The 72,089-nt window shown below is 44.8% G+C and overlaps 1 protein-coding gene across 1 annotated transcript; it reads left to right on the plus strand.

Annotated features, from left to right (window-relative positions):
• Positions 1–4,430: 4,430 nt before the first annotated feature.
• On the plus strand, positions 4,431–40,896 carry ENDOD1 (endonuclease domain containing 1). The gene is made up of 2 exons (XM_068266834.1): positions 4,431–4,846; positions 37,736–40,896. Exons 1-2 carry the CDS (start codon positions 4,559–4,561, stop codon positions 38,777–38,779), a joined length of 1,332 nt encoding a protein of 443 aa, XP_068122935.1. The 5' UTR covers positions 4,431–4,558; the 3' UTR covers positions 38,780–40,896.
• Positions 40,897–72,089: the final 31,193 nt, after the last annotated feature.

Genomic DNA, 72,089 nt, shown 5'->3' on the forward strand with positions numbered 1-72,089 from the left:
GAAAAAAAACTACTTACCTGGGACTTCCGCCAACGATTTTTCCAAGTGGTAGCATGTATAGGGTGAACAGCAAAGGGGATAGAATGATGCCTTTGGGTACACCATATTTTAGTGGTACAGCGTTTTAGAGAAAGGGCCCCAAAGCTACCCTTTGAATAAGGGCAAATGCAATCACAACATAATAAGTAATCCCACGAAAATCGTGTTGAAAGGGAAGAAAAAAATGCTGTGGTTTAAACAGAAAAATTGTGATTTTATTTAATTTCATTAGCAATCACAAATTGCAGTGAAAAACGAGTCCTAAACCCTTTCAATCCATTTCCTCGATCAGCCACGTCACACCTCCCCCCGAACCTACTTTTATACAGTGCGCAGCAGTGAGAGAATGCTGCAGTGGGGGAATCGTGTCGGGTCTCTACCTCCTCACAATATAGCAAGGAGGGGGCCCAGCATCAGTAGGGCGAGGGTGGGGGGCTTCAGCCCCGACCCCCACTGCATGCGCACCAGTGTAATGACAATATTACGCTGCATGGTGCCGAAGGGGATCAAAGTCCATCACTCTAGTCCACAGTCTGACACCATGCCGGACTAACTCCAGCAATGGTACCCTGAGCGGCGATCCCAAATGCACCCACGGTGGCTAACAGGCTTCTTTTACTTCACTGGATGCTAGAAACAGAAGAAAAAAAACGCAGCATGCAGGGCTTTTTTTAAATCGCATAAAAAAATCGGATTACATGTAAAATCACATCAAAATCAGAAATCGGAATCACATGTAGTGTAAAAGAGCCCTCAAAGTGGGCTGATGCTGTGAGGATGCGCCCCACCCTTCTGCTGTGCAAGTCAAATGAAACACTGCTGCTCTCCTGCCTCCCCCTCCTCACTCACTGTCAGACTCCTCACACAGCACAACAAGCTACTTTTCCCCAATGATGACCTCTTGACCTCACTCTCCTCTCGCTTCGCCTCCTACTCTGACTGCATGCTGTAAGTGTAAACACACAGTACAAGCATGCTGCCCCTATAACCTCTGTGCCTGATGCAAGTGTTTCACCTTGCTTCATGAGAGAACCGGCCCTGTGTACCGGCAACATCGCCCCAAAGGCAGCCATGTTTTCCTATGTCAGACTATTTCCGACATTGGACCTATACTGGAAAGTGGCAATGTTGGACATAGACCGACACAGAATTGTAGAAAGGGTTAAATAAGGAGAGGATGAAGACAAGATGTATGGATAGATATATTCATTTCCAGGCAACAGATTTCTTAGAAAACACCCGCTTGGGTTGTCAGAACTAGTGGCATTTTGCCCAGATTTTACTGTAGTATGACAATGTTAGTTTCCCCCTGGCAGTGAGCTGTTGTCTAGTTTTAAAGTACACCTGAACTGAGAGGGATATGGCAGCAAAGATGCAACAAGCTACCATAGAAGATCACTTTCTGCATTGTTTTTAGTCCATTTGCCAAGCTCATGCATCCTTTAGGGCCTATGGCTGAAAGTATTAGAGGCAGAGGATCAGCCAGAAAGTATTAGAGGCAGAGGACAGCCAGGCAACTGGTATTGCTTAAAAGGAAATAAATATTTCAGCCTCCTTATCCCTTTCATATAATGCAATGTAATTCTTGCCATGGTCTCTGATCTAATACAGAAGATTAAAGATTCATACAAGAGAAATTTAAAGGGACTTTGAGTTAAACTCCTATGAAGCCTTTCGGAGTTGCAAGAACATGACCCTGGCAAAGAAGGGACAGGAGAGGACATGCTACAGTACCATGTAGGGAAGGCAGGTCCTGATACTGGAGAGGACTCTGGCATAGAGGGGTCTGGTAAGGAATTGTGCAGGTATAGTGTAATACAGTACCCATTATAGATTGAAGGTAGAGGACATAACCCTGACACCGTACCATGCAGGGAAGGCTGGTACTGATACTGGAGAGGACTGTACTCTGACACAGAGGGGTCTAGTAAGGCATTGTGCAGGTAATATAGGATAATACAGGACATATTACAGATTGGGGATGTAGGGTAAGATGTAGGGTAGGCAGGTCCTGATGCTGGAGAGGACATGACCCTGGCACAGAGAGGTCTGGTAAGGCAGGTCCTGATTTTGGAGAGGACATGACCCTGGCACAGAGAGGTCTGGTAAGGCAGGTCCTGATACTGGAGAGGACATGACCCTGGCACAGAGAGGTCTGGTAAGGCAAGTCCTGATACTAGCAAGGGCATGACCCTGGCAAAGAGGGGTCTGGTAAGGCAGGTCCTGATACTGGAGAGGGCATGACCCTGGCACAGAGGGGTCTAGTAAGGCAGGTCCTGATACTAGCGAGGGCATTACCCTGGCACAGAGCGGTCTGGTAAGGCAGGTCCTGATACTGGAGAGGACATGACTCTGGCACAGAGGGATCTGGTAAGGCAGGTCCTAATATTGGAGAGGGCATGACCCTGGCACAGAGGGATCTGGTAAGGCAGGTCCTGATACTGGAGAGGACATGACCCTGGCACAGAGAGATCTGGTAAGGCAGGTCCTGATACTGGAGAGGACTCTGGCATAGAGGGGTCTGGTAAGGCATTGTGCAGGTATAGTGTAATACAGTACCCATTATAGATTGAATGGTAGAGGACATAACTCTGACACCGTACCATGCAGGGAAGGCTGGTACTGATACTGGAGAGGACTGTACTCTGACACAGAGGGGTCTAGTAAGGCATTGTGCAGGTAATATAGGATAATACAGGACATATTACAGATTGGGGATGTAGGGTAAGATGTAGGGTAGGCAGGTTCTGATGCTGGAGAGGGCATGGCCCTGGCACAGAGGGGTCTGGTAAGGCAGGTCCTGATACTGGAGAGGACATGGCCCTGGCACAGAGGGGTCTGGTAAGGCAGGTCCTGATACTGGAGAGGACATGGCCCTGGCACAGAGGGGTCTGGTAAGGCAGGTCCTGATATTGGAGAGGGCATGGCCCTGGCACAGAGGGGTCTGGTAAGGAAGGTCCTGATATTGGAGACGAGAGGGCATGACCCTGGCACAGAGGGTCTGGTAAAGCAGGTCCTTATACTGGAGAGGGCATGACCCTGGCACAGAGGGGTCTGGTAAGGCAGGTCCTGATGCTGGAGAGGGCATGACCCTGGCACAGAGGGGTCTGGTAAGGCAGGTCCTGATGCTGGAGAGGGCATGACCCTGCCACCAAAGGGTCTGGTAAGGCAGGTCCTGATATTGAGAGGACATGGCCCTGGCACAGAGGGGTCTAGTAAGGCAGGTCCTGATGCTGGAGAGGGCATGACCCTGGCACCAAGGGGTCTGGTAAGGCAGGTCCTGATATTAGAGAGGCATGACCCTGGCACAGAGGGGTCTGGTAAGGCAGGTCCTGATATGAAAAGACATGGCCCTGGCACATAGGGGTCTAGTAAGGCAGGTCCTGATAGTAGAGAGGGCATGGCCCTGGCACAGAGGGGTCTGGTAAGGCAGGTCCTGATACTGGAGAGGACATGACCCTGGCACAGAGGGGTCTGGTAAGGAACAGATGACCCCTGGCACCAGCAGGAGGCTTGCCTGTAAAAAAGTAACGGATTGGGGAGAGGTCCCTGGTGCACCAGCATGGAAGGTCAGATGCCCCCCTGGCACCAGCAGGAGGTGTGCCTGGTAAAGAAGTGACAGAAATTGGGGAGAGGTCCCTGGTGCACCAGCATAGGACAGATACTCCCCTGGTACCAGCAGGAGGCTTGCCTGGTAAAGGAGTGACAGGGATTGGGAGAGGTCCCTGGTGCACCAGCATAGGACAGATGCCCCCTGGTACCAGCAGGAGGTGTGCCTGGTAAAGAAGTGACAGAAATTGGGGAGAGGTCCCTGGTGCACCAGCATAGGACAGATACTCCCCTGGTACCAGCAGGAGGCTTGCCTGGTAAAGGAGTGACAGGGATTGGGAGAGGTCCCTGGTGCACCAGCATAGGACAGATGCCCCCTGGTACCAGCAGGAGGCTTGCCTGGTAAAGGAGTGACAGGGATTGGGAGAGGTCCCTGGTGCACCAGCATAGGACAGATGCCCCCTGGTACCAGCAGGAGGCTTGCCTGGTAAAGGAGTGACAGAGATTGGGAGAGGTCCCTGGTGCACCAGCATAGGACAGATACTCCCCTGGTACCAGCAGGAGGCTTGCCTGGTAAAGGAGTGACAGAGATTGGGAGAGGTCCCTGGTGCACCAGCATAGGACAGATACTCCCCTGGTACCAGCAGGAGGCTTGCCTGGTAAAGGAGTGACAGAGATTGGGAGAGGTCCCTGGTGCACCAGCATAGGACAGATACTCCCTGGTACCAGCAGGAGGCTTGCCTGGTAAAGGAGTGACAGGCTGCATCCCATTAGTAGTGAGCAGTAGGGAGGGATCTCCCAGCACGCCTTGCGCCCCTGCAGGCAGTCAGGCTGACACTGCAGCAGGCTGCTTCCATTCCGTATGCTGGGGAGGGGAGCGGCTTCTCCCTCCTCCTCCTCCCAGATTCCTGTGTCCTCCTCGGCTGTAGGCTCTCTGGCCACCAGGTAGCAGTCATACGGGAGGAGGAAGATGAGGGCGCTGCTAATGCTGTTCCTGGCGGCTCTGCCGTGCCTGCTCCATGCTCGGCTGCTGCAGGAGGCTGAGGAGGGCTTCGCGGAGTGCAATGACTTCTTCCACCAGGGCAGCCCCCCGCAGGGCTTCAGCGACCCCTCGCATGCCAGGATCTGCCAGAGGTACCAGGGGGACAAGCACTTCGCCACCCTGTACAGCCCCCAGCACAAGATCCCCGTCTACTCTGCCTTCCTGTACCGGGAGGGGGCGGACAGCGCACAGGGGGACTGGCTGCTGGAGCCGCAGGTAAGCGGAGACAAAGGATGCTGCGCCCAAATCAGCTATGTCACTGCAGACATTTACCAATACTCATGCCTGACCAACCACCTAGCAACTAGCACTGAGCATTTCTTGCGATAATCTGGCTATATGGGGGTTAATATTGAGGCAATAATGAGCACTTGTATCTGTTGGAGATGCCTGACCAGCCATTCAGCAACTGGCACTGAGTATTTATTTCAATAATCAGGCCATATAGGGGTTAATACTTGGGCAATAATGAACACTTGTGCCAGTTGGAGATGCCTGACCAGCCACCCATGCACTGACATTGAGCAATTATTGTAATAATCAGGCTATATAGAGGTTAATACTTAGGCAATAATAGCGATTGTGCCAGTTGGAGATGCCTGATCAGCCATCCACCTACTGGTATCGAGCATTTCTTGTAATAATCAGGCTATACTTAGGCATTAATAAGCAATTGTGCCAGTTAGAGATGGTTGACCAGGCATTCAACCACTGGCACTGAGCATTTCTTTCAATAGTCAGGCTATATAGGAGTTAATACTCATTCAATAATGAGCAATTGTGCCAGTTGGAGATGCCCAACCAGGCATCCACCTGCTAGTATTGAGCGTTTTCTTTCAATAATCAGGCTATATAGGGGTTAATATTTAGGCAATAATGAGCATTTGTATCTGTTGGAGATGCCTAACCAGCCATTCAGCAACTGGCACTGAGCATTTCTTCTAATAATCGGGCTATAGATGAGCTAATACACAGGCAGTTATGAGCACTTGTGCCTGTTGGAGATGCAGCTTATTGTGCTCCTCTGCCAAGGGGGCCTTTGTCTTCATAGGAAAGGGAAAGACCTATATTTCCCATTGCTGCTGCATTTGCGTCACATCAGATGCCTGTCCACCATAGATGATTGGCGAATTCTGAAGATGACTGAGAAAGAGAAGGATGGACAGACGTCTAGGCTTGCATAAGCTGCCTACAGACAACTGGGAGAATATGCAGGAAAAGTATGTGTCCCATACCATTCCTGGTGGTCTGATCTGTCAATAGGGGTATGGGGTTTCAGCCTGTAACAGAATTGCGGAAAAGGGGGGGCATAAAAAAGCCAATAAAATACAGCTGGCCATACATGGTTTAACTTTGCCATTCGGTCAAGCTCATTCAATCCTGCCATCAAAGTGAATCTAAAGGGGGGTACACACATCCAATCTTGATTAGGCAATTTGAACACATCATGCTGTATGAGAGCTTACCTGTGCCATCCGTTCAAAGCAGTCAAAAAACAGTTGATCCTCATACCAAATGGGAGTGGTAAAATTAGCCAATCAAGATTGAGCGTATGTAGGCCCCTTAACTGTGTGTGTTCAGTCAACTAAAAACGATTGTCATTGAGTGTAAAACTGAAGATACATTTTCTCCTTTAAGCTGAAAAATTTCTGAGGGGCCCTTGAATCCTCTTGACCTTTTCCTGTTTTGACGGGATTTGGACGCACGTGCTCTGATCTTTACTGCACTGTTAGTCATCACTTCCGAATCAGCTACGAATCGATTACAGTGTGCGGGACTGCAATGATTCATTCTGATCAACAGACAATACAACTATTGATTGATCGATCGAATAGAAATCGAAACTAAATCAATGTGCATATGGCTGGCTTAAAGAGAATCTGTACTCTAAAATTCTTACAATAAAAAGCATACCGTTCTATTCATTATGTTCTCCGGGGCCCCTCTGTGCTGTTTCTGCCACTCCCTGCTGCAATCCTGGATTGTAATTGCCAGTTTTAGGCAGTGTTTACAAACAAAAGACATGGCTGCTAACAGCATGTAATAGGCTGAGAGTAGCTCAGTGTGTGAGTCATACAGAGCCTGGATGGGGCATGGAGAGGGTGTGTATAGCTTCTATCCTATCACAAGCAGACCAGCACATTCCAGTCTGAGTGCCTGAGCCCGACAGAAGAGACAAGATTAGATTATGTACAGAGATAACACAGCCACTATGCAACTAGGAAAGGCTGCAGTAAGCCAGAGCACATTAGAACAGGTATAGGAATTTATAGGATAGAAGAAATAAGGCTGAAAATTTTGTTACAGAGTCTCTTTAAAGGCTCTTTCACACCAAGAAATGCAATCGCAAAAGCACAAAGTGTGATTTTCACTATGTTAGCCTCAATTGAAACGCAGGAAAAATGCAGCAGAACTACGATTGTCTTTTTAGAAAACCGCAAATGCGTTCAGTATGAATGCATTCCCACGATTTCAATTGTAACTTTACTGTATTTGTGTTTAGAAAATCGCATACCGAAATGGAAACGCAGCCGGGGTGAAAGGGCCCTCACTCTGACGCAATGGAAAGGGTGTGCCATACTTGAAAAACGGTTGTTTTAAGGGCCAGTTCACACAAAAAAATCGCTAAGCGTAATCGCAAATGCTTAGCACTTGTAGCAATTTGCAGCAGCAATTCCCGGTAATGCCCAACGATTTCCTATTTATGCCTAGCGATTTTGGAGCATTGCGTTCAGTGATTTTGTAGTTCTTTTGGCCAAACAGGAAGTACACTTTCACCTGGAAGTGAACAACTCTTGGCAAAATATGCTTTGAAAATCACTCTGTTCAGCAGTTGTACAGTTTTTGCTATATTTTACATTGAGGTGTCACCACCCCTAAATGCTGCAGGACCCATGTTTGGGGGGAAAAAAAAATCCCATCGCTATGGTGTGAACTAGCCCATACAAACACATTAGCCAGTTCTGGTTCATCCACAAGACAAGCCTAGGCAGTTGCCTAGGGCCCTGAGAGAGATTAGGGGCCTGGTAGATGCTAGCACCCACCAAATTTTACTAAAAAAAAAAACAGCCAGATGACCATTAGCGGTGGGCAAAAACTGCTATCTTGGCTAGGGCCGCAATTCATCTTGATCCATTTCTGACATTAGCTAAGCACTTTTAAATTAAAACCATTCCAAGGCTCTGCCTTAAATCTGAACCTAGTATGGCAGGGTACAAGTCAAGTCATGTAAAGGGAGAGGTAAGGAGGTGCCAGATAGTATAAAAAGATTAACAGCAGCATTAATGTGCAATTAACCTTCTAATGAACCAATATGCAGAGCTTTTATTAGGTGCTAAAAACAATGTTTTTCACGTGTTATATCCGTCTTCCATGTAATAAGGCTGTGCAAGCTCCGTCAGCAGGGAGTGTATGCAATGCCTCCAGATGTCATCTGAGCTTAAATCAGGAATACTGTACTTGGAAGCAGGGACAAAACTATAGAGGAGCAGCCCCTGCGATTGCAGGGGGGCTCAGAGGTGTGGGGGGCCCCCAACTACTAACCTTACCTTCATCCACTACATACATGCAAAAATGGCGGCGGGAGATCTGGACCCAGGGTGAAGCCGAAAAACGTCTCACCCTCCTCATGCAAACGTCCCGGCGGCAGTAATTACTATTTCCTCTCCAGGTCACATTGGACTCAGGGGAAAGACTTAAGGTGGCCACTAACGGTCCAATTTGTAGCGTAAAATCGTTCGATCAGAAATTCTGATCGGACGAAAAATCGTTCATTACACCATCAACTAACCAATCATTGTTCCTATCTATCACGACCAACAAGAAAATCCAAATTTTGGTTCGACGAAAATTCAATCGGACGACATTTTTTTTTCATAATCGTTATTATTGATTGTGCCCATCAACTGAGATTATTTATAACCAATCTGATCAGAATTTCTGATCGCTTGAACGATTTTTTTGCTAGAAATTGGACCGTTAGTGGCCAGTTTTAATTTGGAGGCCAGCTATTGCTGGAGGCCAAATTATGCTCTTTTTAGGGCCCATTCACACTTAAAATCGCCAAACGCTAGCGTTCAGCTCTAGTGATTTTACCGCGATTAGTGCTTCATAAGCACTGTACCGCGGTCGCTGCAGGTAACACGTTTGCAATTGGCGCTAATCACAAAATGCCCGGGAACGGCGCCAATTGCGGCAGTGAGAACACTGCCATAGGGTAGCAAAGCACTAGCGCCCGCTAATCACTTAGGTGTGAATGGACCCTTAAAGTATTTTGGGCTCCGTCTTTGGACAGGGCCCAAATTAGGCCCGGTTCACATTAGCGGTTGTTTGCCAAACGGACCGGATGACCTGACCGGATCCGGACCGGATCCGGATCGGAACCGTACGGTTCTGATCCGGATCCGATCCGGATCCGGTCAGGTTGCATCAGGTGTCCATCAGGATGCGATCCGGATCCGTTTGGCAAAAGTTCGTTAAAAACAAAAAAAATGTTGGGGTCTGGGAGGTCAGCAGAAGGGGGACCTGTGGAATCAGGCCCTCTGCTGTTTAGCACTCACCTCCACCTCCGACATGCTGCCAACATCTCCGGATCCGGATCCAGCTGTGCTGCTCCACTCCAAAATGCTTGCCCATGTGTCCCCATCCAATATCGCCGCAACAATCCCCATAGGAAGTGGGGTAGAACATCCGGATTTCTCAGCCAGTGTGTTGTGCGCTCTCCGGTTCCCATTGGTTTGTATTGGCCGGATGGTGCAGTCCGGCTCCGCCCCGGATACGGCTGCCGGAGGAGCCGGATGAAAAAATAGCGCATGTTGGAACGGAGGCCGGAGTCCGGATCCGGCCCGGATCCGGTCCGGCTCCGGTTCGGCAGAACGGACGCATGTGAACGGACGCATAGGCTTTCATTGCTATGCCGTGCGTCCGTTCCGTCCATTCTGCAAGCGGTGCGGCTCCGGCACGGCGATTCCGGAGGGCCACCGCAAGTGTGAACCGGGCCTAACTGTCTGAGCACCGCTTTAGCCACATGGTGCGCCCAAATTATCTGTGCCGCTTTGGGCAGATGAAGGGCACCAAGGGAGGCAAGGGAAGGGGTGTGAAAATTTGGGGGGGCCCATCAGTTTTGCTGGGGGTCCCCATGAATTGTAGTTACACCCCTGCTTGGGGGGACACCATGACTCATCAGGTTTTTTTTTTTGGGGGGGGGGGGGGGGATGGGGTGTTAGACAATTGTTTTTCTTTCATCTCACTCTTCCAATAACACTCAGGCTGGAGTGTGTGGCGAGCCTCCAGTCCTAAAGGTCACAGATCTCTTTGAGATGAGCTCATGCTGTTATTCGTAGGCCTGTGGATATGGGGTGATGGTGGTTGTGTGGTGTGGGGATCAGTCCTGTGATGGAGATTGCTGGTACCGTACAACACAGCTGACTGACAGTGGCTCTGCTGAGGACTCCACTGGATAGAGAGACTGCGCCAGAATGACATTTTCAGCTAGCGCCTTGCTGTAAGGACAATGCCAGGAGATATAGCGTATCATCATTCTGTAATCTGCGTCTTTGCACAGAGCTTGTGTGGAAGCTGTGCAGCGTGTGTAGATTTGGCAGGGGTTGCTCTGGGCGGTGGGCTTTGCGTTCTTGTACAGAGGAGGCGTGTGCTTCATTCTGCTAGATTATCTGGTATTTTACAATAGCAGCCATGATGCCCCCGCTGTGCTGCCAGTTGTAGTGATGGGTCTCCTGGCCGACCTTCCAGATGTGGGGTCCGCTGGCCGACCTTTCATATGTGGGGCTGAGCTGTACTGCGTAGCCCAGCCCTTGTGTCCAGGTCAGTGGCTGCTACGTGCCAAGCTGTCAATGCATTGTCCTGTAGGCAGCCATCAGACATGCATTCGCCATGGATACTGTGTAACTGCTCCTTATCAATAGAACAACCATAACAATAGCAGTTAATGCAAAGCAAATTGGATAGGCCTACATATTGCTGTGACAGAATTAACTGTATTGTTCTAGGTTTTGTTTTTAATTGCTCCCAGTCACTTTTATATAACTTCATATTATTTAAAGTTAAAGCAAATAGGCAAAAATCATAGAATGGGGTTCTGCATTACTGACTGGAAATGGAATGAAAAGGGAATACTACAAGTACCAGCATGCATTGCCTGTGTCTCACCGATCCTACATGCTAAAGCTTGTATGTCTACACACGATGGGAGAATACTAACTGCCCCATCTGCAGTGTGGGCAGGCAGGACTCTGAAGTGAGAGGGATATGGAGGCTGACAATTTTTAAGGAAAACAGAGAAATCCACCCTGTGCGTTTAGTCATGTTTCCCCTCATCTGTGACTAATCACAACTGTAATTTGATCTCTCAGCTGCGTCAGCTGGCTGCATCTGCAGAGCACCTATGTCTGCTTCCATGAAAGCAGGAAGTAGACACACCAAAGATTTATTGCAGGATTTCTATCAGCTGTAACAAAGAAATGTTTTTATTTAAAGGTTATTGTGCTGCTGCTTATCTTTTAGAGCAGAGAGGAAGTTCTGAGTTCAGGTCCGCTTTCAACAATACCAGTTGCCTGGCTGTCCTGCTGATTCTGTGTCTGTAAAGGTAGCCATACTATAATTGATTTTTCCATCAAGCGATTAAAGGGAAGATCTACTTACCCGGCGCTTCCCAGGCCCTTGGAAGCCTACCAATCCTTCGCCGCAGCTCCGCTCCTCACCAGGTCGGCATCTTCTGCACCTGCACAAGCTCTGCGTTCCCGTTGCCGGGTGCGTTCTGCACAGTACTGTGCTTGGGCAGAACCAACTCTCCTGGCTATGTGAGCATGGTTGCTGGCGTAGGCACAGAAGATACTGGTCTGAATCGGAGGGGACCTCGAACTACTGGCGGGGAGTGGCAAGGGACACATGAGCTGCCAGGGGCTGGAGGAAGCACCAGGTAAGTAGATTAGTAGTTTTTTGTTTTTTTTCAAGCTCGGATTTTTCCTTTAAAGGGACTCCGAGCACCTCTCATGGGCATGCTTTTAAGACACCGACCAGTACTGCAAAGTACTTAAAGATGCATACCTTTCTGTAGCTTGTGCTCTCCTCTTTCATTTGATGCCTGAACCAAATAGTTTTCGTTCAATTTAATAATCGCGGCTGCCATCTTGGCTATGTTATAACTTCCGGGTCACCCCTGTCTTCTCTGTTAGAGAAGTGCATCACTGAATGAAGCAGGAAGAGGAAGTGACACGCATGGCCATTGCAAGAGGCTCCTCCAGAGGGGGTCATAGCACGACTTTGTTGGAAGTCGTCTGGCTTAAAGGCAAGCCCATGAGAGGTGTTCGGAGTCCCTTTAAGGGATTGGCTTTATTGGGTAATCAGTGTGGTTGATTTGAAAGTTGTCCACACACTACAAGCAAAATCCTATGCGATTCTCCTTCACAGTGGAACAGAACGGACGGCGAGGGAGCCCACACGCCTCAGGGGGCTGGAGGAAGCCCAGGTAAGTATGTACATAGGCTTTAGGGCCCGTTCACACTTATAATCGCAGAATGCCGGCGATTACCGCCGGCGTTTTGCGTGAGTGATTTTCCCGCGATTAGCACGGAAAAGTCACTGGACATTGCGGCAGTTTTGGAGCGATCGCGATTAGCGTGCTTTGCACGCCAATCACGATCGCTAATCGCGGAACGCTCGTCGCCGGCAAACCGCCGCATGCAGCGCGGTTGCGGTTATCGCTAACTGCAACAGTGGCAGTGAGAACACTGCCACTCGCTACGTTGTGTAGCGTTTTTTGCTAAACCGCTAGCGGTTTGCCGTGAGCGGGAATTGCGCGATTCCCGTTCAGGTGAGAACGGGCCCTAAGGCTCTCTTTAATACTTATAGCTGTAAACCCTAAACAGGCATGCAGATCAGATGTTTCTGACCCAAGTCTCATCTGATAAGCTGCATGCTTGTTTCCAGGGGCATAACAACTGCGATAAAGAGGCAAGGGAAAGGGCACAATATTGGGGGAGGGGTGGGCATGATTTGTAGTTACGCCCCCCCCCCCCCCCTGATTGTTTCAGGTGCACTTCTGCAGTCAAAGAGATCAGCAGGGCTGCCAGGCAACTGGTATTGTATAAAGGGAAATCAAATATGGCAGCCTCCACATCCCCCTCACTTTAGGTTTTCTTTAACCTCCCTGCCGTTATAAAAAATTGCTGCGCACGGCAGGGAGGGTGTTTTTTGGCATTTTTTTTTTCTTAGTATGTAGCTAGCCTAGCGCTAGCTACATGCTTCCCCCCCCCCCCCCCTCCCTGCGGTGTCCCCCCGAATGCGCCGATCGCCGCCGGCGCATATACCCATCCGGAAATCCTGTTCTGAACGGGATTTCCAGGAGGGCTTCCCCCGTCGCCATGGCGACGGGCGCGATGACGTCAGAGGGAGTCCCGAACCACCCCTCGACGCTGCCTGGCACTGATTGGCCAGGCAGCGCACGGGTCTCGGGGGGGGCACCCTCTGATGCGGCGAATCGGCGCGGAGCGGCGGCTATTGTAAGTTACACGCAGCTAGCAAAGTGCTAGCTGCGTGGAACAAAAAAAAATTATGCAAATCGGCCCAGCAGGGCCTGAGGAATCCTCCGCGGCAGGTTACCCCGAGCTGAGCTCGGGATAACCAGCAGGGAGGTTAAAGGAGAACTGAAGAGAGAGGTATATGGAGGCTGCCATATATATTTCCATTTAAGCTATACCAGTTGTCTGGCTATCCTGCTGATCCTCTGCCTCTAATATTTTCAGCCATAACCCCTGAACAAGCATGCAGCAGATCAGGTTTTTCTGACAATTTTTTTGACAGATATGACAAGATTAGCTGCATGCTTGTTTCTGGTGTGATGCAGCCACTACTTCAACCAAATAGATCAGCAGGGCCGCCAGGCAACTGGTATTGCTTAAAAGGAAATAAATATGACAGCCTCCATATACCTCTCACTACAGTTCTCCTTTAAGACTTGTGTGCAGAAATATCATCCTGATCCACTCATGTCATAAATTCACCCCCCCCCCCCCACGGTACAATCACGTTCTTGTGATGCGTCAGTAGTTTGAACATTCAACGATATGCAAATCTAAAACGAGCCTTTTATTACCCCCCAGTGTAACAACACAATGCCGTGAATGGCGATACATTGGATCCCTGTGTTTTGTATTTGAATAAAGCGTGCGCAAAGGCAGCAATCACGTTCCAGGAAATGACATTTTAAATTGCAGCCGCCCGCACGGGCTTTGTACAGTGAATAGCTATAGAGACAGGACTCCTTTTGTGTCATTTAACTGCTTGTTTTGGATTCCATCTGAGGATCACAATTGCTATATAAGCTCTTCAGCTGAGCTAAAGCCAGATCTTTGTTCAGTTCTGTATTCTCCTCATAACCGCTCCTTGTGCACATCATGGCATGCAGCAAATATGATTACACTATCATGTGCTGCACAGCCTGCCTCGCCTTGGAGACCGCCAGCCTTACCCAGACATGTGGACCTGACAATGCTTTGACTGACAGCAGGGAATGAATTTAAAGAATCCATATATTTTGCATGGCTTTCCGCTATGTCTGGTGTGACAGGAGGCAGCGTGTTGTGACAGGAATGCAAATGATATCCTGACGGATCAGCTGGGGAGAATGAAGGGCTTGTGGTTGACATTGCAGATCGGCCTGACGTCATCTCTGAACAAGGGGCATTGTCACCGCGCCTGGTATTGTGACTGGAGTCCCGTGCCATTGTGGCAATTCTAGGGATGCGGCGGGTTAAACACCACACAATGGTTTCACAGGGATAACCGATTGGCTTTGTCTGAGAAAATACCGACAATCTTCCCCTTGTGAAAAGCCTGGATATTTCAGGCGTTGCCAGTGTAATTGGTAGGATCAAAGGAAAGCTATCCAGGAGGAGGGTTGTGTGCCATGCTTAATACACACGATGCAATTTCCGTCCGATTGACGGGAATTGGACAATTTCTTTCCGAAATGGATCTGGTCCCAAGCAATAACAGGAACAATTTTATTGATCCCGTTGTCGATCAGGAGCAGTTTGGACATGTACACACAATACAACTTCCCGTTAGATTACCCGGCGATCAGACGTGAAATTGCATGGTGTGTACCCAACATTATACACAGGTCAGTGATCATTATCTACTAGATATTGTTTTTCTGTGTGGGTTTCCTCTGGGCACTCAGGTTACCTCCTACATCCCCAAAACATACAGATAAGTTAATTGGCTTCCCCCTAGACTGCGATACATACACTACACCATACATACATAGACATATGACTATGGTAGGGATTAGATTGTGAGCTCCTCTGAGGTACAATTAAGTGACAAGACAATATATACTCTGTACAGCGCTGCGGAAGATGTCAGCACTATATAAATCGAAATAATACAGCAATAATAATTTTCTTGGTATACCACTTTGCACCAGTAGATATTAGACAGCAAAAAGGACACCGTAGTTAGAGGGATATGGAGGCTGCCATATTTATTTGCTTTTAATGGACCACTGTCGCGAAAAATTGTAAAACTTAAAATGTGTGTGAAAATATATGCAAATAAGAAGCATTTTTCTTCCAGAGTTAAGTGAGCCATAAATTACTTTTCTCCTATGTTGCTGTCACTTAGTAGGTAGTAGAAATCTGACAGAACCGACAGGTTTTGGACTACTCCATCTCTGCATGGGGGATTCTCAGCAAGGCTCTTATTTTTTTTTTTTTTTTTTATACAGACATTCCCTGAAAAGGATTTATACAATGATGCTGGCCAGCTTCCCTGCTCGCTGCACACTATTTGGCAGTTGTACAGAGCAACTGCCATTCACTAGGTGCTTTTGAAAATAAATGAAACCATAAGAATCTCCTATGAGGAGATGGGCTAGTCCAAAACCTGTCGTTTCTCTCAGATTTCTACTACCCACTGCAAGTGATAGCAACATGGGAGAAAAGTAATTTATGCTCATTTTATTCTGGAAGAAAAATACTTCTTAAAGGAATACTTAAGTCATTTAAAAAAAATGACTTTTACTCACCTGGGGCTCTTCTCAGCCCCCTGCAGCTGAACGGTGCCCTCGCCGTGTCCCTCCGATGCGGCTGGTCACGCCGGCGGCCACTTCCGGTTTGGCCGTCACCGGCCGACAGGCTGTGAATGCGGCTGATTATCCGCGTCCCCGGACGCAATAGCATTGTAGAACGCGCTATTGCGTCCGGGGACGCGGATAATCAGCCGCGTTCACAGCCTGTCGGCCGGTGACGGCCAAACCGGAAGTGGCCGCCGGCGAGTCCAGGCGCATCGGAGGGACAGGGCGAGGGCACCGTTCAGCTGCAGGGGGCTGAGGGGAGCCCCAGGTGAGTAAAAGTCATTTTTTTTAAGTGACTTAAGTATTCCTTTAATTGTATGTGTCTACATGTAGTTTACATTTTACGATTTTCCTGATTGTGGTCCTTTAAAGAATGACTGTTCCCTGGCAGTCCTGCTGATCTGATTGGTTGCAGGAGTGTCCGTATCACACACATGAAACAAGTGTGTGGCTAATAGCGCCAGACTTTTATCACAGCACCCGATGTTCATTCTCTTTCTGGGTCTGTGGCTGAAAATCACACTAGTACATTTCGGCAGCGTTTTGCCTCAATGCAAAAATGCATGTCATGATTTTTTTGTGGAGCCTGTTGCTATGTGGGGAGGCGGAGTGATGACAGAGCGGCACTGATATGACATCACGCAGGGGGCGACGTGCACAATGGAGTTGGTCGTCGCTCAGCCAAGTTATCCACCAGGCGGATCACATGCAGAGCGGCGGTCGGGGGCCGCTGTACACAAGCATGATTATCGGGTGAGGCGGTCGTTATTGGCCACCTCAGACGACTTTCTTCATGCGTGTGTACGAACCTTAAGGGGCCCATACACTGGTCGATTTCAGCCATTAATCGATTCTATAGAATCGATTGATCAGAAATCTATTCTTTTAAATTCCCCATTCCATCCATTTGCGGCCGATTTTTCGATCTGACAGGATGGAAAATCTAGGTCGATCTGCTGCTGGCAGCAGATCGATGGCCCATAGCGTTGCATTGGATCTAATGGTCCAATAATGCATTTAGATCGATTTCCAATACATTTAATTCTGAAATCTATTGGAAATCTGTTTCTAGTGTGTGGCACACATCAGATTCCGGTCAGATTTGACTTGACAGGCATCTGCCAGAAATCTATCTGATGGTCGAAACTGCTGCAAATCTAAGTGTATGGCCACCTTTAAGATGTTTGTGGCATATGGATGTGGAAACACAGAAATGCAAATAATGTCCATGGCAGTCTCAGGGTTAAGAAGGCAAATGGTGCTCTTGTGTTGGTATAGCTGGGGAATGCAAATTGATTGGAAAGTCAAGCCGAACTGGTCAAACCACTAACCTTGTACTGCTCAATGCAATAATAACAGTCATTGATCTTTGGCCACTCCCCTCGCTCCCATCGAAAAGTTGATTGATTGAAAGAGATATTGGCAAAAGCTTCCTGTAGAAAACGTGGCTAAAGGTGGTTTGGAAGGCGAGTGACAGAGGCAGTGATGAGGGTGGAGCATGGAAATAGCTGGCATATTTGTTTTCTTAGCTGCACAGTCCACCTCTTCCATATTCAGATCTATGAATAGTAGAAGGGCTTGTTCGTGTATCACTCACTGTGTTGGTATGTAGTCCACAGGAAGTAGGTGGTGAGGAAGTGCAAGATGTCTCTTTCTGAACAAGGACATCTTTGTAGAGATCTTACATTTGTCTGGATAGGTGCACAGCTGCAAGCAAGCCTAGCAATACAATGGATGTTTAAGCATTTAAAGGAAACCAGAGACCGCAGATACATACCTGGGGCTTCCTCCAGCCCCATAGGCACGGATCGCTCCCACGCCGCCGTCCTCCGCTGCCTGCAGCTCCGGTACCGGGTCCTGTAACTTCCTCCAGTTGCAGCCAGTCTGCGCAAGAGGAAGTGCGCTCTTTACGTATCTCTCCGGCGGCTGCTGGAGAGATATGCAAATAGCGCACTTCACTTGTGTCAGACTGGCCGCGACTGGAGGAAGTTACAGGACCCGGTACTGGAGCTGCAGGCAGCGGAGGACGGCGGCGTGGGAGCGATCCGTGCCCGTGGGGCTGGAGGAAGCCCCAGGTATGTATAAAAGGGTAAGTGGCTGCGGTCTCTGGTGCACTTTAAATGCAGAGTAAAAAAGAATACTTCTGATTTACACAAATACGCATTCAGTGTTTTTTTTTACTAGCAATTTGAAAATGCTCTTCCACTCGCATGAATGAGAATCATGGGAAAAATCGCCTACATTTTTAAGATTTGGTTTAAACTATTTTACTGTGATTCTAATTCAAGTGAATGGGAGAGCGTTTTCAAAACTCTGGAAAAAACGCTGCAATGTCCTAACCTATTCTCACACAGAACCCTCCCTCCTAACACTAACCTTACCCCCATACGCTTAACCCTTAACACCACTCCGATGCCTAACCGTTAAAGAAAACCTGAGATTGCATGATGTAAAAAAAAAAAAATTCATTCCTGGGGCTTCCTCCAGCCAGCTCCAGGCTTATTGCTCTTACGCCGCCCTCCTCCGCTTTCTCATTGGGCCACAACTGGTCCCGGAAAGCCCTCCGGTCCGGTGCCAACTGCGCATGCGCTGCACACATGCTCGCAACGCACTCGGCAGGACTGCGCCTGCGCCGACTGGCCTTGAGTGGAGGATTTTTCGGGGCCAGTTGCGGGCGAACGAAGAGGCGAGTGAGGACAAGAAGGCGCAATCAGAGGGCAGGAGGAAGCCTATAATTTTCTCCCTCATGCCTAACCCTTAAGACCCCCTCCCACACATGCACCTAATCCCTTAAGACCTCCGCCCCCCCAACACACACAAACATGCTGTAAGAAATGTATCCTTATGGGATAATTCTCATTGCGACGTTTGCCGTTTACATAAATCGCAAACATGCTGCATACAGCATTTTGGAATTGATTGCGATGTGATTCTCGTTCCATTGTAACAGGAATTGCAAATCGCGGCAAAATCGTGAAATTTCGGCCCGTGTGTGCAATTTCTGAACTGTGCTTAGTAAAATGACGGTTGGTCCTGACTGCTTGCTGGATCCTCCTGTTGGAATACCTCACACATGAGGCACGCTGTGAGCTGTGTGTGACTGGACGTTACAGGTTGGGCAGAACCTCCACATTCCTGGTTTCCTGTTGTTCCTGCTCTAGTGCAGTCACATGGTGTAACTCCGCCCACACATATGGTGAGCTGCAGCGCGCCTCGCCCTCAGGGGCTTCTCTCCTCTCTGATAACAAGGAGGGGCATGCTTTTCTTGAAGAGAAATTCTAGTTGCGTAAAGACATATTATTTTACCACTAACCTCTCCTGCAGCATTTCCAAATAAAATGATTGCTTCTGGGTACTCCATCTGTGAGTGCCGAATGATTGCACAGTCACAAGGTCATGCCAAGCTTCCCTATGTCGGATTCTGCCTTCAAGAGAACCTGAGGCGAAAATGATTAAAAAACAAAACTATATACCTACTACACTAGATACACATTCTGGATCTTTAACCACTTCAGCCTACAGTGTTGTTCACTTGCATCCGAGCAACTTTTACCTCCCATTCATTCGCCAAAACTTTATAACTACTTATCACAATTAACTGATCTATATCTTGTTTTTCCCGCCACTAATTAGGCTTTCTTTGGGTGCTACATTTTGCTAAGAATTATTTTTTCTAAATCAATTTTAACAGGAATATTAAGAAAGAAATTGAAAAAAAATCATTATTTCTCAGATGTTGGCCATTATAGTTTGAAATTAATACATGCTACCGTAATTAAAATTCATGTATTTTATTTGCCCATTTGTCCCGGTCATTACACCGTTTAAATGATGTCCCTATTACAATGTGTGGCCCCGATATTTTATTTAGAAATAAAGGTGCATTTTTTTTTTAATTTGTATCCATCACTATTTACAAGCATATAATTTAAAAATAATAATATACTCTCTTGACATGCATATTTAAAAAGTTTAGACCCTTAGGTCACTATTTATGTTGTTGTTGTGTTTTTTTATTTATTTATTTTTTTTAATTGTATTTTTTTTTAAATTAAAACATTTATTTGGGTAATTTTTGGTTTGGGAGGTAAACAGCTAATTTTAAATGTAATATAATGTAATTATATTACACTTGCCGTTCCAATTATGTCGGCAAGGGGGCGGCGCAGCACTTTTTTTTTTTTTTTTTTAAATCATGTAGCTAGCCTAGCGGCATCCCCCCCACCCCCTCCGATCACCTCCGGCGATCTGCGCAAGCAGGAAATCCCGTTCAGAACGGGATTTCCTGCTTGGTTTCCCCTATCGCCATGGCGACGATCGCAATGTCATCGACGTTAGGACGTCAGAGGGAGTCCTGATCCACCCCTCAGCGCTGCCTGGCACTGATTGGCCAGGCTGCGCAAGGGGTCTGGGAGGGGGGTGTGAGGCGCGGCGGGTAGTGGCAGCGATCGCGTACTACACGCAGCTAGCAAAGTGCTAGCTGCATGTAGAAAAAAAAATTGTGAAAATCGGCCCAGCAGGGCCTGAGAAATCCTCCTGTGCAGGTTATCCTGAGCTGAGCTCGGGCTAACCGGCAAGGAGGTTAAAAAAAAATGTATGTGGGTGTAGTCTACTATTTGACCACAAGATGGCCACAGTCAAAAAGTTCTGGAAGCGAATGATCTCGCTTCCAGGAACAAGGAAGAGGACAGGAAACTTTGTTTTTTTTTCTTTTGCAGAAAGACCACGGCCTCTGATAAGAGACCGTTGGTTTTTCTGTGGGGGACAGGGATCGAAGTATATTCACTTTGATTGATCAGGGGGCTAACGGTAGGCGGCGGGAGCGTGCGCGCCTCAGGCAGCACGAGCAGCACAGTCTATCTGGACGGATATGTCCATCCAGATAGACTTAAGTGGTTAACAGGGGTTGCAGCGTCAAAAAATAGTGAGTATTTATATGTAAACCCTTTTTTTCCTAAAATAGGTCCCTATATGTTCCCCGTGTGTGCTAAGCTTGCAAATAACTAGAAGCTTTTTATATTGGATAAGATAAGGACACTAGGACTAAAAGGTAATTAAATCCCCCTAAACCCTTTACAGAGTTTACACTAGTGAAGTAACCATGTTGTTGTCTAGGTGATATTTGCTGTGGGAGAAACAGTAAGGGCTCATTTCCACGGAGTGCAAAATCTCAATGCAAATTTTCGCATTAACACTGAAACCAATGCAGTTCAATGGGAGTAATTTCCGTTGCGGTTTTCCAAATGCGTTGTGATGCAGAGATAATATAGGCTGCATGCTGCAGATTTGCGCACTGCCCTGCGTTAAATGAAAGTCAATGATCCTGCATACGAATAAAAATTTTTGCTTTTTTTGATGCAAAGTTTTGCATTCATTTTCCCATCTAACATGCTTCTGATTTCCTGTGTAGTCGGTCATACTTTGTTGCTATGGAGATTAAAACTCGGATGCAGAAATGTGCATTAAAACACAGATCGCATTCAATTTGCATATTTGACTTTGTATGTGACACGCACAATATACTATTGGAAAAAGGCCCTGAGCTGGTTTGAACAAAAAAAAAGGCAGAAGTGATGTCACTTTTGGCATCGCAGAGAAACGGTAAAGATGGAAACCAGCAGAATTTTTTTTTTTTTTTTTTCATATCACATTTTTCCTAAATCTGACAGTGAACACTAAAAACTGAATAGGAAAGCTAAATAAGTAATTTCTCATTGGACTGACCTGAATATTGCATACAAGGGGCTTGATTCTCTTAAAGAGACTCCGTAACAAAAATTGCATCCTGTTTTTTATCATCCTACAAGTTCCAAAAGCTATTCTAATGTGTTCTGGCTTACTGCAGCACTTTGTACTATCACAGTCTCTGTAATAAATCAATGTATCTTTCCCTTGTCAGACTTGTCAGCCTGTGTCTGGAAGGCTGCCAAGTTCTTCAGTGTTGTGGTTCTGCTATGCACTCCCCCCTCAGGGGGGAAAGAAACACACAAATGATCTCTTGAGATTCAAAAGGAATGCTGTATACAGCCTGCTTGTGTATGGATGTATTTTCTATGTGTGGACATACTGTACATCAACCTACTTCCTGTTTTGGTGGCCATTTTGTTTGTTTATAAACAAACTTTTTAAAACTGTTTTTAACCACTTTTAATGCGGCGGGGAGCGGCGAAATTGTGACAGAGGGGAATAGGAGATGCCCCCTAACGCACTGGTATGTTTACTTTTGAGCGATTTTAACAATACAGATTCTCTTTAAGTGTGATAACTGCTATCACAGCTGTTATCACGCAGTGTGCGGCACGCAAAGGTTTTTACGGGAACATCGTTAGTTCATGTGATGAGCGAAGGTTTGCGCGCGATCATGTGCACGTTTTACGTGAACCGCGCATGTGATTGCGTGCAAACCTTTGCTTATCACGTGAACTAACGCGGTTCACATGAAAACCTTTGAGTGGCAGATAGCGTGATAACAGCTGTGATAGCAGTTATCAGGCTTTAGAGAATTGAGCCCAATGTGTGGCCTGTAGAAGCAGGGCTGTGGGGTTGGAGTGGTAGCAATTTTGGGTACCCGGAGTCGGAGGTTTCATAAACTGAGGAGTCTGAGTTGGATGATTTTTGTACCATCTGCACAGCCCTGGTAAGTATTAGATTGCGGAGGAGTCTGAGAAATTTTGGGTACCTGGAGTCGGTGGTTTCATAAACTGAGGAGTCTGGTTGCGTATGTATGTGCATATCGCCAGAGAGTTGGGCACAGGGCAAGCCGAATGACTGCTCATCCTGCTGCCGCAAAACTCCCCGGCGGCGTTGAATACTATTCCCTCTCTGAGTTGTTGTAACTCGGAAGTAGATATAATTCGAGGTCCGGAAACCACCAGAGCCCCGACTTTCCCTTACATGCCCCACGTAGCATAAAATTGGTGCTATGGGGCTGAGCGCCGAAACAACCTGCTTCATTCTGGCTGGTGTCGTAGTCCGATGATTTTTGTACCGACTCCACAGCCCTGTGTATAGGACAGCCAGTGACACATTTTAAGAAGCTTTTCCACTTGCGTTTAGCAATTTACATGTAAATTACGCCGCTCCTTTGTCATTAGCACAATTAGTTTGCCAAAATTGCAATCACCGGCCTGCACGATTTTCATTGCGATCGCGCTTAGTTCCTGACTGCTTCGTGGTGCATTTGCGGCTAGTGGAAATAGCAGGTTGTGCGATTGCAAACGCAGCGCAGATCACACTTCCAAATGGAAGAGGGCCCATGGTGTTATTTCCTATACCGGAGAAGGCTCATTGAGTATCTTAACAGGGCCGGTGCTTCCTTGGGGCACACTGGGCAGTTTTCTGGGGCCCTGAGCACCTTTGGGACACCTAAGTCAGGGATTACAGAGGTCATAATTATTTAGTGGTCAGTAGAGTAAAACACTTCATGTTAATTTTTACCCAGGACTTCATTTTGTCTAAAATCTTTGTCTGCCCCTCCTGCATTCAGCATCCTTGTACACAACACCACAAAATGGTTCATTTATAAGACAGGTTTATCCAGACACTCTGTTGCACTGCTGTATTTAATAAGCCTTAATATCGGCAGTGAATGAGCAAAGCCATTACGGAGCCCTCCTCACACACAATGGCCTGAGCTTTCCACATGGCCTGCACATAGGAAGGACATGGATCCATATCCATTATATAGATCTGCCTGTGGTGAATCAATTAGGCTGAGAGACTTTTTGAGGTTACAGGCTCTATTAAGCATGATGTCATCTCCTGCATTGGCTGGGAGGCGGCGGTGCATTAGGCCTTATCCCAGCTACCAGATGAGTGTGCCTGGCGTGCTGTAATGGAGGCTTGTCCTCTCAGGAAATAACTAACGATCGCACGCGTTCAGCAGAGATTGTTCTATACATCCTTCGCTTATCGTCAAGCCTGACACATCAGCTCCATTGAGCGGTGCTGCTGCTGGCATTGCGAGATCATTTCCAGATAGACGTTCGCTGCAGATCTGGGTGTCGCTGCCTCTCATGTATAGAGCTTTCATAGTAACCTGAAGCAATGTGTACCCAGTTCAGTGCATGTGCATTGTGCATTCTGCTGTTCTTTCGTAAATGCAGTTTTATTTGAAGAACCTACAGTATTCTTATACATTTTTTAAAGAGGAACTCCAGTGAAAATAATGTAATAAAAAGTGCTTCATTTTTACAATAATTATGTATAAATTATTTAGTCAGTGTTTGCCCATTGTAAAATCTTTTAAATTCCTGATTTACATTCTGACATTTATTACATGGTGACATTTTTACTGTTGGCAGGTGAAGTAGCTGCTGCATGGTTTTTTGGCAGTTGAAAACAGCTGTAAACCGCTATTTCCCACACTGTAACAGGGTTCACAGACAGGAAACTGCCAGGAGTACCACGGTCCTCAGAGTTTCTTGTGGGAGGGGTTTCACCACAAGATCAGTCATACAGCTCCCCCTTATGGTCTGTTTGTGAAAAGGAGTAGATTTCTCATGAGCAAGGGGGGTATCAGCTACTGATTGGGATAAAGTTCAATTCTTGGTTGGAGTGTCTCCTTAAGATTACAGATTGCCCAGCTAGCTCATGGTGAACTTGAACTGGTGTGTAAGGGGCTGAGATAGACCAAAAATCCTCCTTACTGAAATGCAATGCAAAACAGAAGATTCCCTTCTTAAAACAGGAGGTATTTGTGATAATTCAGGTTGGAGTGAGCAAACTTTTGTTTAGAATGTTATTTATAAAGTGACTAAAAAAGGGGCTCACCGATGTCACGCTGCATGGACCGGTTGCTCTCCCCTTCGCGCCACTCTCCCGTCGCTGAAGCCCACTCGCTCTGCCCTCGCTTTGCCAGCCGAGCTCAGTGAGCTAGTCAGGAGCCAATTTCATTGGCTCCTGACCCTGTGATCACTGTGAGCCAATGTGATTGGCTCACAGTGATCACTGAGCCAATGTGATTGGCTCACAGGGTCAATGGCCAATGAAATCTGCTCCTGACCTGCTCAAAGAGCTCTTCTGTCATACCAACAACAGGGTGAGTGGGCTGCAGCTGCACGATTGGTGGGTATGTGCAGCGCGGTAATTGAAATCTACGCCCTGGCAGGGATAACCGGTCCCAAACAAGGCGTAAAATTCAATTACCAAGGTCCGGAAGCAGTTATAAAAAAAAGGCCAACACTGACTAAGTAATTTATAAAGCAATATTTAAACAAAACAAAAAAGCAATTTTATTAATTACACTTTCTCTTTAATGCCGCTTTTCCCATCTTTACATTCTGATGCACGGGTGCCCATAGTAAGTTAGGCCATGTGAGTAGCTTGCTCTGAATAATAATCTAGGTTTAGGAGCTATTCTGTTATTATTGGCAGAAATTAGTACTTGCTAAGAGCAATGGCCAGAGCTATACCCGAGGCCTTATCCTCAGGCTGGTAAATGAACTTGTGCAATAAGAAATCTCTTTTGCTAGAACTGCCCAAACAGCCAGGGGACCACCTGTAGCCCAGGAAGAGGGTTTGGCCTTCACGGCTCTGATCTACACTAGAAGGCTGATGGGTAGTACTTTATTTATAGGCAGCTGACTTAGTTTTTCTGGTTTTATTCGGTGTCAGCAGAGCGAGGGATAGGCACATACCTTCCAACAATTCAAACAGCCACAATGGCACACTCGAGATTAATGTAAACACGCGTTCTCCTCCTCTGATTTCAGCCTGTGGACACACCTGCGCATTGTATTAATGAAACACAACTCTCACAGTGCCAAAGATAACAGACAGCCACTGACCCCGCAAATTATTTGCACTTTGCATAGTCAAACTTGTGAATGGAAGTTTGTTTTACTTTTTAAGCGGAACTTCATTCAAGCATAACATACTAATAAGCCTTTCTCCCAATCCTTGTTGACTGTACAGTGATCCTACCTGCTTGTAAGCCAAAGTAATGTTATCTGTGGGTAAATTGGACTACCCCCACCCCCTCCTTCTCCCCCATTTTTCAGCAGCTAGTCCTGCGCACAGCCATCTTGCATAAGAATGTAATATCTATTATTATTGATTTATAAAGTGCCAACATATTCCATGGTGCTGTACAAAGTATCTAGTTCATTTAGTAAATTGAACTCTGCTGTTTTCCTGAAATGTATAAGCTTTGTCAATTAAAGTGGATCCAAGAAAAACTTTCACTCATTGCATAGTTGTGTCCCTTTCATATAGTTTGTTCTCAAGCCAAATACTTTTTTGTTTTAATACTCAAATTCTCTATAAACTAAACAAGCCACGCCCACAGCTTCTCCAGTGCCTTGGCACTCTTAGTGCAATGTAGCAAGGGCTTATGGGAGCTCAGTCTGGGCAGGAGGAGGAGGTGTTACTAGCAATAGATTTCAGAGGCAGAGGGGAGGAGGAGAGGGGGTTGAGCTAAGGGCTGGAAATGCTATCAGCTTGCCTGTGTAATGTGGCAAGCAGAACATGGCTGCTGTCATTGTATCACAAGTAGGAATAATCATATACAGTTGAAGCTGTTTGCAGCTAGATTTGCTGTGCAAACTATCTACATTTTAGATAAGAGATATAGACAAGTTACTTGTTATAGTTAGTTTTGTTACCCTGGATCCACTTTAAGCTTACACATAGGAGCAGTTTGCTCTAAAATAAAACTTTATTCAGCCATGAAATAACCCTGAAAAGGCTCCTGGCAAAAAGCAACCTTATTTACAACCCTTTGTCATTAAAAAGACAAAAGCTTGTTCTGAGAACTTCTAAAAGTGTGCCTAATTTATTATTATTTAGTATTTATATAGCGCCGACATCTTCCACAGCGCTGTACAGAGTATATTGTCTTGTCACTAACTGTCCCTCAGAGGGGCTCACAATCTAATCCCTACCACCTAGCTCCCAACTGTCCCTCTTTTGGAGGGACAGTCCCTCTTAGGGAGCCCTGTCCCTCTTTTTTCCTCATTTGTCCCTCTTTCAGGACTTTGTCCCTCTTTCTATGTAAATATATATATTTATCTACTAAAAAATCTTTGACTCTAAACTTTATTCCCATCCTTTCAATTGATATATTAATAATTTTAAAATGTTAATATGGAGGAAATGAACCAGAAGAAAAGGACCAGTGTGTTTTGAATTATAAAACATATATTTTTCTGATTAAATCTTTATGGCTTGTGTGACTAGGAGTGTGCAGGGGTGTGGCAGGGGCGTGGCTTAAGTGTCCCTCTTTCTCATCTCAAAAAGTTGGGAGGTATGCCCTACCATAGTCATATGTCTGTGTATATATTGTGTAGTTTGGAGTGGAGAGGGGAATTTGTAGATCTGTTTTAAGGGACACCTGACCTGAGGCAAACCTTCCTAAGGTAAAAACTGAGTTATATTCATGGTGGTACCACACACCACTAGGCATTGTCCCTCCCACCCCCATCCCCATAATCATTTCTTTAACCACTTAATGACTACTTGACTTATTAAAACGTCCTGCTAGAGCTTCTTAATGGCTCCAGGACGTTTTTATAAGTCAAACAGTGGTGCTGCCGCTGTGCGCATGCACATGCATTCCTGTGCACGTGAAAATAGTGGAAAAAAAAACCCACCAAAGAGAAAATACACCTTTGTATCCAAATGCTATATTGTCACCATACTTTGTACTAGGGACGTAATTAAAATGTTGTAATAACCAGGACAAATAGGCAGATAAAATGTGTGGGTTTTATGTACAGTAGCAGTGGTTATATTTAAAACTATAGGGGATAAAATTGGAGAAATAGTGTTTTCATTTTTTCCTTTTTTTTCCAGTTAAAATGCATACAAAGTAAAGTAATTACTGAAAACAAATATCCCCAAAAAGCCCAATTGGTGGTGAAAAAAACAAGATATAGATCATTTCATTGAGATTAGTAGTGATTAAGCTATTGGCAAATGAAAGGGATGAGCCTTGAAAGGTGAAAATCGCTTCTGTCCATGAGGGTAAAAACGTCTTTGGGGTGAAGTGGTTAAGCTAAAGTTACATTTTCAGACAGGAAGAGGAAGGTTTGCTGCAAAGTTCCCTCCTATCCCCCTCCCATTCCCTCCACCTTCCCACTCCCTAAGGAGAGTGAAAGAGCCAGGAAAGAGGGGGGAATAGAAGGGGGTTAGAGGGAACATCCCGGAAAACTGCCTCCTCCTGTCTGAAGTTTTGACTTAAGGTGAAAGTCAAATTTTTCAAAGAGTGATTATGGCTGTGTGTGTGTGTGTGTGTGTGTGTGTGTGTGTGTGTGTGTGTGTGTGTGTGTGTGTGTGTAGGGGGGAGGGCGGCAAGGAGAGGAAAGGACAGGGCACAGAGGTATTTAGATCCAGCATGAGCATAACTCTGTGCTTAGCTTGAGTAGTTTTGCCTCAGGTCAGGTGTGCTTTACGAATTTCAGGCAAGAGGAAAACATTTTACTGCTTTGTTCCCCCGCCCCCCCCCCCCCCCCAAATAGGTGATTAGTAGATTGTACATTACAGCTGTAAGGATGTGACTGTGTGCTGGGAACCCCCTGCAGACCTGGGGAGAGCATTCAGTCTCCATGTGATGGAGCAGAGAGATCTGTACACCCAGTGTATCAAGTTAGAACTCTTTACTGAAGAAAAACACGCAGAGATAAATCATCAGCTTACTTAGAACAGAGAGGAACACACACAGGGAATACAGGAAATAATAATGCCATAGAGATCACCACATTTTATCACAGTGACCTCTTGTGGCTGTTTTACTAACTGGCATTTTAGGTAATAATCCTGTTGATACTTCCAACACCATGCAGACAGGGCCCTGGTTGAAATTTGTACCTAGGGTCTAGTGCAGCGAGGCAGAGTAATATCCGTTACACCATCATGCCATACAAATGCCTTGTTTGTCACCTTTTGCCATCTTGGGACTTAGTGCTTTTTATTAGGAGCAGTTTCAAGGCATGTCAGGATTGGCTTAGATGTCCAGGCACCTGACAGCTTGAGTCATCAGTAGAGAAGCAGTGAGGTTGCAGACTCCCCATATTGTATGGATACTACCGCTTCATGAAGAAGCACATGTGAAAATCTGATTGGTGCGAACTGCTAGCTTCATCCAATCTTTTTGCCACTGCTCCATGCGGTTGAAGTGGTGTGAGCCAAGCCTGCGGTCAGGCCCAGTGCACACCAAAAACCTCTGGCAGATCTGCAAAACGCTAGAGGTTTTTGAAGCAGATTTCAGAGGGATTCTAGGCATGTTTAGAGACGTTTTCTAAACATGCCTAGCGTTTTTGTGTAGCAGATTTCATAAATTGTTACAGTAAAAACTGCTACTGAACAACTTCCGTAACAAAAACGACTTGAAAACCGATCTGATGTAGCCTTTTTTTAGAGCGGTTTTCCACTTTCCCATACTTTACATTGAGGCAGAAACGCCTCAGAAATCTAAAAAATGCTGCAGCCCCCGAGTTTGCGTTTGTGGAAAAAACGAGCCGCTCTGGTGTGCACCAGCCCATTCACTTTCATTAGCCAAGCAGTTTTCCCCCTGCAAGCGTTGTAAAAAACGCTTCAGAACCGCTCTGGTGTACACCAGCCCTTAGGGCAAGACCACACTAGGCAGAATCGCATATGCACATAGTGGAAAACGCATATGGGATTCTGTCTAGTGTGGTCCTACCCTTGGTCTATACCAGGGGTCTCAAACTCGCGGCCCGCGGGCCATTTGCGGCCCTCGATACAATATTTTGTGGCCCTCGCCGGCAAAAGCTTCCTTATAGTTCGCTTCAGTGCTCCCAAGTAATCCGCCGCATCCCCACCGCTAAACGAGGGCTGCAGAGCCCCCAAATCGCCCGGGGGGCAATCTGCCGGCATTTCCTGGAAGGGGCAGAGCTTTCAGCTTCAGCTCTGCCCCTCCTGACGTCAATCGCCGCACAGATCGCCGCCTCTCCCCGCCCCTCTCTGTGAAGGAAGAGTGAGAGGGGCGGGCAGAGGCGGCGATGCGCCGCGATTGTGAAATTCCTTATGCGGCCCAGCCTCATCCTGACTTTGCCTCCTGCAGCCCCCCAGGTAAATTGAGTTTGAGACCCCTGGTCTATACGGGAAGATTTCATTATTAAGTTTCAGCAAGGGCTGGTATCGGCAGCGCAGTCTCGGCCTATAGCCTACAGCACAGTCTTGTATACATCTACAATGTAAACACTCCTCCTTGTCCCCGAATCAATATCTGCTCTGCACCATCAGCTGCTGAGGTATCCCTGCTGAAATGGGAGATTGTGAAAGCTTGCAATGCACAGCATCATCAAATTGTGGAGCAGACATCCATCATGGTATTCTCTCCGGGGCAGGCTCTTCCTGTCTGATGGCATAAGCTCTCTCCATTACTCTCAGCGAGGCATCAGGACCATTTTCTTTGTTTTGTAGGCATCTATTGACCGTCCTGCCACTCAGGGAAGCATCCAGCCTCTCTGTCATACTTGAAGGTCATTATCAAGCAGAAGAGCCAAGAGAACCGTCCGGTATTTCCTCTTCATCTGTTCCACATTCCGGTCTGATTCCTTCATGGGGTTGTTCAGGCATGATATGAAAAATACAGTCAGTAGGGTTTTAATGGTGGATGGTGTAGGCGAAGTGGTGACGTTTCATCAGTGCAATGTCCTAAATTCGTTTTGCACTGCTTTCCGCATCCCTGCTTTCCTTTTGTTTAAAGCAAGCCTGTAGTATTAAAAAAAAAAATGTCTCAAATAGGTACAGGGAAGCCTCTGAAACCCCTCCCACAGTGTGATGTCATGACCAAGGTCCTGACAGTTGGCTGTCTGTAAACCTCGTTGCATTGTAGGAAAAAACTACTTTTTTTCCAACTGCCAAGAAAGCAATCTTTCCCTCGGTGCATAGAACTCTCAGTAAGGCCTCTTGCACACTGCAAGCAATTCCGATTCCGCTTTTTAATCAGTTTTTACATCCGATTCCGATTTGCAGTTTGCTCCCTGCACACTGCAAATCAGAATCTGAATCGGATGTAAAAACTGATTAAAAAGCGGAAGCGGAAATGCATCCAGTGTGCAAGAGGCCTAATGAATATTCCTCAGAGATTACCTGGCAGAACTAAAGATGTCACCACCAGTGATAAATTTCAGAATATAAATAAAGGAGAGGAGAGATTTTACAATGGGCAAACACTTAGTAAATAATCTATAAATGAATATTGAAAAAAAAAATGTATTAGTCACTACTAGTATTTTCACTACAGTTAGTTTTTTTTTTCAAGTGAGGTAGAGCAGTGTTTTCCTCACGCCGCTGGGGTTGGGCATCAGTGCGCAGGCGCTAGCCCAGCTGTGCGCATCCCACAGTGCGCGACCGGAAGCCCTCTGTGCATGCTGTGATGTCACGCGCAGAGCACCCTGGTCGAAATGTTGGATGCGCACAGCTGGGCCAGCGTCTGCGCACTGATGCCCAACTCAACCTGGAAGAGGCTGCTGGGGGGCATTTAGGTTAGAAAGACAGGGACAAAGGATAACGGGGAAGAGGTGGCCATCAGGTCAGCTCCCTGGACATGCCTGATGCCCCATTTCTCCTATTTTTTTTTTTTATTTATTTATTTATGTTTATTTTTTTAGCTCTGGTAATCTCATCTCATTGACAATATTTTACAATATCAAGGCTAATGAGTTTAAGCCAGATTACTGTTAAACAGGATGATTTTTGGCATAGCATCAAACACTGTGCCAAATCATTGAGTCTGGCCGAGATGTGAAATGTTCTAAAACCAATCTGAGTTTAATACGTTGCACAAAGCAACAGTTTCACTTTTAAATTGTTCTTCATGGTAAAATGTACTTTCCCCCAAAAAACTACTTTAGTACAAATGTTGGCGGTAAATATAGCTTCTGTGTCTCTTGTGTCTCCGTTGCGGACAGACTCATACAGTTGTGCGCCCATATATTTCCAAGGCTGACTGAAGTAGCAGGGCTGTGGAGTCGAGGAGTTGGTGCAATTTTTGGGGTGCCTGGAGACTCCTAATACATTTAAACTATAGCAGAGAAAATTGTTCAGTGTTCTATTTCTCAGATAATAGTCATCATAAATAACATATGTATACAGTAATAGCAGTGCTTAGTCCACAAAAATAAAATAAACCAATAAAATAGCAAGTTATTTGTGCTGCTGCAATAAAGTAGTCACTGTAATTATTATTGGTTTATAAAGTGCCAACATATTTCTGTGGTGCAGTACAAAATTAAGAAACAAACATGGGGTACATAATAATACAGACAATGGTATACCCCAATATATAATACAGAATTGTAGCAAAATACAGAATTGGCAATTATAGTGACAAAAGTAACATAATTTCAAGACACGAAAGGGTGAGAAAGCCCTGCTCTCGTGAGCTTGCAATTTCACGGATTTGAAAGGGGGGTTAGAGTGTATGCTTGTCAGAAAAAAATGAGTTTTGAGGGAGCTTTTAAAGATAGCAAAGGTTGGAGAGTGACTGATGTGTAGTGGAAGGATATTCCTGAGGAGGGGTGAAGCACGTTCAAAATCTTGTATATGTAAATGCGAGGAGGTAATTCTAGAGGGCAAAAGAAGGTCATGCGCATATCTCAAGTTGTGATTGGGTTGGTATCTGGAAACTAGTGAGGAGATGTTCGGGGGGGAGAGATTTTGGAGAGCTTTGTAGGTTAGGGTTATGAGTTTGAACTGGATCCTCTGGTTAATTGGCAGCCAATGAAGACAGAGAAGAGCAGCAGAGGAAGAGCGAGAGGAAAGATGAATGAGATGAGCAGCTGAGTTCAGTACAGATGGGAGCGGTGCCAGTCTGTTAGTTGTTAGTCCATAAAGTAGTATGTTACAATAGTCCAGATGAGATATTATAAGAGCATGTATTAATATTTTAGTTGTGTTCTGAATGAGAAAAGGTCGGATGCGAGATATGTTTTTGAGGTGGAGATGACAGGAGCTGGTTAGGGAGTGAATGTGAGGCATAAAAGAGAGAGCGGAGTCAAATATTACCCATAAGCAATATGCTTTGGGAGCTGAAGTTATAGGGGTGTTATCAACATTTATTGTTATATCAGGCAGAGAGGTGGACAAATGATTTTGTTTTTGTTTTACTCAAATTAAGTTTTAAGAAGGGAGAGTCATGAAAGAGGATATAGCAGACAAGCAGTCAGGAACACGTGTGAGGAGGGAGCTGAGGTCTGGGACCGAGAGGTACATTTGTGCATCATCTGCATTTAGGTGGTATTGAAACCCAAAGGAGTTGAATAAGTTACCGAGACCATACATGTAGATGGAAAAGAGGAGGGAGGCAAGGACAGAGCCTTGAGGTACCCCCACAGACTAAGGATGTGGAGAAGAGGTCTTGTTTAAGTGACTGTAAAAGACCTTCCAGCAAGATGGGAAGATATCCAAGAGAGAGCAAGGCCCTTTAAGCCTACAGATGAAAGTATTTGTAGAAGTAAGGTGTGGTTGACAGTATCAAATGCTGATGACTGATGAAGAAGGATGCACATGAAATAATGACCTTTGGATTTAGCTGTAAGAAGATCATTGGCCACTTAAGGGCCTTTTTCCACTAGCCTGCGATTTGTGATTTGATTCTGATCGCACATCGCAAGGTACATTAAACTAATGGAAACTGCAGCAGCAATTTCCATTAGTGCGATCCGGTTGCGATGCGATTTTGGTCAAATCGCAATTGTCGTTCTGCCGCGTTTTGTATGCGATTGAGCTGTACTATAATGAGTATAGTAGCTCAATCGCAATCGCATGGTGGAAATTGAAACGCGATCGGAAAAGAGCCCTTAGTAAGAGCTCTGTGGAGTGGTTGGAGCGAAAGCCAGACTGGTAAAGCAGGGAGTTAGCGGACAAATAGTGGCTTAGTTCAGCATGTATAAACATATCTGATTGTGACTGTATATCTGATGAGTACGCAGGAATATTTTATATATAATAACATCTCTGCTGTAAGACTAAAGCCTGATGTGGTGTTGTGTCACTGCTAAAGATAGCTAATGAGATGCAAATAATTCTGCATTGATGCATGTTTTTGCAAATTTTGTATGCAAATTTATGCACTCCCTTTGCTCATGAAATCCATTAATTTGATATGTTGAATTTATGGTTGGTGACTACATATTAAGTTACACAGTAGTACTATACTCTACATATGCACTCCCCACAGAGCTGATGTGAATCCACTGAGAATGTTGTGCAGATTGAACGCAGAGGCGTTGTCTGTCCCTGTAAACCTGGCCAAGATGGTGCATAAACAATGTGCAGGAGAATGAGGGGATTCTTTCTCTATTGCAGAGTACCTGCACATCACTCTTATGCTGGGCATACACGGCTCGTTTTTGCCACTCGATTCTGCAGTAGATTCTCTTATCTTCCGCTCGTTTTTCTTATCTTTTTCCATTCACTGCTTTCACAAATCGAGCGGCGAAACGATCTGGCTGGAGATCGGACATGTCAGAAATGATCTATCGAGCCATCTAAATGGCTCAAAAACGAACAGTGTATTCCCAGCATTAGATGTACCCACAATTAGATTGCCTAGGGCCCAATCAATGGTATTTGTTCCTCTCTTTACCCTCTACAAGTACTCTTACCAAGAACTAATTTAGAAATTTTGGCTTTGGCAATAATGAATTGCCTTTTATGTTACATATTTTAAATCAACAAGATTATATGCAAATTAGAGAAGTTGGTGGAATCCAAATGGAGTCTGGGTTGGAGTATTTTTGTACTAGCTGCACAGCCCTGTGTAGTAGTGTCCTGGCAGTTAAAGAGACACTGAAGCGAGAAATAAATCTCGCTTCAGTGCTTATATTCAGCAGGGGCATGTGTGCATGTATCCCGCGGCTGAACGGGGGTCCCTTCACCCCCAACCCCCCCCTTGCAAAACCAATGACCAACTTGGTCGTAGATTTTGCTGCTCTTCAGGCAGGGCTAACGGCTGCAGCCCTGCCTCTCAGCGCCGTCTATCAGCGGCGCATCGCCGCCTCTCCCCCGCCCCTCTCAGCGAAGGAAGACTGAGAGGGGCGGGGGAGAGGCGGAGATATGCGCTGACAGACGCGCGTGAGGCAGGGCTGCGGCCATTAGACCTGCCTAAATGCGGAAGTGATCCCCCGCTGCACGGAGGAGATTTAGGAGGTAAGGGACCCCCGTTTAGCGGCGCGATAGTGGCGGTTTAGCAGGGGTACACGTGCCCTGCTGAATATAAGCACTGAAGCGAGATTTATTCTCGCTTCAGTGTCTCTTTAAAGAGAAACCGTGATCAAGAATTGAACTTCATCCCAATCAGTAGCTGATATCCCCTTTCCCACGAGAAATCTTTTCCTTTTCTCAAACGTATCATCAGGGGGCTCTGTATGGCTGATATTGTGGTGAAACCCCTCCCACAGTGTGATGTCAAGACCATGGTACTGACATCATACGGTGGGAGCCTTGTTGCATTGTGGGAAATAACAGCTGTTTCCAACTGCCAAAAAAGCAAGCAGCAGCTACTTCCAGTGACATCACCTGCCAGCAATAAAAATGCCACCTTGTGATACATTTCAGAATGTAAATCAGGGAGAGGATTACGTTATTTTCACTGGAGTTCCGCTTTAAGGAGAGAAAGATGGTAGCTACAAAGCAGAGAACAAGGCCCATTTCACACATGACAGAATTTGTGTGACAGTCTCTCTCCCTCTCTCTCCCCTGTAGAGAGATTGAAAGTAAAATGATGAATTAAAACATCTATTAAAATGGGGTTAACCTCTGCTTCAAGTTATTATTTGCTCCTACCCACTAGTGTCTCCCAAAGTAATGCCCTCTGTTCCTTCATGTGTACATTGCTGGGAGCAGCCATTTTGCATAGTTACACCATCTTTTTGCTCAGAGGGAGTCCTACTGCCTACAGCCAGTGCAGCGGACTGCCAGAAAATGACCCTTTTTATTTTCTGTTTTAGGAAAGCAAACTTTTGTTTTCATTTTCTGAGCAAACAGAAGCTTATCTACTTCTCAACTTAAATAAACAGAAAATCTAGCAGGAATGAAGAGCACTTCTAGTGTTTTTAGGATTAATCACATGAGGCTTCAGGGGAAAGTGATGGTAAACATATTAACCATTTACAGTCCAATTTTTACATAGTTACATAGTTATTTTGGCTGAAAAAAGACATACGTCCATCGAGTTCAACCAGTACAAAGTACAACTCCAGCCCGTCCCCCACATACCCCTGTTGATCCAGAGGAAGGCGAAAAAAAACCCCACCAGGCATGGTCCAATTAGCCCCAAATGGGAAAAATTCCTTCCCGACTCCAGATGGCAATCAGATAAAATCCCTGGATCAACATCATTAGGCATAACCTAGTAATTGTAGCCATGGATGTCTTTCAACGCAAGGAAAGCATCTAAGCCCCCTTTAAATGCAGGTATAGAGTTTGCCATAACGACTTCCTGTGGCAATGCATTCCACATCTTAACCACTCTTACTGTAAAGAACCCTTTCCTAAATAAATGGCTAAAACGTTTTTCCTCCATGCGCAGCTCATGTCCTCTAGTCCTTTGAGAAGGCCTAGGGACAAAAAGCTCATCCGCCAAGCTATTATATTGCCCTCTAATGCAGGCTTTCTCAACCAGGGTTCCCTGGAACCCCAGGGTTCCTTGAGCACTCTGCAGGGGTTCCTTGGCATTTTACCCCATCGTGGGGGAAGTATAATAGAGCACACTATAATAGGTGGTACTGTAACAAGAAGCACTACATTGGGGGGTCAGGAGACAGTATAATGAGTGGCAGTGTAATAGGAGGTAGTGAAGTTATCAGCCTAACCTATTTAAAGACCATGTCTCCTGAAAAATAAATGTGGGGGTTCCTCAAGACCAAAAAATTGTTTGCAGGGGTTCCTTGAGATCCAAAAGTTATTAACAGGGTTCCTCCATGGTAGAAAGGTTGAGAAAGGCTGCTCTAATGTATTTATACATGTTAATTAGATCTCCTCTAAGGCGTCTTTTCTCTAGACTAAATAAACCCAGTTTATCTAACCTTTCTTGGTAAGCGAGACCTTCCATCCCACGTATCAATTTTGTAGCTCGTCTCTGCACCTGCTCTAAAACTGCAATATCTTTTTTGTAATGTGGTGCCCAGAACTGAATTCCATATTCCAGATGTGGCCTTACTAGAGAGTTAAACAGGGGCAATATTATGCTAGCATCTCGAGTTTTTATTTCCCTTTTAAAGCATCCAAAAATTTTGTTCGCTTTAGCTGCAGCGGCTTGGCATTGAGTACGATTATTTAACTTGTTGTCGATGAGTACTCCTAAGTCCTTCTCCAAGTTTGATGTTCCCAACTGTATCCCATTTATTTTGTATGGTGCTAGACCATTGGTACGACCAAAATGCATGACTTTACATTTGTCAACATTGAATTTCATCTGCCATGTATGTGCCCATAACATGATTATGTTCTTTAAAGCTCGAAGCAAAGGGAAAAGTTTGACTGTAGTTCAACTTTGAAGCAAATCCTTGATGATAAATTACTAAGTAGTTATGAAAATTCAAGGTCGAAAAGCCAGAAGTTTCTCAGATATAGGAAAGAAAAAAAAAAACCCTGAAAAATCAGAATTCCATTTAACCAAACGGTATTGCATGAACTGGAGATTTTGCAGTAGCCTCAGTGAAGCTTCTATAGTCCTTGTTATATAGAAGTAAAATCGGCCTCCTGTAGATTTTGTGACAATTTCCCACAATACTGTGCTTTTTTTTTCTTTTATTACAAATGCATACTTTATTGGCAACAGCAACAAGGTTAATAGACAGGGAACTGTCAGTGCCATGGCCCTGACATCACATTCTGGGAGGGGTTTCACTACAATATTAGCCACACAGACCGATGACCCCACTCCCCGTCTATTCAAGAAAACGTAAAGATTTCTAATGGGAAAGGGGGTATCGGCTACTGCTTGGGATGTAGTTTAATCCTCAATTCATCTTTAAAGTCATTTCTAGTTTTGTTAAACATCTGCTGCATATTCTCATTTTTATTTTTTGTATTTTCAGTTGGATGATCCCAAAAGCAGTCTAGATGAAGCCAGCAAAGGTTCTGAGCAGATTGAAGGTCTGGGTACAAACCAGGCGGTAGAGGAAGACTATGCCTCGTCGGATTATCAACCAGGACCACTCTTTCAAGCAGCCCCGTCTGTGCTTACCAATGCTGTACCATTGACCCAGGACTTTAAGGAGAAATGGGCTGCAGATGTGGATCAGCTGATGAAGGAGAAGTTACTGCCCCAATGTGCCAGTGGAGGGAACCTGCACATTCTTGCCGGTGCTGTTCCATCAAGTGATAAACTTAAAGACAAAGTGAGCGTTCCAGAATATGTCTGGCTTGCTGCTTGTTGTAGCATCCCTGAGGCCTGGTCTTTAGGAGTCATCAAGAAAACATCAGCTGTAGATGACTTAGAACAGGTCACTGTGGAAGAACTGGAAAGCAGATTACCTGGTGGCGTAAAGCTCTTCTCCAACCAGTGTGGTGGTGGAGCTGTACCTGATGGAACCACATCTGAATCTTCTACTCAAACCGATGAGGAAGAAGCCGCAAAACCAGGAGCCTTTTCCAGGTTCTTTCAGCTCCTTTTCTGCATTGTGTATGAACTTGTAAAGACTGTCCTTTGCTTCGTGTGGTTCCTAGTCAAACAAGTCCTCAATTTGGTTTTTGGAAGACTGTACTGGATCTGGACTGCAGCCACCACCTACATTTTGGCCCTGAGCAGTGTCTTGATAAACATCCCTTGTGATGTCCTCCAAGTCTTCGCAAATATCCTCTGTGGCTTTGTGCGCATCCTTAACAATGTGTTCTCTGTCATTTGCCTTGTCCTTAGGGTGCCAACCAGATTTCTCTTCGACATGGCCAGCTTCCCGTATGATACACTCTGCGCCATCCCAGATGTTGGCATTGACATACTAAGTGGTATCTGGGGCGTGGTCGCCTTGGGTTTCCATGCTGTGTTTGGAGTGGTAGGGGGATCCTTTTCCGTCGTTTCCTTTGCCGGGAGCAGCATTTTCTCAAGGTTTGTTGGACATTCTGAGGGTAGCGAAAACTAACTAGCATCACTAACCTGGAACGGTGATTACGCTGCTGATCGATGCGCTAGCACTGTAATGCAAGTCATTCGAACGACCTGTGGGAATTAGACCAAATTTTGCTTTCCCCTTAATCCTTGCAGCATCTTGTGAGTCCGCAGGAGTTAAACATGTTTAGGCGCCTTGAAAAACGCTGGCTTTTTCAAAAAACATTTTACCTAGGAACGACCAGCTAGCTTTGGATCACATCATCAGCTTTTAAGATGTCGTTTACTGTCTCTTGTATGACTGAGTTTCTGTATATTCGTAGTCAGAGAATGGTAAAAACAAAAAAAAAATGGCTTGTCCAACGGTAGTGGAAATACACTGTGTTGTCAGACCTCTAAGTAATACAAGCAAAAATTAAGGTACATGAAAGGGAATCCCTGTTTGTGGTACAGGCAGGTGGTAAGCGGGTAAATTACTTGATTCAATTTTAGGGGAAGGGATTTTGGTGGGACTTTCGATTGCCTCTTATTAACTTATTTTCACAGTAAATGTCCTTCTGTATCAGCTTTCCAGTTTAAAGGACCACTATTGCGAAAAATTGTACCATTTAAAATACATGTAAACACGTACAAATAAGTGGCTGGATAGTGTACTAGTGGCTGGATAGTGTACTAGTGGCTGGGTAGTGTACTGGTTAAAGTGGACCCAAATTAAAAATCCAAGATTTCAGAAATAAAACCTATTTTCTAAATTATAATAATAAATGGCAGCCTTTTTTTAGCTGCATGATGACAAATATAAAATATTTTACATTTATTGGAGGAACCCCTCCCTTCCTTTCATATTGCCGGGACAGAATCCAGCAGACTGGTGGAGTAGGAGGTGTCCGGCAATGGAGGAATTGCTAATGGCTGCCACCTGTATAACCCTAGTTATGAAAAGAGAAGGGTGAAAAGCATGCACTGAAATGCTCATAGGCTTGAAGGAGTGTTTATTTATCTATGTATGTGTCAGAGTGGTGCAACTAAATATTTTGAATTAAAAAAATGTTTGGTTTGGGTCCGCTTTCGGAGCGCCGCCTTTGACATGGGAGACCAGGGTTCGAGGATGGCCTCTTGAGCACGTCCCAGTGGCTGCAGCTCTTGAGCGCTTTGAGTCCAACAGGAGAAAAGTGCTATAGAAATGTTCAGATTATTATTAAGTATGTTTCTTCCAGAGTAAAATTAGCCATAAATTCCTTTTCGCCTATGGTGCTGTCACTTACAGTAGTTAGTAAGAATCTGACAGAACTGACAGGTCTTTGACTAGTCCATCTCTTTATGGGGATTCTCAGTATTTCATCTATTCTTTACTAAAGCACTCCATGAAAAGGATCTATATCCTGTTTGAATACTATTCAGGCGGCAGTTTAACTGGGCAACTGGTATTCAGTCAGTGCTTTTGAAAATAAAGAAAACCCTGAGAATCCCCCATGAGGAGATAGGCTAATCCAAAACCTTTTAGTTCTGTTAGATTTCTACTACCTACTGTAAGTGTCAGCAACATAGGAAAAAAGTAATTTATAGCACATTTTAGTGTGGGAGAAAATTTACTTTTTATGTGTGTTTTTTTTCATGTATTTTACAATTTCCCTCGATAGTGGTCCTTTAAGCCAATGTGCTATAGGTGTTTTTGTTGTTTTTTTTAGTTTTTTCTTTTTGTCATTTCTTAGCTTATAAAACTTTTAAAATGTTGTCTTTTCTGCATACCTAGTAGAGGAATTGCATATATTTCAGGATAATTCAATGTGTTTTTGTAACATCACCAATCGACAAAAGTTCAGAAATCACTTGCATGACGTAAAACTAATATGTACAGTATTTAACTAATGGCCTCAACTGATAAACTCATTTGGCTAAATTATCAGGTTGCTCAATGTAAAATAAATCTTTCAGTTAAAAGAATTCAAGTATGGATTAAGTTGACTACTGGTTTGTGATACTTTTGGATTGTGACATTTAGATAAGACCACTGTATAGGTTCAGTAAGAAGAATTGAGAGACCTTGCGATGATTTCTTAGGTGGCTCCACTCTTGATGTCAACGACAGTCACTGAGAGGTGTAATCCTTAAAGTGAACCCGAGATGAAAATAAACAAATGGCATAAACAATTGGATCTGTCCTCCCACTCCTTACAATGTTTTTTTTATTTTATGTATAAACCTTTACAAAACAGATGTAATGTTTTATAGTCTGTTTAATTGCAGTGTCTCAAGAGACCCAGAGTGAAAATACATAAACTATTCCGACCTTTTTGTCTTTCCCTTGCAGTCAGAAGCCCAGTCATCTGCTTAGGAAAGTGTTTTATAGCTGTAATTTGTTATCGGTGAGGCCGACTGGGCCCTGACTGGAAAAACTGTCACTTCCATAGCTGAATAATAACTCTTTCAGGCAGGGAAAAGAAAAGGAGCACAGCATAGGTGTCTGTGTTCTTGCCACTGCATATACACGTCTATCTCATCATGTCACGTCATCTCAGGTACACTTTTTACAACGTACGATTGTTCGCATTGTCACAGTAATGCTGTTATATTTGCCTGGGAATTACCATATAATGTATTGGTGATACCACTGGTAAAAATCTTGTGAATTGGTTTGGTATTCATTGCAGAAAACATCCCATGCATCATTTCAGGTGAAATTTGGTTACAACCCAACTCCAAACCTTTTTTTTTATATTTTATTTTAGATAGAATGTGGAAGGTTCAGAATTTCTGTTGGGTTTTATGTTTTCTGTATCGTAGTTCAAAGTACCTTGTTTCTGTTTGTCCTGCTGGTAGGTATGACCAGGAATGCAGATCTGGGCCAGGCCACATGGGTATTGCTGATGGGGGGGAACATCATCGAAGGGATGTTTTATGGAATGATGCTGGCAATAGTCCAGTGTTCTCCCCAGGCTCTTTTAGCCGGATGCTCTACCTGGCTAATTTTGGCTACCACACGGCTGTCATTGACGCATGCCCCTTCTATTCTGTAAGTAGAGTTGCTTCAGCCCTGCATTCCTCCCTGGCATGCCACCCAGCTACTTTTTCATACCACCCAGCTGGAAAAAAATTCCAACACTGGTCCATCTTTAGAGACCTGTTTCTGCAGCATGGTGCAAACTATTTCTGAGGACAGGCACTGTGAGAAAGGTGTAAACCAAAAATAAATGGTTCAATGATCACCCCTCAAAGCATATTGAGAGCTGATCATTATCAATACAGCATCAATAAAGAGCTAATGATGCAAGAAGGAGGGAGCCCCATGTGGACTCATTAGGTTCAGGGGCTCTGGTGTGATTGCAGCTTCTGCACCTCTTATTGCTACTCCAGTGAGGAAACCCATTTGTCACAAATGTCTACTAGCAATAATAGAGCCTTTGCGACTAGTCTTCTGGTATAGTGACTCTTCTCAGAGGTTTTTGCTAGAAAATGTCAATAGGCCTAACAGGGACACAGCAGTTAAAACCCGGCAGAAGTTCTAAACGTTCCCAACTGTATTCAGAACCAATCAAACGCTTAAGCAGTGTTGTGGACTTCACAGAGACTCTATATTGAAAGCAATGAATTTCTCATGAAAGGATGTACAGTTGGGCTAGAAAAAGTTGTGTGGATTCTTATTTCTGAGGGGAACTTCAGTTGTACCTGAAATCAGGAACTCTGAAGTAGCTAAACTGTATATTTTATATAAATTCATACATGAACTTTACACTGTCATTTAGTTCACAAACCCTCATTTAAATTTTTGATCGGTTGTTGGAGAGAAAATTATATAATTATGGTGTTTTGCGTAATTATTGTGATTGATATGAGGCACCTAATTTGATCTAAAAAAGTGAAACCAGAATGTTTTTGCGCCTCCTTTTTGAGCACCGTAACCAAGCAGCTCTGCGTGACCCAATACCACAAAGATTAAAGTAAAATTCTTAAAAGGTAAAAAAGGTTATTTTATGAATGCAGCCTAATCTTATGACCTTTTTAACTGAGGAATGAAGAAATGCCCAGATCACATTTCTGCACTGAGTGCCACTTCTGAGTACCAGCCCAAAAGTTCTGACGCTAATGGACGGGAACGTTAAACATAGTTCATTCTCATGTTAGACGCACACATTTTGAACGCTAATGTATTAATATTGATTTATAAAGCACCAACATATTCAGTGGCGCTGTACAAAGTAAGAAACACACGGGGCACAAAACAATACAGACAATGGTGTACACCAGTATACAAAATACAGAATTGGTACAAAATACAGAATTGGTAATAACAGTCACAAAAGTAACATGATGAAAAAAATGTACAATAAATTGCAAGATGCAGAAGGGTGAGCGAGTCCTGCCCTTGTGAGCTTACATTCTAAAGGCCGGCTTAAAAGAACAAAGTAAAACTGAGCTACAAATGTAAAGATGGGTGAACTGGGATTGCTTTCTTGCAACAAAACTTTCATCATGTCGAATTGATTGTTTTAATTATGGAAATGATTGCTTTACATTTTATTCCTGATTGCTTTAAAATTGGTACTCTTAAAGAAGACTGGATTGAAGTCTAGCTGGTCCCTGATTGTGTAACCTTCAGGTCACATGATGTATCTCATGTGATCATGACTGTCCAGCGAGACATATCATATCCTGACCCTTCAATGAAAAACATCCATAATCGGTTATTGGGTGTTGACAAAAAGTGAGCTGCCTGAGTGGGAGGAGCTTGTACTGACTGCTGCTAAGCGACCAGCTCCTCTGTGAGAAAGATGTGATGTGGCCTTATCACAGGCATCAGTTATTGGCATTAGTGAGGTAAACACCTCTTGAATCTTCAATGCAGTTTTATAAAGGGAACTCTAAAAAGACTTTTGATCTTTAGCAGAGAAATCCTTTGTATTCTTAGTATGCATAGATTTACAGAAAGATGTAATAAAAACTATAAAGAGTTTTTAACCTGCTAAATTATCTAAAAGAGATGCTTACAACTTAAAGAGTTTTTTTTTTTTTTCAACTTTAGGCCAACAATAAACATAAAAAACGTTCCAGTGGTGGTCCATTGGGGCTGCTAAGGGAGAACTCTGACTTTGGCCCTCCTGTCAGCATTCTTGGGCTGTTCAGAGCCTTTTAGGGACAGTTCACATGGATGGTTAAACCATGTGGTTACCAAAAAGGGCTTGGTCAACCGCCAAACTGCTGGTTTCTCTACCAACATTGTCGTATAATACATCAGAATGGCGGAGGTCATGTCAAACTCTAACTGAACTTCATTCCAGTGTTTACATGGGGCTAATGAGCAGGAGTTGGAGGTTATTACATACAATAGCTGAGATGTGCATGTATGGAACCTACTGTCAGTTCTAAACACCGCAGCTGAACATAAATGCCATGCCAGTTCCACCAAGTAGCTGGAAATCGGTGGCTACACCACTCCTTAGCCAACCATATGAATCAGCCCTTAACCTTTTCTCTTTCAAATATGGCAGGCTTCAGAAGCCCATTGTTTTAAATGGGCTTTGCGTACAACTTCTTCCTCCTACAATGAGCTGCTCTGTGTTTCATCAGCTTTAAGATACCCATCGATGATAAAATTTATGTCGTGGAAGGGTACGCTGAATAAATATATTTTGAACAAATACATTAGTTGAGGTGTGTTGACCTCAAGGCCTGAGGTCCTCAAACATTTTTCACACAGCCCAAATTAATTGATGGGGCTGAATCAGGAAGGGTGTGGTTCAAGTAGGACAGATTTCTCAGTCCATCCCAAACAATGACATTGATATGGCACTCAAGGACCGGAGTTCAACATTATCGATTCATAACTGCTAGACCATTGACTATCTCCAAGTGGCAGCTGTTGGAGCACCAGAATGCCCCCCCCCCCCCTTTTTTTTATTTATTTATTTTTTTTACTTGGGAGACTCCTTTAAATTGAAACCTAACTTGGGGTCATCGCTGGGCAAAGACCTTTCAGTTCTTCTTTCTCCTCTGTTTATTAATACACATGCACTTTTGCTTTTTTTGCCGTCTTTGTTCTATTTGCACTGAGACCGATTTCACCCAAACCGTATTTTTTTTATCCAAGCTGACTCAGAGTCTGGTATATCTCAAGGGTTCCTGTTGTGAGACATGTCCTCCAGGATTTTGGAGTTCCTCCAAGTGTTGCAGCTGGTATGTAGCCAGATAAGGGTGTCCTCTTACCCAGTGAAGGATAATCTATTCCAGCCATGGCAGAAACATCTAATGCTACCATTGTTGGTCTTCTTTTTGCAATTAGTAGTTCTCTTAGCTTTAATAATGCTGGTCCTCTGTTTATGATGCTCAAAACAAATCTGTACTGAATTATCTTTATAACACCTGTAAAATCTGTTTATGCTTGAAGAGCAAAGCAAAGAGTTAGCACCGTCGACAGTCATAGAGCGGAGTATTTCTCGAACTGTTTTAACAACTGCGAGGGGTTACTGTGAACATGGAACCAATGTCCAAATTGATAAATGTGCCCCAAAGGGCTACAATCTAATGGGGCCACAGTGTAGGTACAATTTATTTTTGATCTAAAGCCAATTGACTACCAGTATAGTATTTTTTTTGTGTGGAAGGTAACTAAAACACACAATTGACACACAAACCATTGTGGGAAGAAGGGACAATTCTTTGTCACTAACGATACAATTTGCTGAGCAATCGTTTATGAACGATTGTAAATTAAATTTGGGACCACTAACAGACAAAAGTCTCCTAACCAAACCAATCAGATTGACGGGAACAATCCAAAAATTGTATCAATTTGATTCATCTGATCGGATAGGAGATCTTCATCCCTTTAGTGGTCCTAAATGATTATTTCTGATTGTCATACGAATAATCATTCGTAATCAAAAGTTCGGCAAATCGGATCGTTGGTGGCCACCTTTAGAGAGATTGTAACTGAGGAGCCATATGGGTAGATTGCTAACCACTTGGCCAGTTTGCTACCCTAATGATTTGCGATAGTCTGTCTACAGAACACATCTGATTTTGGAGTAGAGGTACGATCTTTCTTGATGTCTGGTACTGCCATCAGGTACAAAAAGTTGGAGAATCGGTGTCCATACTCTCCTCCTTTTTGTACTACCATAATCTGGGTTGACCCATTCTCCTCCTTGGCATAATGATTCACATGCTCTTCATGTTAATTACTCAAAGTATTCTAGCCAGAGAACCTAATTTATAAACCGGGATTACCACTTTCAGAAGGTAGTTGGCAGTGTCTCTTCCACATCTCTCGGAGGAAGAGGGTCTTCAGGTTGGAGTGAAAAATATTTAAACAGAATGATGGGCTTGGTAATGCCCTCCACTGATGACCTTGTAACAACGCCATAGTGATTACATTTTTAATGTTCCTCACACCACTTTGTATACTGAAGTTTAGCTGTAAAATTTGTATGCCGTTGGGTGTCAAATAACTATACCAAACAACGGAGCCACTAATGGTTTTGCACTAATGGTTGATGCAACGTTAATATTAAAGTGAACCCGAGGTGAAAATACACTGATGAGATTAACAATTATATTTATCCTCCTACTCCTAAAAAAATAATTTAAGTATCCCAGGGTTTTCTTTTATATTTAAACATTTACAAAGTACTATGCATGTTTGTCTCAGCTCAATGGCAGCCTATTAACCACCCTGGCGTTCTATTGAGATCGCCAGGGCGGCTGCGGGAGGGTTTTTTTTAAATTAAAAAAAAATTATTTCATGCAGCCGACTGAAAGTTGGCTGCATGAAAGCCCACTAGAGGGCGCTCCGAATCCGTTCTTCTGAAAGCCTCCGACAATCAGAAGTAACAAGGAAGGCTGCAATGAGTAGCCTTCCTTGTTTGGCTTTCCTCATCGCCATGGCGACGAGCGGAGTGACGTCATGGACGTCAGCCGACGTCCTGACGTCAGCCGCCTCCGATCCAGCCCTTAGCGCTGGCTGGAACTATTTGTTCCGGCTGCGCAGGGCTCGGGTGGCTGGGGGGACCCTCTTTCGCCGCTGCTCGCGGCGGATCGCCGCAGAGCGGCGGCGATCAGGCAGCACACGCGGCTGGCAAAGTGCCGGCTGCGTGTGCTGCTTTTTATTTTATCAAAATCGGCCCAGCAGGGCCTGAGCGGCACCCTCTGGCGGTAATGGACGAGCTTAGCTCGTCCATACCGCTAAGGTGGTTAAGTGTCCCAGAGTTAAAATACATTAACTATTGACCTTTTTTTTCTAGCTCTCCCCTGACCTCAGAAGTTGTATTCTGCCAGGAAAATGTTCATGGCTTTAATTTGCTGATCATTGATATATAGTATACTACATTCCTGACAAGGTACTACTGACAAGACAGAAGCTGTCACTTCCATGCCTAGAAATTAGCTCTTTCAGGCAGCAAAATAAAACTACCGGTAGTCAAACAGCCTGGTCATTAATGTTTTGTACTTTACATACACGTTTATTTCACCATGTCGCTTATAATCTCGGGTACACTTTAATGACCACCATCTATCTTCTGTAATCTCAGATCCCTCATCCATTTGAGTTTTTGGTGTCCCCTCCTAGCTTTGGTTTTCTGCACAGATTGTATATCAGGAGAACCTCCAAAGACCACAGTGGATCCATTTAGTCCAAAGCCTCTACTGATCTGCAAATCTGGAATCTTGAGCGCACTGTGCAAAGTCTCGAGACAGTATGAGTTTTAGCATGCAGCTATTTCTAGAATCAGTTCCCAGTGGAGCACACAAGGGTGGATTTGAATGAATTCCGATGACTTATTGCATATGCCAAGTCTTAGCAGCCGCAAAAAATAGTTTTTTTATTGGGTGGGATTGTTTGTGAAGCGAGAGGGAACCAGTCACTTGGTGTGCAGCTCTGTCTGTAGATGGCTCTTGCCCAACATTGTCTGCTCAGTGATGCAACCGTCAAAGCAGAATATCCTGATCTGTGCAGATGTGTGCTGAAGGTAAGGCTAAGATTAAGTTAAAAAAAAAATCAGTATGAACTAGCAAGACAAGACAACCAATCAGGTTTCAGATGGAAGATGAGCATTGCTCCACACTACTGATGCCAGACTTGTAACATCCCCACCCTGACACCATTCTCCATGTGCTTTGATCGAGGTAGTAATGTACCTAATGAGATTTTTTTTTTTTCTTGTAAACACTGGAGAAGTTAGGTCTTGTGGTATTGTATTACATTTTTATCTTTTCTTATACAAGGAATCTGCAACAGTATTTGTTTTTCTTTATCTACAGTATTACAAATATGTATATTTTTATTCAGGTAAATATGAAATGTTAACTACGACTGTTTTACACATGCAACATACAACCAACAGGGGGAGCTGCAAAGAACCCAAACTGACTATCTAATTAACAGCATTGCATTAAATTAGGTTTCTTTATAGAAGAAACTTGATGAATAAAGAGGATTGGACATGAAAATCTCCACAGGAAGTAGAATCTGTGCTAGCAAATGAAAACCACTTTTTGCTGATCAGCTAAACAATAACATGCACATCTCCACAGACACAAGAAAGCCACTAGCTGCTGATCAAAGTTGGCAGCTGATTACCAAAATCTTAGCTGATTAGCTACTAGTGCTTTCCATTTGCTAGCACATCTTCCCCTTTCGACGTCAGTAAAGATTAGGATTGATTAATTTTATCTTACAGATATTTTCCTCCAGGAGAATCCACAGAGAAGCTCATGATCAGTTTGCTTCGAGTAATAAATTAAAGTCTTTTATTAGATGGAAACCGTTGTGAACACGCTTCAGTCTTGCTTCTTGTTTAATGCTGGAAATACACCAGGAGTTTTTTCGGCAGATAGATGGCTCAATAGATAATTTTCAACAGGTCCAATCTGATTTCAATCATTTTTCTGATCGATTTTCTCATAAAAGTGAATGAAAATCAATCAGAAAGTAAATCTGCCCAAAAAAACTCCCAACATTAAGGCTTATACACACATACCAACAATCTGTCCAACTATCTTTCATACTTGTCTGTTGTAAGATAAGTTGGGCGTGTGTACGGCTGGCAAACAACCAGATGACTAACTGATAACAGGTTGTTTTCCAGATCCAACCAGTGGATCAATCTGCTCACCTTTTATGCCGTGGAACGTCTGTACATGTCTTTTGACCAACCTTGTTGTTTATGAATGTGGACATGTTGTTCAGTTTGACATTTAGCTTGCACGCATAGTATGTAGTGAGTTGGTTGTTGTTTGGCGTGTACGAACTTGTCAGGTAAACAGTTTGTTGTGTGGTTGGTTGTGCATTAAGATGGACGTCTGTATATAAGCCTTTAGCCTACACTGGAAACAGAAATAAGACAATTACATGGTCGCAAACTGCCAATCAGAAGCTGATCAGACTGATCATACTACTGAACACACGCAGGATTATGGGCTGACGCGGTCGTTATCCGCCACCTCAGCCAACTTTAATTAAGCATGTGTCTTTAGTCAGTCCATTCTGGTATGTTTTTTTGAGTGCCACAAAGCAAGTAATTGTTTCAAACTATCAAGTAGCATGTTGTCAGATTCCTATGCAGTACTTTATATTTACCTGCAAAAAAAAAACAAGAAGTGAAACACTATTCTTAATACTAAGAACACCAAACCATATACATTTAATGCTGTGGTTTTGAAGCCATGTTTTGCTTATTTCAGTAGGTTAAAAAAATAAATGCGTATTCCCTATCCATTTATTTCACTTTGTGCCATACCTAATGAAAAAGCAATTAGGAAGCAAAAGATTGCAAACTGACTGAGTGAAAACCATCACAAATGGAAAATAGAAAAACCATTAGCAAAGGATTATGGAGGCACTAAAACGTTGCACATTATTTCTGGTATTTACTCCTGATATTTGTGAGGGAATTAAACAGCGATTGTCCCCAGCTGGCGGCGAGCTGATTGGAAATTGGAAGGAAATTAGCCCGGTTTCTCACAACCTATTTCATACTGACACCAGCGCTTTATTCCCATGGGGCGTGGCACTCTCTCTCAGGCTCCATGTGTTGCTTCATGCAATTGTACCAGACTGCAACTCTGTAATTGATTAATCTGTGTGCCCTTCTATAAAGGCAGGGCTGAATAAACGCCTCTGGTAATTGACTGTGTGGACAACTCTTGGTGGTTAGGTGGAGGTGCCCACACTCGATGGCTACAAATTAGGCACTTTATATTGACCGGAGGAAACGGGCTGATACCCGTGAAACCCGTGTCTTACGTGCATCAATAAATATTGTATTTACATTTTGAGGTTTGTTCTTTGACAGAGGTCAGATCAAACTACCCCTAATCTTATACTCTTTATTTAGATTCTAAATTTCTTTAGGGCGCCTCCTACAGTCTTCTCTGGTAATTGAAGCTGCCGATAACCGTACGGTCTACCTAGTTTAGGGGTTTCCTGTCTATACGGATCCATGTTTTCTATCGCTGTGGTTTATATGCAGTCAATGTTCGTACCGGGAGTTTGTCTTACAGGGGGGATGTTTTTGGAAGTGTTAGAACTGTAAGTAAATAGTAAAGACTTGTCATGTAAATTTTTATGCAACTCTGGTCCGGGTTTGTCATAGTTAAAATGGATCTCTTGCAAAGGTAGTCATTTTATACTCTCCCACCCAGCATTCAAGCTACTGGCAGAAGCACTGAATTATGGGATGACATTTTGTAAGCTAATGTCTATAAGGTCAGTTTGAAAATGCAGTCTACATGTTTAAGAGTCTGCGAATAATCATGTTCTTATTATTACCCCCCAAGTGTTTTAAAAAAATAATTGTATGAGTTCCATTACTATCTGTCCCTAGTTTTTAATCCGTGTCCCTTTTACATTTTTGGTCTAGTGTTACCCACTTTTGTGTCTATTAACGGTTTCCAAAGTACACAACTCTTTCTAATTTTGAAGGTGTTTTGTTACTACTACAAGAAACTTCTTCCGTTCAAATAAAGTGAGTTGAAGGAATGTCCTCGAACTTAAAGGATACCCGAGTGGTAAATAAAGAGTGTTATTCTACTTGCTTGGGGTTTCTTCCAGCCCTCATAATCTTGTAGGACCCCAACTGCCCTTTCGGTCCCCTTCCTTGATCTATTGAGCGGCCCGGTAAAGTCTGTGACTTTGCCAAGTTGCGCACTACTGCGCATGTGCTGCCCGGGCAGCGCGCCTCCTTGGGCACGATCCTGTGGCTGGGAACGTTCCGACTTGCGTGATTTAACACTCATAACCATGCATGCCCAGAATGCTCCTGGCCATGAGAGTGTAATCAAGGTAGTGCTCTGCCGGGTTGGCTCATGCGCAATAGTGTTCAACTTGTCTAAATCGCGAACTGATCTGGACTGCACAGTGGATCAAGGAAGAGGACCGTGAGGACAGCAAGGAACCTACAAGACTACAGGGACAGGAAAATGCCCCAGGTAAGTAAATGAACACTTTATTTATGACTCCGGTAGTCAGTCATATGTACAGTGGCCCCCTGACTCACATCTGTACGATCATCCCTGTTTTGCGACAGTCCTTGTACATGTCTAGGAAGCTTGATATGTACAGGTAATCCCCCTACTCCTGTCTACAAAAGACAACTCATGCATATGTACATTTTTAAGGTAGGTACTTGTCTTTAAAATGCCTGCAAAGAAAACTGGTTCACAAGATGAGAAAGTTACTATTTATGTCATACTTAGAAACTACACACAAGTGGCATTCAACATCCTTTATCATCAACATTCTATGCGGTTTCATCCTCCTTACTCGTACCGAAAGAACAAAAGTTATTCACAGAATTTCTCTCATAAAATGATAGTCATTAACCACCAGCTAATCGTTTTTTCATTTTTTTTTTTTTTAAACAATCCTTAATTATAGCTCATTTATCCTTACCCATTGGTTTAAGAAGATCATACAAGGCTTTTCAGTCAGGCAATTCATAGACAATTGCACATTGAAAGGCATTTGTTCCTCCTGGACTACAGTAAGTGTATTTTCTACAGTATGCTTGTAGGTGCCTGGCAGTGTCTTCTTCATGTCATTTGAGCTGAAGGAGTTGGTTGTAGTAGCAGTGAAAGGTTAAAAAAAAAAGACAAGGCAGAAACCTATGTTAACATGAAGAGAACATACATTACATGAATTACACCTGGAACTCTATAGAGTTGCATGTCTGGCACACTAAGCACTTACCCTCCAAACCGTTCAATTCAAAGCTTTCACTAGCTGCTGGTGAAAAAATAGAACTGCATTTTAACTAAGCTCTGGAAACAAAATGGCTTCCTCATTGTACAAAATGGCTGCCTGAATTATATGTAGACTACAAACGAATTGTAATACTCCTAGCACTATTTATGCACTGGAGCACCACAACTGCTGTAATGGCTGATTAGTGACTAGTGCAACTTTTTTATGATTGTGGCATTGACACTGATGCAAGATAATCTTATGTGATATTTACAAACAAGCAGAATAATATTGTTCACTCTTCAGTCACCCTGTAGGTTGCTTTATTATGGAATGGTGCAAACAAACATGACACCTTTCAATGCCATCTGTGATGTACAGCAACAAACTAGACAACACTGAGCTGGTGTGCTTGTGTGATAAATCCCTCCCCCTGGAGGAACCTGTCATGTGATCATTTACTGTGTCCTGTATGTAAAATAAGTTTGTTCTACTTTTTCATATGTATGACTACAAGAAAATAAATTGAGACATTGTCATCTTTTCTTTTCCTTTTTATTTTTAGTAATATTCTAATTCAAAACGTGTGTGAACATGTTGAATTGTGAATAAAGTGTGTGTTTGTACTGATACCTAAAGTGTACCTGAGATGAATGAAGTTAAAGGATTTATCCTTGGGCCCGGATTTGTACTTTCCAGCGCCCCAGGCCCGCACAGTCTCATCGCACACAAGGATTTAAAGAGACACTGAAGCGAAAAAAAATATGATATAATGAATTGGTTGTGTACTATGAATAATTACTAGAAAATTAGCAGCAAAGAAAATATTCTCATACTTTTATTTTCAGGTATATAGTGTTTTTTCTAACATTGCATCATTCTATAATATGTGCAGATTACACAACACTCAGCATTCAAAATGAGTCTTTCAGAGCAGTCTGTGAAGTAATGACCTCTCCTCTAGCAGAGGAAAAGTAAATAGTCCAGGAACAGTTGAGATAATAAAAGTCAGATAACAGCCCTCTCCAGGACTAACTTAGTCGGAGAGCTTAATGGCTTGTTTGCATAGAGATAAAAACTGGAGTTTCTCAACTCTTCCTGTACTGGAAACAATTACACTGATGTATCTGATCTTAATGTTTTATTTCTTAGCTGTGCTACACATACAAATCATAATATCATCATTTTTTTTTTCGCTTCAGTGTCTCTTTAAGGCAGATGCATGGATTTATGGAATGCAGCAAAGCAGAGCGGCTTTGGACCAGGAGAGGTGATTTATTTTGACATGTTGCCAAATCCTGCTGCCCTTCTGCTTTTTTAGTGCTCAAAGCCATGGCCTTTCCAGAAATTCCGGCCCTGTTTATTTTTACTTGGGACTTCCTCCAGCCCCCTGTAGTCGATGTCCTCTCTAGGTTTTCATCCAGTCCTGTCCATTTTGCCGCAGTAAGCCTCAGTAATGTCCCTGACTGAGCCAGATAGGCACTACTGCACATATGTGACCCCTGTCCACGGGCCTCCGTAGTTATGCTGGGAATGTTCTGCACCTGTGCAACTACAAGCCTTACCTAGTTGCGCAGCAACAGAATGCTCCCGGCCATGCGAGTGTGACCAAGGAGATGCATGGCCAGAGTTGCGCATGTGCTGTCGTCAGCGACTACTGGGGTTTGTAGTGGGAGAAGAGACTGGACCGGTCGGACACTGAGGGAGCCCACACACTACTGGAGACTGGAAGAAGTAAGTATAAAACCTTTTGTATGAAATGTCTCAGGTTTACTTTAAAGTCTAGTAGACCACTGAATAGGTGGTAAGGTTGCATAAATTACAGCTATACCACTTCAAAAGCACAGCTGTCCCTAACAAGGCAGTAGTAGAGCTTCACCCTGTGTCATGACAGCCTACCAGCTCCCTCAAAGTGACTACTGCCTGGTGACCACACTCATGGCAAATCCATAGTATGGCACAGCTGAAAGGATATGAGAGGTCTATGATGGCTGGAAGGTTGGAGTGGTGTGGACGGGTGGGTGGAGGCATTGCCATGTTGGGAGGAACAGTCCCTGAACCAGGAAGTCGAGCAATTTTTGTATCTATAGATCATTTTTAGAAGTGCGTTCATCACTATATTGTTCTGTATACAGTGGCTTGCAAAAGTATTCGGCCCCCTTAAAGTTTTCCACATTTTGTCACATTATTGCCACAAACATGAATCAATTTTATTGGAATTCCACGTGAAAGACCAATACAAAGTGGTGTACAGGTGAGAAGTGGAACGAAAATCATACACGATTCGAAACATTTTTTACAAATCATTAACTGCAAAGTGGAGTGTGCGTAATTATTCAGCCCCCTTTGGTCTGAGTGCAGTCAGTTGCCCATAGACATTGCCTGATGAGTGCTAATGACTAAATAGAGTGCACCTGTGTGTAATCTAATGTCAGTACAAATACAGCTGCTCTGTGACGGCCTCAGAGGTTGTCTAAGAGAATATTGGGAGCAACAACACCATGAAGTCCAAAGAACACACCAGACAGGTCAGGGATAAAGTTATTGAGAAATTTAAAGCAGGCTTAGGCTACAAAACGATTTCCAAAGCCTTGAACATCCCACGGAGCACTGTTCAAGCGATCATTCAGAAATGGAAGGAGTATGGCACAACTGTAAACCTACCAAGACAAGGCCGTTCACCTAAACTCACAGGCCGGACAAGGAGAGCGCTGATCAGAAATGCAGTCAAGAGGCCCATGGTGACTCTGGACGAGCTGCAGAGATCTACAGCTCAGGTGGGGGAATCTGTCCATAGGACAACTATTAGTCGTGCAATGCACATAGTTGGCCTTTATGGAAGAGTGGCAAGAAGAAAGCCATTGTTAACAGAAAAGCATAAGAAGTCCCATTTACAGTTTGCCACAAGCCATGTGGGGGACACAGCAAACGTGGAAGAAAGTGCTCTGGTCAGATGAGTCCAAAATTCAAAACGCTATGTGCAGTGGCGTACCTAGGGCATTTGACACCCGGTGCTGGGTATTATAAGACACCCCCCCCCCCCAAAAAAAAAAAACCCGCGGCAAAAAATGGGAGTGGCCATGACCGGATGAGGGCGGAGCTAACTGTAATTTGACGTGAACCCGGGTGAGAGTGATATGGAGGCTGCCATATTTATTTCCTTTTAAACAATACTAGTTGCCCTGCTGATCTATTTGGCTGCAGTAGTGAACCGAATCACACCAGAAACAAGCATTCTTGTTCAGGGTCTGTGGTTGAAAGAATTAGAGGCAGAGGACCAGCACGGCAGCCAGGCAACTGGTATTGCTTAAAAGGAGATAAATATGGCAGCCTCAATATTATTCTCACCTCGGGTTCCCTTTAAAAGTGCAACGCAAAGACAGTGGACCCAAGTTTTGGTGACCCTTTCCCCAGAAAATTCACATAATTGTGCAGGTTTTCTCAAGAAAATACACGTAATGTGTGCAGATTTGCCCAGAGAATACGTTCAATCATGTCTGCAGATTTGCCCAGAGAATACGTTCAATCATGTCTGCAGATTTGCCCAGAGAATACGTTCAATCATGTCTGCAGATTTGCCCAGAAAATACATACAATCATGTCTGCAGATTTGCCCAGAGAATAGCATTCTTGTTCAGGGTCTGTGGTTGAAAGAATTAGAGGCAGAGGACCAGCACGGCAGCCAGGCAACTGGTATTGCTTAAAAGGAGATAAATATGGCAGCCTCAATATTATTCTCACCTCGGGTTCCCTTTAAAAGTGCAACGCAAAGACAGTGGACCCAAGTTTTGGTGACCCTTTCCCCAGAAAATTCACATAATTGTGCAGGTTTTCTCAAGAAAATACATGTAATGTGTGCAGATTTGCCCAGAGAATACGTTCAATCATGTCGGCAGATTTGCCCAGAGAATACGTTCAATCATGTCTGCAGATTTGCCCAGAGAATACGTTCAATCATGTCTGCAGATTTGCCCAGAAAATACATACAATCATGTCTGCAGATTTGCCCAGAGAATACGTTCAATCATGTCGGCAGATTTGCCCAGAAAATACATGCAATCATGTCGGCAGATTTGCCCAGAAAATACATGCAATCATGTCGGCAGATTTGCCCAGAAAATACATGCAATCATGTCTGCAGATTTGCCCAGAGAATACGTTCAATCATGTCGGCAGATTTGCCCAGAAAATACATGCAATCATGTCGGCAGATTTGCCCAGAAAATACATGCAATCGTGTCGGCAGATTTGCCCAGAAAATACATGCAATCATGTCGGCAGATTTGCCCAGAAAATACATGCAATCATGTAGCAGATTTGACGAGAAAATACATGCAATAGTGTGGCAGACCTGTCCAGAAAACACTTCAATCGTGTAGCAGACCTGGCCAGAACATAAACGCTACCCCTGGCTGCTAATATAAATTAAAAAAAAAAAAAACATTTACTCACCTGCAGCAGAGCTCCTGTTCTGGCCTCCGTCCAGTGCGCAGCTCCCACGATCCTCTGCAGCCAGCAACTCCCAAAGTCTCCAGAGCAGGGCTTCGGACATTTTACTATAGCCCTGCTCTGCCGCTGCGGTGAACTGATACGGCATCTATTAGATGCCGAAAGTCAGTTCACGCTGGGGGGTGCTTGGAGAATTTTAAGGGGTGCTTCGGCACCCAAAGCACCCCCCCCCCCCCCCGGTGCCGCCACTGCCCCCAGTACAGGTAGCTAGCAGTTGCCCCCAGTATAGGTAGCTAGTTGCCCCCAGTGAAGGTAGTATAGTTGCCCCAATATAGCTAGTATAGTTGCCCCCAGGATAGGCAGCATAGCTGCTGTCCCCAATGTAGGTAGTGTTGCTGCCCCCAGTGTAGCTAGTATAGTGGCCCCCGTACAGATGCCCTCCAGTATAGCTAGTATAGTGGCCCCCATAGTTGCCCCAGTATAGCTAGTATAGTGGCCCAGAGTTTAGATAGTATAGTTGCCTCCATTGTAGCTGGTATGGTGCCCCCCCAGTATAGGTAATATAGTGGCCCCCATAGATGCCCCCAGTGTAGCTAGTATAGTGGCCCCCCGTTTAGCTGCCCCCAGTATAGTGGCCCCCAGTTTAGGTAGTATAGTGGCCCCCCCCGTGTAGCTAGAAGGAGGGGTGACAGCAGGGATAGCGGCGGGGAGGGGGGAAATATCCTCCCCTCCCTCACCTGGGTCCCCTCCTTCTGCCTCTCTTCTCCCCCCAAAAATGCGGGCAGCGGGCCGGGGGCAGTGGGCAGCGAGCAGGCTGGCGCGGAGAATACTCACGTTACTTCCGCGTATCAGCCTGGAACGCTGCGTCGCCGTCACGTGCCTCTACTGCGCCTCCAATGATTGGAGGCGCAGAAGAGGCACGTGATGGCGACGCAGCGTTCCAGGCTGATACGCGGAAGTAACGTGAGTATTCTCCGCGCCAGCCTGCTTGCTGCCCACTGCCCCCGGCCCGCTGTTAGCATTTTTGGGGGGAGAAGAGAGACAGAAGGAGGGGGACCCAGGTGAGGGGGGGGGATATTTCCCCCCTCCCCGCTGCTATCCCTGCTGTCACCCCTCCTCCTAGCGCTGCTCTTCCCCTCCTTAGTCTGGTGTAGGGGGGTCGTGGCGACACCCCCCTGGCTGTCTGGCACCCGGTGCACCACGCCCCCCTGCGCCCTTAGGTAGGAACGCTACTGGTGGGTGGTTAGGTAGGTAGATAGCAGTGTGTGGGTGGTTAGGTAGGTAGGTAGCAGTGTGTGGGTGGTTAGGTAGGTAGGTAGCAGTGTGTGGGTGGTTAGGTAGGTAGGTAGCAGTGTGTGGGTGGTTAGGTAGGTAGGTAGCAGTGTGTGGGTGGTTAGGTAGGTAGATAGCAGTGTGTGGGCGGTTAGGTAGGTAGATAGCAGTGTGTGGGCGGTTAGGTAGGTAGATAGCAGTGTGTGAGCGGTTAGGTAGGTAGATAGCAGTGTGTGAGCGGTTAGGTAGGTAGATAGCAGTGTGTGGGTGGTTAGGTAGGTAGGTAGCAGTGTGTGGGTGGTTAGGTAGGTAGGTAGCAGTGTGTGGGTGGTTAGGTAGGTAGGTAGCAGTGTGTGGGTGGCTAGGTAGATAGCAGTGTGTGGGTGGCTAGGTAGGTAGGTAGCAGTGGGTGGTTAGGTAGATATGGTTTAGCTAAGTAGTAGTGGGTTGGTGGTTAGGTAAGCTTTAGGTAGGTATGTAGAAGAGTAGCAGTGGGGTTTTGGTAGGTAGGTAGGTAGGTAGGTAGGTAGGTAGGGTGTCTCTCTCTCTTTCCTCCCCCTCCCTCCCGTCAGACCTGCAGATCAGCGCGGCGAGCAGGGACAGACCTCCGATCAGCGTGGGACCCGGCTGACAGAGCGGCGCACAGCAGCCGCGCAAGTCACTTCATATGCAGGAGATGACGAGTGACGTCACTTCAGCATATGAAGTAGTCGGGGATACTTTGCGCCGCTCTGTCAGCCGGGTCCCACGCTGATTGGAGGTCTGTCCCTGCTCGCCGCGCTGATCTGCAGGTCTGACGGGTGGGAGGGAAACACAGGGGGGCAGCCCAGCTCAAGTCCCATGCAGAGGGTGAGACCCCAGGCCACACTGCAAGCAAAGTACAGGGGCGGCTGCACAGGGCTCCGGGTGTCACCCCCAACCTTGAAGACACCCGGGGCGGGCCGCTCCTGCCGCTCGACGCTAGGGACGCCACTGGCTATGTGTAGCAGAAAACTAACACTGCACATCACTCTGAACACTCCATCCCCACTGTCAAATGTGGTGGCAGCATCATGCTCGGGGGGTGCATCTCTTCAGCAGGGACAGGGAAGCTGGTCAGAGTTAATGGGAAGATGGATGGAGACAAATACAGGGCAATCTTGGAAGAAAACCTTTTGGAGTCTGCAAAACACTTGAGACTGGGGCGAAGGTTCACCTTTCAGCAGGACAACGACCCTAAACATAAAGCCAGGGCAGCAAGGGAATGGTTTTAAAGAGAATCTGTATTGTTAAAATCGCACAAAAGTAAACATACCAGTGCGTTAGGGGACATCTCCTATTACCCTCTGTCACAATTTCGCCGCTCCTCGCCGCATCAAAAGTGGTTAAAAACAGTTTTAAAAAGTTTGTTTATAAACAAACAAAATGGCCACCAAAACAGGAAGTAGGTTGATGTACAGTATGTCCACACATAGAAAATACATCCATACACAAGCAGGCTGTATACACCCTTCCTTTTGAATCTCAAGAGATCATTTGTGTGTTTCTTTCCCCCTGCAGCTATCTTCCACTGAAGTGTCAGGCTGTTTCTTCCTGCAGAGTGCAGACAGCTCTGCCTGTATGTAATTCCTCAGTATGTGAAAGCCCAGCCAGCTCAGAGGAGGATTTATCCAGCTTGTAAAAGATAAGAGAGAAGAGAGAAGCTGCACTAATCTAAATAATACACAGGCAGTGTGCAGAGAGGGGCCTGGAGGGTGAGATGCATCACAGAACCACAACACTGAAGAACTTGGCAGCCTTCCAGACACAGGCTGACAAGTCTGACAAGAGAGAGATAAGTTGATTTATTACAGAGATGGTGATAGTAGAACGTGCTGCAGTAAGCCAGAACACATTAGAATAGCTTTTGGAACTTGTAGGATGATAAAAAACAGGATGCAATTTTTGTTACGGAGTCTCTTTAAACAAAACATATCCATGTGTTAGAATGGCCCAGTCAAAGTCCAGATCTAATCCAATCGAGAATCTGTGGCAAGATCTGAAAATTGCTGTTCACAAACGCTGTCCATCTCATCTGACTGAGCTGGAGCTGTTTAGCAAAGAAGAATGGGGAAGGATTTCAGTCTCTGGATGTGCAAAGCTGGTAGAGACATACCCTAAAAGACTGGCAGCTGTAATTGCAGCAAAAGGTGGTTCTACAAAGTATTGTCTCAGGGGGCTGAATAATTACGCACACCCCACTTTGCAGTTATTTTTTTTTTTTTAAAATGTTTGGAATGATGTATGATTTTCGATCCACTTCTCACCTGTACACCACTTTGTATTGGTCTTTCACGTGGAATTCCAATAAAATTGATTCATGTTTGTGGCAGTAATGTGACACAATGTGGAAAACTTCAAGGGGGCCGAATACTTTTGCAAACCACTGTACATCCAGCTTTAGGTATCCTCTGAATTAGATTGGGCACTCAAGAGTAGGAATGGTCAATACGATGCAAATAATTCAGAGGTGATGCAGAATTATACAAATTTATGCAGCTTGGCAATGCACCAATTAAATCTCACCTCAGCCTTATTCAGTTGGTTCATTTTCAAGCTGCATGAATTTGCATTTAAAAATTGCATAATTACTTTTCCCTCAGAGTTCTAATTAGTCTAAAACCAGGTATGACCTTACATTTACGTCCTTTTGCCCTATGTATTTGCAGCTAGGTAACTCACCTCAGGTTAGATACATGCCTATGTAGGGGGAAGGCTCTGGATACCACACAGATTTCCTGGTCCTCTCTTTGTCCTGTTGTTCCTACGCTTTGGTCTGGATAAGTTATTCAAGAGTTTACTGTAATCAAGGATTGAATTTCATCCCAATCAGTAGCTGATACCCCCTTTACCATGAGAAATCTTTTCCTTTTCTTAAATAGATTATTAGGGGGGGTCTGTGTGGCTGATATTGTGGTGAAACCCCTCCCACAGTGTGATGGCATGACCTAGGTCCTGACAGTTTCCTGTCTGTGAGCCTTGTTGCATTGTGTAAAATAACAGCTGTTTCCAACTACCAAGCAACCAGTATCTCCCTCTGTGCATATGTATATCTATAAAAAAACAAAACACAAAAAACCTTTTAGCCCATTTCATTTTTAGGGGGTGTGGTTATAGATAATGGCGCGGTCTGTCTTTTTTTTTCATGTGTGCCAGTAGTAAAGATCGTTACATGCAGGCTGATTGTGGATCAAGCAATATGAACAAATTGCATGGCAAATATCAATTATTTTTTTACTTTTTATCAACTTCTCACTTTGCAATGTATTGATTTATTTTTTTCCCCCTTTTCGCTTAAGTACCTGTTTCTACCTGGTAGGTCTAATACCTTTTCAGCCCTCCTCCAGCAGCCTCGGAAGTACTTGCGTCCCTGAGTACTTCCACAGAAGAGCACATCAGTACTGAGCATATTTGAGTCCGGGCACCCGCACGTGCAGTGAGGATGCGTTTGCCTTTCAAAAGCACTTGGAGATGGGAGTACTTATGAAGGCTGTCTTGAAGAGCTGGGAGGGAAATCATTTAAAAAAATTGACATTTTTGTTATTAAAAAAAAAAAAACTGCAGCAGCAATCAGATGCCACCAACAGAAAGCTCTGTTGGTGGCAAGAAAAGGAGACTGTTTATTTGGGTGGTAAGTTGTATAGCTGTGCAGCAAACTGTTAAAGGATACCCGAAGTGACATGACATGATGAGATAGACATGGGTATGTACAGTGTCTAGCACACAAATAACTATGCTGTGGTTTTTTTTTTTCTCTGCCTGAAAGAGTTAAATATCAGGTATGTAAGTGGCTGACTCAGTCCTGACTCGGACAGGAAGTGACTACAGTGTGACCCTCACTGATAAGATATTCTCCTTTTTAACTCTTTCTTGCTCTCAGAAGCGGGATTCTGCTAGGAAAATGTTTTATAGTTGGAATTTCGTATCAGTGAGGGTTACACTGTAGTCACTTCCTTTATTTGTGTGCTAGGCACTGTACATACATATGTCTATCTCATCATGTCACATGTCACTTTCGGTATCCTTTAAAGCTGCAGAGCGCTGAATTGTACAAAATAGCCTGGTCACTAGGGGGTGTAAGCCTGTGGTCCTCAAGAGGTTAAACCACACTAGTTGCCTGGCAGCCCTGTTGGTCTATTTGTCTACAGTAGTGTCTGAATCACACCAGAAACAAGCATGCAGATAATCTTGTCAGATCTGACAAATAATGATCTGCTACATGCTTGTTCATGGTCTATGGCTGAAAGTATTAGGGCAGCCAGGCAACTGATATTGCTTAACTACTTTGGCCTCCTGGACATACTAGCTACGCCCAGGAGGCCATGTGCGCGTCAGCGCGCTCCTGTGGCCGATCGCGCGCTCCCGACCCGCGGTTCGTAAGCCAGGCAATCAGTGAATCAGGCTATGGTGCCCGATCACTGATTCCTCTCCCCCGCAGAAAAAGCGACAGCTTCTCTCAGAAGCTTCGCTTTTTCTGGCTGTTGCCTCCCCCATGCGTCTCTCTAAGCGTATGTTACGCTTAGAGTGACGTCATGTAAACAAAATCATGGCCGCCATCTTGTGGCCAAAAAGTAAAACTACAACTAAAAGTAAAAAAAATAAAATTCAACACACATTTACATTATAAAAACTACTGTTTCCATCCCACCCTCCCAACAATACCCAAATAAAATGTTTAATATAAAAAAAACAAAAAACATTACAATAAAAAAAACAACAACATGTAAATATTTACCTAAGGGTCTAAACTTTTTAAATATCAATGTAAAGATGAAATATTTCTATATATATTTTTTTATTTTAAACTTGTAAATAGTGATAGATGCAAAACGGAAAAAATGCACCTTTATTTCCAAATAAAATATTGTCGCCATACATTGTGATAGGGACATAATTTTAACAGTGTAATAACCGGGACATATGGGCAAATACAATACGTGAGTTTTAATTATGGAGGCATGTATTATTTCAAACTATAATGGCCGAAAACTGAGAAATAATGCATTTTTTCAGTTTTTTTTCTTATTCTTCCTGTTAAAATGCATTTACAGTAAAGTGTCTCTTAGCAAAATGTACCCCCCAAAGAAAGCCTAATTGGTGATGGAAAAAACAAGATATAGATCAGTTCATTGTGATAAGTAGTGATAAAGTTATAGGCTAATGAATGGGAGGTGAACATTGCTCAGATGCATAAAGTGAAAATGACTGAAGGCTGAAGTGGTTAAAAGGAAATAAAGGACCCTGACTGATGCGACTAAGACCGGGGTTGATTGTGGCTGAATAACATGGCGAGGGACTCAGACATGCTTATGTAGCTGTGGGTAGCCCCGGGAATAGGGGCGTTACTTGTCCCAAAGATCAGTGGCACGTGCCCCGGATCTATTCTAGGGTGCCCTGGATGTCCCCGAGGCAGAGTCAGCTGTGGTGCCTCAATCGTAGGCATGCTGGGAGCTATGCTGCATCAATCGTGGGCATGCTGGGAGCTGTGCTGCATCAATCGTGGGCATGCTGGGAGCTGTGCTGCATCAATCGTGGGCATGCTGGGAGCTGTGCTGCATCAATCGGGGGTATGCTAAGTGCTGCGGTGCCTCAATGTGTGCATACTGGGTCCTGTGGTGCCATGCAGAGCGCTGTGATGTTTTTATGGGGGCATGCAGGGAGCTGTGGTTCTTTAATGGAGGCATTGCTAGGAGTATTGATGCCTCAATGAGATACTCATGGGAGAATAGGAGGGGGTCCACTGGGAGGTCAGCGAATATTATGTGGGGACTGCCTGCCTGACCAGCAGAAAGCCAGACCAGCCAGCACAGAAGACAAGTAACTCTGCCCAGTTATGTTTAACCACCCTGGCGTTCTGATAAGATCGCCAGGGAGGCTGCGGGAGGGTTTTTTTTTAATAAAAAAAAAACTATTTCATGCAGCCAACTGAAAGTTGGCTGCATGAAAGCCCACTAGAGGGCGCTCCGGAGGCGTTCTTCCGATCGCCTCCGGCGCCCAGAATAAACAAGGAAGGCCGCAATGAGCGGCCTTCCTTGTTTTGCTTAGATCGTCGCCATAGCGACGAGTGGAGTGACGTCATCGACGTCAGCCGACGTCCTGACGTCAGCCGCCTCCGATCCAGCCCTTAGCGCTGGCCGGAACTTTTTGTTCCGGCTACGCTGGGCTCAGGCGGCTGGGGGGACCCTCTTTCGCCGCTGCTCACGGCGGATCGCCGCAGAGCGGCGGCGATCAGGCAGCACACGCGGCTGGCAAAGTGCCGGCTGCGTGTGCTGCTCTTTATTTCATGCAAATCGGCCCAGCAGGGCCTGAGCGGCAGCCTCCGGCGGTGATGGACGAGCTGAGCTCGTCCATACCGCCAGGCTGGTTAAGTGACACTGCCTATTTATGTGATATGCTTCATTTTTTTTTAATTTTTGTATTAGTGGAGTGGGGGGGGGGGGGGGGGGGCTTCATCCAACATTATGCTGGGCAGACCCACTTAGACCACTGTTGATTTCATGTAAATTTGTCTCCACCCATGACCACACCCACATTCTGGTGCATGGCTACACCGATTTTCCAGCTGGAGTGTCTAAAAGTGCCCCAGATCTTCTTTTCCTGTGTGCAGTGACTGGTGGTATATAACACTGCGTGCGCTCACGTAGGTTGGTGCACTGAAAAGGTAGGTATGCAGTGATTGGTATTACAAATGTGTCACACACACAGGTACCGTGAACAGGTAAGTGACTGGTGGTATATAACACTGCGTGCGCTCACGTGGGTAGGTGCACTGAACAGGTAGGTATGCAGTGATTGGTATTACAAATGTGCCGCTGTCACACACACAGGTAGTCACTGAATGTGCTGGGCCTGGCAGTGGCACAGTAGGAATTGCCAAGGGGCCGAGGGCCAGCTAAGACTGACTGATAGGGCTGTATATGCAACAAGTGTCTGTGGGACACACACACACAAAAAAATAGATCACAAGAACAACATTAGCTCTCAAAAGAGCTGTTTTGGGGTGCTTTTTAGCAATAAGTATCAGCAGGGAGCAAGCTAACAAGCCTAACAAGAGCCTAACTAAGCTTTCCGTATGGCTACAACAGGTTCTCTCCCTTCTCTAATTACTGCAGCCACACAAGTGAGTGAAATGGTCGACCCTGCCTGCCTTTTATAAGGGGGAGGAGGGCTCCAGAAGGGAGTGTAGCCTGATTGGCTACCATGTGTCTGCTGACTGTGATGTAGAGGGTCAAAGTTGACCCTAATGATGTAGTATAGGGGGCGGGTTGAACTCGCATATAGTTTGCAGTTTAACGCGAACCACCGAAGTTCGCCTGAATCGGTTCGCGGTCGAAAGGTTCGAGCCATCTATATTTAGGTCTAGCAAAAACATTTTTAGAATCTAATCAAGCCAATTCCCTTCCCTCACACAGCCAGTTTTTTCTCTAAAATTAATTAAACTTTAAAGTCCGTCAAACAGATTATTAGATTACAGTACAAACATTATTCCTCACGGGATTGTGGGATGCCTTGTTAATGAGATTTTATGACTTTCATCTGAGGCTTTTCTGCAGAACCGTTTCATTTCCCAGAAGTTGCTGAGGCATTGTCTGTGTAATTTATACAGTTACGCCACATCTGACATATTTTGGCAAATGAATTGTAATGATATCAGCACGCTTGCACTCCTCCCTCTACAGAGAGTTTCTTCTAAGAAGTTTGTTCACGTGTAAAAAGTGCTGCCTGTGAACTAACCTCTATAGAGCTTATACATAAAGGAACTCATTCTCTCTAAAAATAATTACATTTAGAGACCCACCATACAGATTATTAGATTACAGTACAAACATTATTCCTCAAAGGATTGGGGAAATACTGTATCTTGCTAATGAGATTTGGTGACTTTCATCTGTGGTTGTTTTGTAAAACAGTTTTGTTCCCACAAAATTGAGACTTGTTAATTTGCCATGTCTTTTTAACTACAACTTGCCAAGGATACCCGAAGTGACATGATGAGATAGACATGTGTATGTACAGTGCCTAGCACACAAATAACTATGCTGTGTTCCTTTTTTTCTTTCTCTGCCTGAAAGAGTTAAATATCAGGTATGTAAGTAGCTGACTCAGACAGGAAGTGACTACAGCGTGACCCTCACTGATAAGAAACTCCCCTTTTTATCTCTTTCTTGCTCTCAGAAGCCATTTTCTGCTAGGAAAGCTGAAAATTGAATACTTACCTTCAGTAATTTTCCTTTCCCGAATAAACAATGGCGGCATACTAATGGGTATGGGCCACGCCCCCTGACCCCGATAGGACAACGTACTCTTAAAAGAATTCCGCCCCCATCCGTCCCGTCATTCTCGGTAAAAATTAGTCCTCGAATGGACAGGAGGGAGGGAGACGTATGCCGCCATTGTTTATTCGGGAAAGGAAAATTACTGAAGGTAAGTATTCAATTTTCAGCTTTCCCAAATAAACATGGCGGCATACTAATGGGATGTAACAAATCACAAACGAGGGAGGGTATAATGCTGAACACATCACACAATTTATTTACAGTTTAGCAGACATTATCGCTTTGCCAAAACTTAGTGTAGATAATGAAGCAGGATCAACTCTATAATGAGACATAAATGTATTTACAGAGGACCAAGATGCTGCCTTGCATACTGTCTCTAGAGATACTTTTGAGAAGGAGGCCCATGAGGCGGCCATGCCTCTAGTTGAGTGGGCTTTCACTTCCTCGGGTATTGGTAAGCCTTTAATTCGGTAACAGCTCTGGATAGCCTTTACAAGCCAAGCAGACAAGGTCCTTGATGAGACCTTTTTCCCCTTGTTGCAGCCCTGAGAGTTTACCAATAAGTGGTCAGACTGTCTGAAAGAGGAGGTTTTGTCTAGGTAAGCTTTGATACTTCTACCTACATCTAATGGATGTGTGCCCTCATTAAACGGAAAGGTAGGTAGAGTCAATTCCTGATTCACATGAAAACTGGAAGCAACCTTAGGCACATAGTCTAGGACTGGTCTTATTACCACCCGATCAGGGTAGAATTCCAGTAGGTTGTCTGTGCACCCTAAAGACTGTATGTCAGAAACTCGTTTCCCCGACGTTATCGCTATCAGGAAAACCGTTTTTAAAGTGACGTCCTGAATTGAGGCCGACTCCACCGGGTGAAAGGGAGGTGATGAAAGGGCATCTAGTACTAGACACAAGTCCCATTTGGGAAAAAAAGGTTTCCTTGGCGGACGGATCTTTAGCACCGCTTTCACAAATTGCATTACTAAAGGCTTCTGGGCCCACCTTACATTGGTTAACGCTGATAATGCAGATATCTGTACCTTGATCGCTGCTAAACTCAGATTTTTTTCTACCCCTGATTGTAGGAAGTCTAATATATTTGATACAGAAGGGGTTAGACCATCAAAGTTATGTACTTTTGCAAAGGCAATAAATTTCTCCCATATTCTTCTATAGGTCACATTAGTTGAGGGCTTCCTGGCTTTGAGCAATGTTTCGGCTACATTTTCTGAACAACCTTGGTCTAAGTAATTTTGCCTCTCAAGTTCCAGGCCGTCAAATGCAATGCCTTCACATTTGGATATAGGAGATTCCCTTGGAACAAAAGATTGTGATGATCGGGCAATTTTATTGGCTCCTCGACACTTAGATCCATTGCTAGGGCAAACCAAGGCCTCCTTGGCCAAAAGGGCTGAATAGTTATGATCGAGCAGCGCTCTCTTGCTAGTCTCTGCAAAAACTTGGGAATCATAGGAAATGGGGGAAAGGCGTAACCTAGGTCGAAGTTCCACTTCTGTGCTAGACAATCTGTTCCTGCTGACGACGGATGCGGGAAACGAGTAAAAAAAAAATTTCCGCACCTTGGCATTCTGAGGAGACGCCCATAAATCCACCTGTGGAAGTCCCCACTTCCGGACTAGGCTGTTGTACGACTCTTGATTCAGCTGCCACTCGTGGGGGTCCATGAATGATCTGCTCAGGCGATCTGCCAACACATTCCTGATTCCTGGTAGGTAAGTCGCTGATAGGTTCGTCAGATTTTCCTGTGCCCATTCCATTATTCGCTGGGTTTCGTGGAGAAGAGAGATACTCCTTGTGCCCCCCTGCCTCTTTATATATGTTACCGCTGTGATGTTGTCTATCTTCAAAAGAACAGATTCGTTCCGGATTAGGAAACGGAACGCTTTCAACGCCATAAACGCTGCCTTTAGTTCCAATATGTTTGAGGGCACACCGATCTGGCGAAAACTCCATTTCCCCTGCATGCACATCCCGTTGCAGTGGGCTCCCCACCCAATTATGCTTGCATACGGGGTTATCACGATGGGAATTGAAGCCTGTATTTGATGACAGTTCATCAGATTCTTCCTGCACATAGCCGGCCTTTGACCTGAGCGACCGGAGCGGTCGCTCAGGGCGCCGGCTTCCAAGGGGGCGCCTATAGGTGGTTACCTATACTGAGGGCACCTACACCTAATTCCTATACTGGGGGCACCTATAGCTGGCTACCTTTACTGAGGGCGCCAACACCTGGCTACCTATACTGGAGGCACCTATGCCTGGCTACCTATATTGAGGGCACCTACACATGAGATCCTATACTGGGGGCAACTATACATGGCTACCTACCCATACTGAGTCTGAGGGCTTTTTTTTTGGGGGGGGGGAGGCGCTGCGGCTATAACGTGTGGTGCAAATTGTCGGTGCTGTGCTATCATCCTAAATGGGGGGGAAGGCGGCGGCTAACTGTCCCACTGATTGTTTTTATTAATATTCCTGAAAGGTTCTAGCCTTCATTTTTAAGTGTATTCAGGATAATGCACTCTTTTCATCCATTCGTGGTTATTAATAGTATTTTTTCTATTATACATATGTGACGTGTCACGGAGATCTGAGCATTTGTGTCACAACGTCAATCCTATCCTAGGAGATATCTCAGGAGAAAAGGTGAATTGCATATGGGCCTGTGTGTGTGTGCGTGTGTGTGTGTGCACACGCGGGAAGAGGATGGGGGGGGGAGGCACAAAAATCAGGTTTCGCTCAGGGCGCTGTGAAACCTAAGGCCGGCCCTGTTCCTGCATAGCCACCAGGCTAGGGATTCCCTCACATCCTGTGGCAAGGAAATTACTTGGTTCAAGTTCCATTTGTTCCATTTTTTCAGAAAAATGAACTGCAGTGGCCGAAGATGCCAGTGGGCCCACTTTACCATAGGGATCACTGCCGACATGGAACCTAGCAAACTCATGCAACTTCTTGCTAATATTTGTCGACACTGGAGGAGTGTTGCTACTTTCTTCTGAATCATCAATACTTTTTGCTCTGGAAGACAGACTTTGTTCAAATTTGTTACAAACCTGGCTCCCAGAAAGATCATATCTTGGGATGGCTTGAGCTGACTCTTGTTGTGGTTTATTAACCAGCCGAGGTTTTTCAATGTAGATAGGAGCTGATCTTGATGTTGCAACAACTGGTCTTTGTTTTGATGCAGAATTAGTATATCGTCCAGGTAATGGAAGGTTCGAATACCTGCAGTCCTCAATAATGCTATCACAGGCAGTAATATTTTTGTGAAAGTCCTTGGTGCTGTTGATATTCCAAAAGGCAGTGCTCGAAACTGAAAGTGATTGCCATGAACGGAGAAACGTAGGAACTTTTGATAGTCTTTGTGAATGGGTACATGCAGATATGCATCTGCCAAGTCCACAGAAGTCATCCAATCGTACTCCCTTATCATTGGTATAATGGACTGGAGTGACTCCATTTTGAAATGGCTCGTTTTTATATGACGGTTTAAGAACTTCAGGTCTAGGACTGGCCTCCAGCTTCCGCTTGCCTTTGGTACTAAGAATAGCTGTGAATAGATTCCTGCGAAGCGCTGATTTACCGGAACCTCGGTGATTGCCTTTGCTTTTAGAAGTGACTCCACATAGTCCAATAGGGTTTGACGCTTTAGTTTGCTTTGCGGGATTTTTGTGGAGATATAACGAGCTTTTGGAAGAGTTGACAGAAATCTCCATTTGTGTCCGTTCTTTACTGTATTTAGCACCCACGACTCTTGTATTTTCTCCACCCAGGACTCTGTGAAGAGACTTAGTCTGGCCCCCACTGGAGAATCCTGGATGGACGTCATCTCAAAAGGACTTCTGGCCTTGTTGTGAGGTGGAGGTGGTCTTTCCCTTGTTCTTCAGAAACGAGGATTGGGTGCCCCTCCAGTTTCTATTGAACTGTTTTCCAGGCCTGTAGGACCTAGCTTGCTGAAATCTATTTTGGAAGAAACGTTTAGAATTTTGTTGCTTAAACTCCTTTTGTTTCCTGTCCTGTGGGATGAGACCTGTTTTGCCCCGTCACCCTAGTAATTGCTTTGTCCATTACTGGACCGAACAAATGAGTGCCATCATAAGGAATTTTACACCAATTGTTCCGTGACGCTGGGTCGGCCGACCAAGGCTTCAGCCACAGCGCCCTCTTTGCCGTCACACAGTGTAGCATAGATCTTGCTGAGGAGCGTATGGTATCTATTGCTGCTTCTCCAACAAAATCTCCCGCCAGCTTAAGTTCATCAAGAGTTGAATCACCCTCTTCCTGCCAATCAATCGCAGATTTAATTGCAGATAGGAAGGCTGGCACCAAGGCGAAATCAAAGCCAAGAGGAGGTAAGTCCCCCTGAGTACCAGATTCCTCCATTTGCGGTTGAGCGGCAGAGGGTGGAATTGACTGAGAGGCAGACAGCTTTTGAAAAGTCTCTTGCACGGCCTGCTGAATATAAGACAAAACTTCCTGATTTTCAGTATCTTCGTCTCTAGCAGCCTCAGAAAGACAAGTTTGACACAATTTTTTTATCCGGCAGAGACGGCTGAGTGCAAGACCAGCATATATTCAGAGCAGGTTCCTTGCGACTTGTCAACAATTCACAATCTGAAGAATGAGATCTGGATCTATATTGTCTTTTCGGAGACCTATTTGCATAGTATCTCTGAGGAGAGAATCGATCCGAGTCATATCTGTCCCCAGGAGAAGCTCTTCTTGATGAACGTCTATATTGATAATCATAATCATTACGCCTCCTAGGAGACCTATATCTGTAAGATTCATAATAAGGCATTGATGCTGTATAATCTGGAGACCGTCTCCTCTGATCATAAGGCCTCCATGAAACCTCAGGTCTGTCCACATATAGTCTTTGCGGAGATTTCCTCCTTGCGGAGACAGATCTACTTGATCTGCGGAAATCCTCACGGGACTGTGGTGCATCTTTTGTTGACCCCGACCGGTTGCTCTTAGTAACCAGAAGTCCATCTTCTCTCTCATGCGGACTGTGAAAACACAAAGAAAATATAGTGTTTTCACTAAAAAAGGATCCGCATATAAAAGACAAAGTAAGAGAAAAGAGCACTCTTTTTAAAATACCAGCACCGGTGCACCCCCTTATAAAACAATACACCCTGTGAACCACCAGTGTGATAGGATGCATTTAGCATCCTTTACCTGGATTTTCCAGCGGAGGCCCCCTGCGCAGAGTTATCAATTTCCCCTTTAAAAGAAGTATTTAACCTCATAAGCCTCCTGTACTGCTGCTACATAAATATGCACAATCATAACAAATATGCTCTTTCAGACCTGAATCCGATGAGGTGTAGGTCACAAGAGCGTCCGTCATCCAGCCTTTCTTCTAGAGGGGAAGCAGCGTTCAGCAGTTTAGCCAAACAGCCAGCTCCCACGCCTCCTGTAGTGTTCGGCGTCCTCTTCCCCTCTGCTTCCTGGATATAGGACGTCATGCGTGATGCAGCCAATCAGATGCCTGGTTGAAGTCTCGCGAGATTTGGCAGCAACTTTTCTATTGGGTGGCAGCCATGTTTGAAGAGGGCTTTAGGGGAAAGGACCTCCGCATGCAAGCAGACGGCTGAAGTCCTACTTGGGACAACTATGCCGCTGAGACACGGGAGAGGCTGAACCCGTGTAAGGGGGAAAGAAAGAGGAAAAAGAAAAGCCAAAAAACGGACCCAGGTAAAAAAAAAAAGATAAGGTCCTAAACAGAGTACCTGTCCATCGAGGACAGAAAAAGAGAATGACGGGACGGATGGGGGCGGAATTCTTTTAAGAGTACGTTGTCCTATCGGGGTCAGGGGGCGTGGCCCATACCCATTAGTATGCCGCCATGTTTATTTGGGAAAGGGTTTTATAGTTGGAATTTCTTATCATTGAGGCTGCTTTCACATTAGGTCGTTACAGGCGCACGTTAGAGCAGCCTGTAACGCAGCCCAACTCACAGCAATGAAAAATCAATGGGTTGTTCTTGTTCACAGTGCCCACGTTGCATTACAGGCTAACGCTGCACGTTGTATTAAAGTGCCGCATGCTGTGCGTTCTACTCGGTTTTAGCCACGTTAGACTGTTTGCACATGCTCAGTGATTTGTTTTTTTGTGTGCAG

This window comes from Hyperolius riggenbachi, chromosome 2 (genome assembly GCF_040937935.1).
Source record: "Hyperolius riggenbachi isolate aHypRig1 chromosome 2, aHypRig1.pri, whole genome shotgun sequence".
In the NCBI taxonomy this organism is placed as follows: domain Eukaryota; kingdom Metazoa; phylum Chordata; class Amphibia; order Anura; family Hyperoliidae; genus Hyperolius; species Hyperolius riggenbachi.

Excerpts from the sequence above, each read along its gene's own strand:
- ENDOD1 (XM_068266834.1), top strand. The coding sequence starts at position 4,559 with ATGAGGGCGCTGCTAATGCTGTTCCTGGCGGCTCTGCCGTGCCTGCTC. Across the intron at positions 4,847-37,735 it reads ACTGGCTGCTGGAGCCGCAG|TTGGATGATCCCAAAAGCAG; the intron begins GTAAGCGGAGAC and ends TTGTATTTTCAG.